At 36.0% G+C, this 72,089-nt stretch overlaps 1 protein-coding gene across 3 annotated transcripts; it reads right to left on the bottom strand.

Moving 5' to 3' along the window:
- Positions 1–20,007: 20,007 nt before the first annotated feature.
- TMEM106B (transmembrane protein 106B) lies at positions 20,008–46,765 on the bottom strand. 3 transcript variants are annotated; one of them, XM_033192334.1, is made up of 9 exons: positions 46,422–46,706; positions 43,529–43,718; positions 42,894–43,112; positions 39,089–39,152; positions 33,013–33,172; positions 27,498–27,638; positions 26,886–26,935; positions 26,200–26,253; positions 20,008–25,465 (listed from the first exon to the last, which is right to left on the bottom strand). In XM_033192334.1, exons 3-9 carry the CDS (start codon positions 43,108–43,110, stop codon positions 25,327–25,329), a joined length of 825 nt encoding a protein of 274 aa, XP_033048225.1. In that variant the 5' UTR covers positions 43,111–43,112; positions 43,529–43,718; positions 46,422–46,706; the 3' UTR covers positions 20,008–25,326. The 3 variants fall into 3 exon arrangements, with proteins under 3 accessions (XP_033048225.1, XP_033048224.1, XP_033048223.1); XM_033192333.1 differs by lacking the exon at positions 43,529–43,718 and having other exon boundaries at positions 46,544–46,765; XM_033192332.1 differs by lacking the exon at positions 43,529–43,718.
- Between the last annotated feature and the right edge of the window lie 25,324 nt (positions 46,766–72,089).

The following is a 72,089-nucleotide window of genomic DNA, read 5'->3' as shown; positions in this document are numbered from 1 at the left end:
GAGCAGAAACTCCAGCTATAAACAGCAGTTCAATCTGTGCCTGTTGAGTTTAAGTCATCTATGGTTGTCCTTTCCTGATTGTCTCTCTTATGAACCTGCTTATACAATCATGTAAGCCAAGTCCTTGAAATACATACATACATATACACATAGACAATCAATCTTACTGGTTCTATAATTAACTTCTCTTGGTCTCATTCCTCCTTCCTGGGTTTCAAACAAGAACTTCTGTTCATGTTAAGTGGTGGGAAGGAAAACTGGAAAAAGAAGAATAGAAAAACTGGATAGAAATGTGATTGAGGCTTTTTCCACACTAATGGACATCTATTCCCCATAATCTTCCCTTATAAACGTCCTCCTAGTAAAGACTTGGAAGAAGTGGTTTTTGTTGTTTGTTTTTAATATTTTCAGATACTCTGGGTCCTTTCAATTTGAGAACTTTCTCCTGCTTAGGAAAAATTTAGGCTATTATTATTTCAGATATTTTATCTATTTCTTCTCTCTGCCACAGATTTACTCCTAATCTTTCTTCATGTCCTAACTAGCACTTGGATCATATTGTGCCCATCTGACTCTTCATTCTGGCATGGACCTGTGGTCTTGTTATTTCTTCAGCTGTACATATTGTTGAGCTTGTCAGTGGCTAGCCAATACAATTCTAGCAGTTGGTCCTAAGATTGGCTGTATATGGAGCAGAGTTCTTGGGTCCATTATGTGATTATCTTCCTAGCTTTTTAGGTAGTTTGCTGGAGATGTTTGAGCTTTTTCCGGTGGAATGTGGGCAGAAATGGTGTGTGCTAGTCTGGAAATGGAACCTAAAAATCCTCCCACAAGATCCTTCTCTCTCTCTTTTCCTCTCCTTTTAGCTAAAAACAAGCAGAGGAGGTAGGCCAGGACTTCATGGTCTTAAGAAATGGTAAAATCTTGCACCCCTAAGAGACTACGATGCAACAGAACAATCAGCTTAGGACCAGGACACAAGTGAGAAGTAAACTTTTACTGTGATAAACCACTGATGCCAGGATTATTTGATATTGTAGTTAGCCTACCATAACTAATAACAACTAGTATATTCAAAAGTCATAAAAAATTCCTTGTTATTTTCTCTACCCCTTTAAAAATGCCGTACGGTAATTCTTTAATGCGTACATCAAGTGTTGGACAAGTTTTTTCTTAAAGGGCCAAAGAGTAAATACTTTAGGAATACATATGGTCTTCATTGTGTTACAATTCAGCTCTGCTGCTGTTGCATGAAAGGTGCAATATACAATACATAAACAAATGGGTGTGATTGTGTTCTAATAAAACTTTATTTACAAAAATGGGCAGCCAGCCCATGAGTCGAAGTGTCTGACCCCTAATTTAGAAAATAAATCTCTTGAGATTTGATTTTATTAAAAATGTGAGGCATAAATTTAACTTTTTCTGCCAAATGAATAGTGAATTCTGATACTATTTATTAAATAGTATGTATTTGTAAAGGTATAGACTGAATATATCCCTCCAAAATTCTTATGAAGGGATTTAAACCAGTTTTAAAGGCCAGTTTTAAAGTAATGAGATGGTTTATAAATCTGTATTCAGTCCCTAAAACCTATTTTTCTATCTCTTGGTCAATAATGGGCTGTTTTGATTTCTATAGCTTTAAAATATGATCTAGTACCTTGTATTGCAAAACTATAATTTTGGCTTATTTTTCAAAAATTTCTGGCTAGTCTTGCACCTTATTCCTCAAAGTTTTAGAATCAGCCTGTCATAAAATTTCCATAAAATTTTTTTGTTAGAATTTTTACTGGGATACCACTGAATGTATAAGTCTGTTTTGGGAAGAGACTTTACTGTATTGAATGTTCTCATTCATAATCAAGGTATATGTCTTAGCTTGGGCTGTGATAATAAAGTACCACAAACTGAATGGTTTATAACACAACAAACATTTATTTCTCACAATTCTGGAGGCTGAGAAGTTCCACATCAAAGAACTGGCAGATCTGATGTCTACTGAGGACGTACTTCCTGGTTCATAGTCTGCCATCTTCTTGTTGAGTCCTCACATGTCAGAAGGGATGAGGGAGCTCTCTGCAGTCTCTTTTATGAGGGCACAAATCCCATTTCAGAGAGCTCTGACCTTATGATCTCATCACCCGCCAAGGGCCCCACTACCTAATGTATCACATTAGGGTTAGGGTTTCAATATAGGAATTTTGGAGGGATATATTCAGTCTATACCAGTCTATTTCTCTATTTATTCACATCTTTTATATTTCACAGTTGACTCTTATTTATTTCTCTATAAGTTATATACATTTATATGCATTTCTTATCTGTTTTATTTTGAAGTACTTTACCACTGCTACTATAGTGAACTTTTTGGTATTTTATTATTGGTTACTAATGTAATATCAGAAAGTTACTTTTGTGTGCTAATATTTAATTGAGATACTTTATAAACAGTTTGAATAGTTTTTCAGTTGTTTCTCTTGAAATGTCATATGTGTAAACAAAGGAGGCACCCTTTCTTCCTTCCCATTCTTTATCCTTATAATCCGTATCTGTGGCCACCCATTCCCTACCCAATCCTCTCAGATGGAACTGTGGAGAACAATAAAGTGAGACTTTCCCAGAGAGTAGAACTAGAACTGTCAACTTGACTAAACAAAGAACACAATTCACTTCTAGGGTAAAGATTCCATGCAGTTCTGGCCCAGTAATACTTGATATGTGCCATGCAGTAGTAATTTTGTTTAATTCCCATCTCTCCCCTGTTACATGGCAGCATTATTGCAGCCATCTTTATTTGCTTATGCTGGGAGAAAACAGTTGTTCATTAGCACATAGGTCACCAGAAAATGAGAAGCTAATTCTGGACCTCATAGAAAGGACTCTGTATCCCCTGAAGAGCCTAGGCTTTAAACTGTATGCTGAAATTGAATGAGGCTTTGGAACTGTCTGGGGTTTATTTAATTTTATTCTCACCTATTCATTCTCCCACCTTCACCATTTTTGTGAAAGTATGAATAATTTATTTTTTTGTGTTTGTGGTCTTTTGGCTGTGATACACGATATACTTTCTTTGATATGTAACCGTCTTGGTCATTCGAATCTAAGTGATTTACGGTCTTCAGAGGTTTCTCTCTCTCGCCAGCCCAGCTGTGTGCTTATTTTGAATTATTTTTCTAGTGTTTTTAGGGTTTCTATGCTGAGAAGGTCTTTCTAGACATCTGTTCCACCACAATGCTAGAAAAAGAAGGCCTGATTTTTAGAATCGAGTTTTAGAAATATTTGTTTTATTATCATAGGCTTTTATCTGTTGTCAGGTTTTGCTGTGGGACAATTTTCTTTTTTGCGGGACAATTTTGTTGCTTTTAAAAAAAATTTTCTAGTTTTGTGAGTTGAAAATATAGATTAAATATTTTCATTCTCTCTCATTTTCTAACTAATGCATTTTAGGCTATAATTTTTCCTGTCTGTCACTTGGCCATATCTGAAGTTTTTGAAATGTAATGATCTGAATTAGTTGTAAATGATCCATTTTAATGTCCTCTTTGTCTTGAGTTACAACCCTTTTAAATTTCTAGCTTTATAAAATGTTATTATTCCTAGTTGGATTGCATTCAAGTGAGTGGAAGTGACTTATGTAATAGTGTATAGTAATATCGTTTATATTAGTATATATATTTATATTAACATATGTTAGCAAGATAGAGTAATATAACTGTATACAACAATGGTCTGACAAAATTGTATGTGTATTTGAAAAGAATGTGCACTCTCTGATTTGGGTTAAACATCTCCATACATAACTAATGGATCAAAGATCATTAAATTTTTTACCTAAATCTTCAATATTCTGACCTTTTTGTTTCAGAGGAAGAAGTAGATCTCCTATTAACATGGTTTACTTATCATTTTCTGTTTGTAATACCGCCTTTTGCTTTCTATATTTTGGAGTTATTTTGTTTGGTACAGCTTCTATTGTTTTGCCCAGAGATGATCCCACTGTGACATTTCCTATGGACTCTCTTCTCCTCCTCCCAGCCCCACCCTTACAGGCATGTAGCTTCTTGTTTCCATCTTTTAGAAAACTGTTGTCTGATGTATTACCTTCTCCCTTTAATATAATCCTGTCTTTTTCTTTTTTCAGTTGCCAATCAATTGGAAATTCCTCTTCTTGTTTTAGGGTAGAGGTATTCCTTTAAAAAAAAAAAAAAAATTGGAGTTAAGAAAAATATATACTGTAGTATATGTTGAATCTAATGTTAAAATTTGAAATGCCTACTTATTTATTCATGCAAATATTTCAGATAAAAAATTCCCAAAAAACAGAGTTGTTTGGTCGAGGCACGTATATTTGAAATGGAGAGATAATGAAAAATTGTTCTCCAGTGAGGGTATAGTCAGCCTTCTACCAAAAGAGTACACAATTGAGACCATTTCCACGCATTTGCCATTAGTGATTGATATAAATCTTTTACATATTTTCTAATCTAAAAAAATTGCATTTTATTTGCATTAATTTTGAGTTCAAGTGTAAATTTCTACTTGGACACTTTGATTAAAAGTGGTATCTGGTTGGGCACAGTAGTTAATGCCTATAATCCAAGCACTTTAGGAGGCTGAGGCAGGAGGATTACTGGAGCCCTGGAGCTTGAGACCTGCTTCGGCAACATAGTGAAACCCCATCTCTACAAAAAGTAAAACAATAAAATAAAATAAAATTAGCTAGGAATGGTGGCATGTACCTGTAGTCCCAGCTACTTGGGAAACTGAAGTGGGAGGACTGCTCGAGTCTGGGAGTTTGAGGCTGCAGTAAGCTGTGATCGTGTCACTGTACTCCAGCCTAGGTGACAGAGCAAGACCCTGTCTCAAAAATAAGTTTAAAAATTGATCTCTAAAATAAACGGATTGAATTACAGAGGGTGAGTTTGTGTTAGTCTTTTCTTTTAAAAAATTAAATCATAAGATCATAAACTTGTGAGTAGGCTAAAAATCAAGTGGGCCAAATAATCAGATGATTATATTACCTATGGCATGAAATAGAAAATGCTGCTTATAAAAAGAATAAACAGAAATGTTTACTGAGCTGCCTTAATGTTTCAAATTTTCAGCCACAAAATAACTTAGACTTTCAAAATAAAGATATATCTATTATATTTACACTAGTCTGAGTGCCAGTTAATTCTGGATACAGCCAACTGGACTGGGTAAATGTCTCTTCAACTCAACTGGAATACTCTTAGAATGAACTGTCTAAAAATTTAAATAGGTAGTTTGTAAAAAAAATTTAAAGTGGCAGTTTGTTGCCAGTATTTTATCTACAGCTCTAGATAAAGTAACTAAAAATGCTTACCCTTGAATACTGTACTGCCACAACTGATAAGTGAAAAGAGGATTTGAACAATGCTTCAAGCACCTAAAATCATGTTGCTTTAAAAATGCACTCTATCTAAAGTCATTTTGGCTTTCTTGTGAATCAGCATGCCTGTATACTCAAGAACTGGTATATAAGATGTCCATTCAGGCAAGTTAGTTTTATCTTACTATTGTTTGAATTAAGATAAATATTTATGTTTTAAAAATTATATACCTTCAATAAGTCATAAAAGGATAAAAGCAGATCTAAGTTAAAACCCGGATTTGGCTTGAAAAATTAGGTAAAAGTATAGTCTATTCCAATCAAAGCTTGGGAAATATGTCACAGAGTACTTTCTGTCAGAGTTAATAGGATTAACAAAGAGAAATTATTTTGTCACCTCCTTAGAGTACAGGGCTTCCCAACATTTGTCCTCATGGCATTCATAGAAAACATTTCCTCAGTCCATTAGAGCAAACCAACGATGAAGCTCCCAGTCTGAGATGACCAGCCACCCCAGGACTCACGTGGCCACCAGAGGGCTGGCACGCCTGCAACCCATTGTAGTACAATGACTGGAAAGCTCTGTTTAGACTCCTCATGATCTTCCTTACCCTTATCCCATTCTCCCAGCCCCTCAGTTGTACTGCAGCTCTGTTCTCCATTGTAGTACTGAAATAAATAATGAAGAATAGAAGAAGGTAATGTGTAGAGGAGATAAAGGTGATGAAACAGTGTATTTTTGGCCACTAAACTGTCTTATTTTGAGTTTGAGGCTGTATACTTTCATCATTGTATCCCCTACAACCAAACACAATGCTGTGTGTACAGTTGTTGCTTATAGTTGACTGGATTGAAACTTTGGGTACCCATCACCACATCATTTTGAGTTCTTGCAATTCTAAGTGTCACAATTAGATCTTTAAATATACTTGGAAAAATATAATTTCATAAAGGGAATATTGTGGTACTATTTACATAATACTTTTGCCTTTAATAAGTCTTATGATGATAAAAGCCAGCCTAAGTTAAAACCTAAGTAGTGTGGAGCAAAAATAAAACAATGTACCATTTTAACAACATTGTTAATGAGTTAGCTTTTAGGTTGAAAGAGTTAAAACCCCAAGTTAAAAATGCCTCAGTTTTTAAACTGTAAAAAGGAAAATAGCAATAATAGTAGATACCTCATAAGGCTGTACATATTATACAAAATAATGCCTAAAGAATGCTTGTTATGGTGCCTGACACCGAGAAACTCTTAACATTTTATCTATTACTTAGTGTATCGCCATCATTCCATTAAACACATTAAATACTCCTGAAATAACTGATCAGTTTGTTATATCGCTTAACAGGTATTAAATAGGTTCAAAGACTATAGAGTGCCACAAAGTTTTAAAAAAAAATGTCAATGTAGGGCTTTGTGTGAGCTGAACAAATTTTCCCTGATATAAATAGCATGACATGCTTTTCAAATTATCTTTTATTTCCAAGAGAATGATACATTTCTTCTTAAAACTTAATTAGTATCAAAATATATACTATTTAAATGAATTGATGTGATTGTTCATACAATCTTCTTCATACATTAAAATGTGAAGTTGACCTACAGTAGTCATATATATTAAGCCTGAACTGACTTCTTAACACAACAGTAATGTATTGGCCTCCTCTTTTTAATCATGTGACAATGCCACTATTAAAATCATTAGTAGTGAAGTAACAATGTTTATATAAATAAAAAAACCTTGAAAATACTAAAGCTTTTTAAAAGATTCTGTAAAAATCTAATGATGTTATTTGAAGTTCTTTTCAAGAACAAATGTTTGAGTGATAAGTAGCTGAGTGCTGCAGGAATTAATAACCAAGATTCCCTGTTCTCATGTTTACTATGTTCTAGTATAGGTGCCGGGGTCCAGCCCTGGCGTGGCCAAGGTACCCAAAGGGGAGAGGCAAGGTGGCGAGAGACAATAAAGACACCAGACACAACATATAAGAGGACACAGACAAGACTGCAGCCCAGCAAAGGGCTGACAGCCCTGAATGATTTTTACTATAGGCTTATATAGTATTTTATAGAACAATTGTCAATCAGTAGAGCATCAGGTGATTACATAATTATATATAGAACAATTGTCAATCAGCAGAGCATCAGGTGATTACATAATTATATATAGATTATCAGGATATTTTCAGAAGTTCATCAAGAACAGTTCTCTTCATGGATGGTCAGTTTGTTCTTCTTTCCTTGGTTACCTTTTTTGGGGAATTTTGATCTTCTTTTATGAAACTAGATAAGCAAGCCTTAATGGTTAACATAACAAAGTCTTATTTCAGACTTGGTGGCTCTTGCGGTTACAGGTGCTAAACGGGACTATTGAAGTAAACCTGTGTGGCTTTGAGGAAAAGGTTGCAGGGACAATTACAGCAGCACAATTGTTTATAAGCTTTGAACTGACGCAGCAGTTTCTTAAAGTGTATAGAGTACAAAGTTATTTTAACATTGATTGTATAACTATGTACAACAATTTTCCTTTCTTTTGTTTAGGGCACCAAGTTTAACATCCTTGTCTTCTTTTGTATTTCACAAACTCAAATCTTTTCATGGAATTAACCTTTTATTTATTTACACCATTCTTTCACTATATATACAATCCCCTGAATATGAAATAAGATGGGAACTTTACCATGACAAATTGTGCATATATTTCTGCCTTTAGGGGGATACCATATTTCCCTTTCTCTTATGTGTTCCCATCACATATCCCCACTGGCCATTAACCCATATTGAAGGGACAGGCCCAGGGCCAAATTTTCCGAGGGTAATGTGGTGAGATTTCTCTTCTATCTTTCCAGCTCATGGGTATTGCCTCGTTTTCCAGGATCTGGAGTGGGGTTGGGCAGTACTAATACCGAATGAGTAACACTCCCCAGACCTCACCGTGAATCCCCTCCAATAGTTGTCTGCATATATATGATCAACTGAATGCAAAGCAAAATAGCACAGATTATTCCAGCGATGCAGAAGAGCCCATCAGCACCACCTGCTGCATAGGCCTTGGAAGTGGCCTTGCCAACATCCAGAGGGCTCTGAGCCTTGCTCAGGAGCAGCTTTATGCGATCAGGGTCCGGGCCGTCCCTCTCCTGCATGGCCTGCGCCATTTCCCCCTTTTTTATTTTGTAGTTTAAAACGAATAATTTCTTGTTGGAGGGTTTTCACAGATGCGAAGAGTCTTCGGGAGAGCACTGGAAAGAAAATTATAAACAAAATAATTATAAATGCAAAAGCAGCTATGTGGTAGAATGATGTTGATAGTATTTTTGAATTTACCATGGTATGGAAAGAATCTACTATGTTTTGAGCGACATCTGCAGGGGAAGCTGCAGATAAGTGTGCATGAGAAATATCAGTAATTTGTTGTTGTAAGGATTGCATATCATAGGTGAGAGAATGGTTCCATAACCCTGTAATGTGATATTGAATTTGCTCCCAGGTTACTTCTGTATGATTGTAAGGAAGGGGAGTTACACAAATCCATTTATAATTATGATGACAAGCTGTAGTTAATTGTACTTTAATATTTTGAATTTCTTGCCCTAAATATAAAACTGCTTCTTCTAAGACATTTATTCTATCTATTAATTTATGGTCTATGCTTTCTTGTAAAAATAAAGCCTTAGAGATATTTAGTGATAGATGATTAACATGTTGAGCAGTATGCACTTGTTGTACCAAGGCGGTCGCTGAGGCAGCAACTGATCCAATAATAGCAATTAAAGCAGTGATTCCTAGGATTAATGCAGCGATAAATCGTTTAGGTCTAGTTAAGGCTTGCTCTATAGTTTGCAAAGCTGCTAATCCGGGGTCTGTATACCATTCTTCAGATATATTTACAGGCAATAGTATGTAAGCAGGACGTTTTAACACATAAAAATGAGACTGAGAAAACGAAGTATTAAGGCAGTTAGTTATTTTGCATCTTGTACAATTTACTGTATATAGATTATTTTGATAAGAAACTTGTAACTGGGTAATATTATCATATATTAAGATAGAGAAAGGAGAGCGTACACAAGCTTGATTATTAATTACCTCTTCATTAGTAGGTCTAGTTAAGGTGGTTTTATTAAGTGCAGCTATTAGTCTATATAGTTGTGACTGAGGTTTGTTATTTTTGTGATTAAATATCCAAATAGGTGTTACCCATCCCGGAGAATACCAAGTGTCTATAATTTCATTAGTTTTAATTAACTTGTTGTTGACCCAGTTAATGAATGTATGGCCTTGATTATGATTTAAATAATTTTTGTAGTCATATTTTACACCGGAAATTGACCAATCATAAATTTTATATGAACTATTATAAAGAGTAAAGGTGGTAGTTTTATTATAAAATGCACAATTGTACCATAAAGGTTGCCCATTTTGGTAAGAAATTGGATCCCAAGAATGATCTACTTGGTGGGCATTTTTACATAGTCTTATAGAGGAGGGCAGAGTGGTAGAAGGTTCGGTGGTTTTCACCGAAGAATTGTATTCACTAATAGAAAGATAAGATAAGAACCATAAGTAACGAGAATGAGCGTCATTGCCCTGACCTGAGGTAAGAGTAGCCTTTTTATCATTGAGGGGTGAATCAGCGACAGCTGTGCGCATGGCCAGTGAGATACACAGTGGCATAGGAGGAGTATTATCTTTAGAGAAGCATAAAGGAACATGATGAGTAGTAGCAGAAATTAAAGGGCGCGGAAACTCGCGGTATAGTATACGAATTAGAATCACCTCCCATAATTTCAAAGTAGCGAGAAGAAACTTGAATTTCTTCGCCATCCCAAGAAGCAAGATGAAACAACGGAGGACTAGTAACATAAGCCCAATAAGTATTGTTTATAAGATTGTTTATAGGCAAAGGTGCAGAACTTACCTGGACTGTGAGGAGAGCAAGAATAGCAATAAAGACAGTTTCAGGAGTAACAGGTTTGCGTTCTCCCTCCACCAAGGCTAAAGCAGAAGTGGTAAGAGTTTTTATATCACCCCAAGTTGGTAAGTTCCTCTTTCTTGTAGAAGCGGCAAGACGGAATTGAGTCAGACTTAGGGAAGCAAAAAGAGAAGAAAGTTGAATTTCAGATATCTGATGACTCGTCGGGTGTGGTGGCGGCCGGGTTCTCCGCGGTCGAAACCGTTTCCTGGGTATGGTGGGTTTTGTTGGCGACGGGGGATTCATGATGTCTGATCAGTCTGTCCGGTATCCAAATTGGAGTGGCCGAATCTTGGGGAAAAACACAAGCATATCCTCGACCCGAGGTTAACAACGCATCAGGTCCCCTCCATAGTCCTGTTAATAAATCTCTCCATTTAACAAGAGTGACTGGTTTACTTTCTTTTAAGTAATGCCTCTCGAAGGCTGTTGTGCCCTCATTGCTAACATTAAGATGGTTTAACACAAAGAGAGCATGAGAAAGAACATGATGGGGAGAGGAATATTTATATTCTCTTTGTTGTAACTTGTGAATCTGGTTTTTCAAGTTCTGATGTGCTCTTTCAACAATGCCTTGCCCTTGAGGGTTATAAGGAACTCCTGTAACATGACTAATAGACATTTGCATACAGAAAGTTTTAAAACTTTTTGCTGTATAAGCTGGAGCATTATCTGTTTTCAAAGTTTGGGGTTTTCCCAAAACTGCAAAGCTCGCAAAAAGATGATGAATAACATCCTTTACAGCTTCTCCAGTTCTGGCTGTAGCCCACACAGCATGAGAAAATGTGTCTATAACTACATGTACATAAGATAATTTTCCAAATGAAGTTATATGTGTTACATCCATTTGCCAAATGGAATTTGCCCTTAGTCCCCTGGGATTTACTCCCATGGGTAATGAAGGGTGATATTGAGGGCATATATGGCATTGTTTTACTATTTGTCTAGCTTGTTCCCTAGTTAATTTAAACTGTAGCGCCAATGCTCTAGAATTTTGATGATGTACGGCATGACTTTGTTTTGCTTCTTCCCATACGGAAAATATTTGCTGTGTTAATTTGTCTGCCATAGTGTTCCCTTCTCGGAGACTTCCTGGTAACTGCCTATGAGCTCTAATATGACCCACAAAGAACCTTTTTGCTCTTTGTGTAATGGCAGTTTGTAATTGTGCCAACATATTATGAATAGTACTTTTAGTAGGAGAAAGAGGAGCTGATTCAATATGAGGAAATAAGTTTACAATATACATAGAATCTGTATACAAGTTGAATTCCTTTTCTGTAAGTTTATTAAATACTTCCATAACTGCTAATAGTTCTACCTTTTGAGCAGATTGCTTAGGATATTGTGTAGAAAACTGTTCCCCATCTATAATATAAGCTGCGGTTCCGTTAGAGGAACTGTCCGTAAAAACTAAACTAGCTGGAGGTGGCAGAGGGGTAATACTGAATTTTTTATGGAAGATAACTGGATGTGCTTTGATGAATTGTAACGGGGGATGATTTGGCAAATGATATAAAGTTTGTCCCTTATAATCACTATAACAAATTTGCCATTGATCATTATTTATAAATAATATATCTAGTTGTTGAGCTGTATAAGGGACAATTATACTATTAGGTTCTTTTCCAAACAACTCTTTAGCTCTTTGTCTTCCCTTATATAATAATAATTCAACTAAATCTGGATATGAAACTAACACTCTTTTTTGGGCTACTGGCAAATGTAGCCATTCTAGAGGCCCCTCCTGCCACAAACATCCAGTAGGGGTACAATCTGTATTTAACAAAATTAAAGAAAATGGTTTAGTATAGTCCAGATGTAACAAGGGTAGGTTATTTAACTTTTGTTCTATAATCCTTAATGCTTGCTTAGCCTCCTGAGTCATCTACTTTTGTTGTGGCCATTAAATTATTCAAAGGAGAAAGTTTTTGTTCTTTGTCCTTCACCGACCCTGCTACGGAGGGCGGTTTTGATATTAATGGCACCTTTTCATCTTTAGTGTTTGGACTAGGGAATGTTGAATAAGAAGGCGGATCTTTAAGATCACTAGGCTCTTTAGACAAAAATAATGTATGTTTAATAATACCCCATAAAGAAAATGCATAAATAGGCATGTCTTTCCCACCATTGGTCTGATACCATTGTGACATATTTTTTCCTACCCTATCCCATATTTCTTCATCTAAGGTGCCCTCTTCTGGGAACCAAGGACTTACCTTTTGTACAAACTGTAAAAATTCTACTAATTGATGTGTATTAGCCTTAATACCTACCCTTTTTAGGGTATACTTCAAAATATCTACATATAAGCTTCTATCTGAACTATGGGAATTTCCCATGGCACCTAGCTTCTCAGTAATATGTTCTTGTACTTTTTACCTCCTCTCTCTACCTGGAACTTCCAGGGGGCCTGCAGAATCCCTTGAGGTAAAGTCCAACCTTGCCCCGAAATCTTACCTTAATATTATACTTACCCCTTCAGGTCCCTGTCCCGGGCGCCAATCTGAGGGTCCAGGGTTCAGCCCTGGCGTGGCCAAGGTACCCAAAGGGGAGAGGCAAGGTGGCGAGAGACAATAAAGACACCAGACACAACATATAAGAGGACACAGACAAGACTGCAGCCCAGCAAAGGGCTGACAGCCCTGAATGATTTTTACTATAGGCTTATATAGTATTTTATAGAACAATTGTCAATCAGTAGAGCATCAGGTGATTACATAATTATATATAGAACAATTGTCAATCAGCAGAGCATCAGGTGATTACATAATTATATATAGATTATCAGGATATTCTCCGAAGTTCATCAAGAACAGTTCTCTTCATGGATGGTCAGTTCTTCTTTCCTTGGTTACCTTTTTTGGGGAATTTTGATCTTCTTTTATGAAACTAGATAAGCAAGCCTTAATGGTTAACATAACAAAGTCTTATTTCAGACTTGGTGGCTCTTGCGGTTACAGGTGCTAAACAGGACTATTGAAGTAAACCTGTGTGGCTTTGAGGAAAAGATTGCAGGGACAATTACAGCAGCACAATTGTTTATAAGCTTTGAACTGACGCAGCAGTTTCTTAAAGTGTATAGAGTACAAAGTTATATTTTAACATTGATTGTATAACTATGTACAACAATTTTCCTTTCTTTTGTTTAGGGCACCAAGTTTAACATCCTTGTCTTTTTTGTATTTCACAAACTCAAATCTTTTCATGGAATTAACATTTTATTTATTTACACCATTCTTTCACTATATATATATAATCCCCTGAATATGAAATAAGATGGGAACTTTACCATGACAAATTGTGCATATAATTTCTGCCTTTAGGGGGATACCATATTTCCTTTCTCTTATGTGTTCCCGTCACATATCCCCACTGGCCATTAACCCATATTGAAGGGACAGGCCCAGGGCCAAATTTTCGAGGGTAATGTGGTGAGATTTCTCTTCTATCTTTCCAGCTCATGGGTATTGCCTCGTTTTCCAGGATCTGGAGTGGGGGTGGGCAGTACTAATACCGAATGAGTAACACTCCCCAGACCTCACCGTGAATCCCCTCCAATAGTTGTCTGCATATATATGATCAACTGAATGCAAAGCAAAATAGCACAGATTATTCCAGCGATGCAGAAGAGCCCATCAGCACCACCTGCTGCATAGGCCTTGGAAGTGGCCTTGCCAACATCCAGAGGGCTCTGAGCCTTGCTCAGGAGCAGCTTTATGCGATCAGGGTCCGGGCCGTCCCTCTCCTGCATGGCCTGCGCCATATAGGTATGTAGACAATAAACAAATAAGTCAGTATAAATATGTATAATATTTTACATGGTGATAGGTCCTATGGAAAAGGTAAAAGTTATGAAAAGAATACAGAATTCTATGGTTCATAAGTATTGAAAATATTCATTTCTTTTTTTAAACCAGACACAGGCTTATAAAATAGCCAGCTATTAACAGTATTTTAGGAAAGAAGATACTGGTTGAAGAAGGTTATGTTTTGAAAGTATGTGTGATAAATGACATAAACATTCAAGTAATGCATTTTTAGGAAATCTTTTAACTTGAAAAATACACAAGTTATCCAGTAAGGACACAATTAGATAATATCAGGTCATAAAAGTTTACATGTCAGTAAAACACTCTGTGAAAAATGTGATTTAACCTTAATCTTAACTTTACATAGGTTGTTACGGATATGAATGGGGTCTCTGTTTAGATTTATTCTAAAATAAAAAAAAATGTTAACAAGTTATTAACAAGGCAGAAAACTTGATTTTGTTAGTTTGGGGAGGGTATTTTTTTAGATTAAAGAATTAAGTACCTTACACTTCTCAAAAGAAGACATTTATGGGGCCAACAAACATGAAAAAAACCTCATCATCACTGGTCATTAGAGAAATGCAAATCAGGCCGGGCGCGGTGGCTCAAGCCTGTAATCCCAGCACTTTGGGAGGCCGAGACGGGCGGATCACGAGGTCAGGAGATCGAGACCATCCTGGCTAACACAGTGAAACCCCGTCTCTACTAAAAAAATACAAAAAACTAGCCGGGCGAGGTGGCGGGCGCCTGTAGTCCCAGCTACTCGGGAGGCTGAGGCGAGAGAATGGCGTAAACCCGGGAGGCGGAGCTTGCAGTGAGCTGAGATCCGGCCACTGCACTCCAGCCTGGGCGACAGAGCGAGACTCCGTCTCAAAAAAAAAAAAAAAAAAAAAGAGAGAAATGCAAATCAAAACCACAATGATATACCATCTCACACCGGTTAGAATGGCAATCATTAACTCAGGAAACAACAGATGCTGGAGAGAATGTAGAGAAATTACACACTGTTGGTGGGAGTGTAAATTAGTTCAAGCATTGTGGAAGACAGTGTGGTGATTCCTCAAAGATCTAGAACCAGAAATACCATCTGACCCAAAAATCCCATCACAGGGTATATGCCCAAAGGATTATAAATCATTCTTCTATAAAGACACATGCACATGTATGTTTACTGCAGCACTGTTCACAATAGTAAAGACTCAGAACCAACCCAAATGCCCATCAATGATAGACTGGATAAAGAAAATGTAGTACATATACACCATGAAATACTATGCAGCCATAAAAAACGATGAATTCATGTCCTTTGCAGGGACATTGATGAAGCTGGAAACCATTATTCTCAGCAAACTAACACAGGAACGGAAAACCAAACATCACATATTTTCACTCATAAGTGGGAGTTGAACAATGAGAACACATGGACACAGGGAGGGGAACATCACACATTGGGGCTTGTCGTGGGTTGGGATCCTAGGGGAGGGATAGCATTAGGATAAATACCTAATGTAGATGATGGGTTGATGGGTGCAGTAAACCAACATGGCACGTGTATACCTATGTAACAAACCATGTTCTGCACATGTATCCCAGAACTTAAAGTATAAAAAATAAGAGTTAAGTATCTGAAATAGATTTGGGATTAAAATTATTTATATTTCATCTTTTTGGGGTAATTTAAAAATGCTATTAATATATTCCATTCATGAATCTGAAATTCATGAAATGAAAATAAGAAATCAATGGTTTCCAATATATGTTTTAAGGATTCCCTTTGAAGACAAAACATTTAAAATATATGTTAAAATGGAAAATCATTTCTTAAAAATCAGAAATTACATTTGTCTATCATTTTCAGTGCTATTTATAAAATATAAATTTAAGCCTACGTTTGCCTAGTTATAAATTATTTTACTCATAAACCAAAGCAGTTTTGTTGAATCACATTCAGTAAGTTATCATTGAAGAAGTGACTGTACACTATCCTCTAGGCCAATGATTCAGGGGTCCCTGGAAAGGTGAGCAGTCTGGGTCCGCAGGTCTTCTGCTCTCAAATCAAAGGAGCTGTTTGGTCATATATCATTCTACACAAGATGTTGTTTACAAATATGTATTTCACAACCTTAAAAAAAATTCTGTAAAAACCATTGATCAAGGAAACAGAAATCTATCAGAAAAAAAAAGCCTCACAAACTTGTTAATGATTCTTCTCCCTTGAGAAACTGGCTAGGAGGAGCACATTCAGGTAATACATCTTTTCATTTTCATTTTTCCATATTATTCTTCAGAGATAATTTTGGGCACATTCCATATAATTTCAAATCATACTACCTGATAATTACTATTTTAAAAATAGTAATTAAAACACAAACTCTAAGCTGATAAAAATTGTTTAAATAAAGAAGTTGATGAAAACAAAAGTTTAAAACAAGTTTTGAGTTCAAAACAAAAAAATTGAGTTCAAACTTTGTGACTGGGCAACTCCTTTAAAAGTAAATGTTCAGAAAAAACATTCAGAAGAAATTCACTAAGTGTTTGAGTAAGTTTGGAGGGAGACAAGTAGAGAGGGGTTGGACATGTGAATTGGGGGATAAAAAGCATGGGCAAATAATTTTCTAAGAAAAAAGGAATGGAATGAGCAAAGGGATAAAGGAATGAACTGTTCCCAATGAGAAAGAACTCTATTTGGTTAGGACATAGTTGAAGGGCAGTAAGAAATGACTGTGAACTCAGATTATAGCCAGCTAATGAAAGGTTAACACCAGAGTAAGAACTTTGGCTTTTTTCAGTAAAAAAGAAGGAAGTGCAGACATACCTCTTTTTATTGTGCATCACCTTATTGTGCTTTGCAGATATTGTGGTTTTGATAAATTAGTTTCTTTCAATCCTGTGTCCAGCAAGTCTATGAGTGCCATTTTTTCAACAGCATGTTCTCACTTCATGTCTCTCTGCATTTTGGTAATTTTTGCAATATTTCAAAAGTTTCCATTATTATTAAACCTATTTTAATGATCTGTAATCCGTGATCTGTGATGTTTTTTAAGTATTTGGAGGCAGCATGAACCATACCCATGTAAGGCAGTGAACGTAATAAAAAAAAGTGTGTGTCCGGACTGCTCTACTAACCAGCTATTTCCATCCCTCTCTCCTTGAGACAAAATAACATTGAAATTAGCCCAATTAATAATCCTACAATGGCCTCTAAATGTTCAGGTAAAAGGAAGAGTCACATATCTCTCACTTTCGATTAAAAGTTAGAAATAATTATACCTAGTGATCAAGCATTTCTCACCAAGGACTATCTTGGAAAGCCATGATAGGCTGAAAGCTAGGTCTCTTGCACAAGTTGTGAATGCAAAGGAAAAGTTCTTGAATGAAATTAAAAGTGCTATTTCCTTACTAGAAGTAATTGAAAAGTGTTCCAGAAAACATGAATGGTAAGAAAATGAAACGGCCTTATTGCTGATATGGGAATGTTTTAGTGGTCTGGATAGATCAAACCAGCCACAACATTGCCTTAAGTGAAAGCCTTATCCTGACCAAAGCCCTAACACGCTTCAATTCTGTGAAGGCTGAGAGAGACGAGGAAGCTATTGAAGAAAAGTTGGAAGTAGCTTAATGATGTTTAAGGAAATAAGTTGTTTCCATAATATAAAACTGCAAGGTGAAGCAGTAGGTGCTGATGGAGAACCTGCAGTAAGTTATCCAGAATATCTAGCCAAGATCACTGATGAAAGTGGTTACACTAAACAACATATTTTCAATTTAGATAAAACAACCTTCTTTTACACAAAGGTGCCATCTAAAAGTTTCATAGCTAAAGGAAAGTTAGTGCTTGCCTTTAAAGCTTTAAAGGACAGACTGAGTCTCTTTAGTGGTGAATGTAGCTGGTGACTTTAAGTTGAAGCCAATGCTCATTTGCCATCCTGAAAATCCTAGGACCCTTAAAACTTTTACCTACTCTGCCTGTGTTCAATACATGGAACAGTCTGGATAATAGCACATCTGTTTACAACATGGTTCGCTGAACATTTTAAGCCCATTGTTGAGACCTACTGCTTGGAAAAAAGAATTCCTTTCAAAATATTACTACTCATTGACAATGAACCTGGTCACCCAACAGCTCTGATGATGTACAAGTAGATTAATGTTGTTTTCATGCCTCTTAACACAACATGTATTCTGCAGCCATGGATCAGGGAGTAAATTTGACTTTTGAATCTTACTATATAAGAAATACATTTTGTAAGACCATAGCTTCATAGGTAGTGATTCCTCTGACGGATCTGGATAAAGTAAATTGAAACCTTCCAGAAAAGATTTGCCATTCTAGATGCCATTAAGAACATTTGTGATTCAGGGGAGGAGGTCTAAATATGAACATTAACAGGAGTTTGAAAGAAGTTGACTTCAACTCCCACGGATAATTTTGCCCTCAAAATTCATGACTTCAGTGAAGGAAGTCACAGCAGATGTGGAAATAGCAAGGGAACTAAAATTTAGCAATGGAGTCTGTAGATGTGACTGAATTGCTACAACTTGATGACAAAACTTGAACAGATGAGGAATTTTCTTATGAGCAAAGAAAGTGGTTTCCTGAGTTGGAATCTACTCCTGGTGAAGGTGCTGAGACCATTGCTGAAATGACAATAAAGAACTTAGAAAATTATTTAAACATGGTTGACATGGTTGATAAAGCAGTGGCAGGGTTTGAGAGGACTGGCTCCAATTTTGAAAAAAGACCTATCATTGGTAAAATGCTATCAAAACAGCATCATATGCTAGAGAAATCTTTCATGAAAGGACAAGGCAATAGATGTGATAAACTTCATTGTTGTCTTAGGAAATTGCCATAGCGACTCCAACTTTAGTAACCACTACATGGATGTCAGCAAACGACATCCAGATAAGATCCTCTACCAGCAAAAGGAGTACAAACTTCTGTACGTTCAGATGATCGTTCACATTTTTTAGCAATAATGTGTGTGTGTATGTGTGTGTGTGTGTGTGTATTTTATATAGGGTCTCGCCATGTTGACCAGTTTGGTCTTGAACTTCTGGGCTCAGGTGATCCTGCCACCTTGGCCTCTGAAAGTGCTGGGATGACAGGTGGGAGCCACTGCACAGAGCCTTTTTTTTTTTGGGACGGAGTCTCGCTCTGTCGCCCAGGCTGGAGTGCAGTGGCCGGATCTCAGCTCACTGCAAGCTCCGCCTCCCGGGTTCACGCCATTCTCCTGCCTCAGCCTCCCGAGTAGCTGGGACTACAGGTGCCTGCCACCGCGCCCGGCTAGTTTTTTGTATTTTTTTAGTAGAGACGGGGTTTCACCGTATTAGCCAGGATGGTCTCGATCTCCTGACCTCGTGATCCGCCCGTCTCAGCCTCCCAAAGTGCTGGGATTACAGGCTTGAGCCACCGCGCCCGGCCACAGAGCCTATTTTTTTTATTAAGGCATGTATATTGTGTTTTTTGACATAATGCTATTGCACACTTAATAGACTATAGTATGATGTAAACATAACTTTCATATGCACTGGAAAACCAAAAATAGGTGTGTAACTTGCTTTATTATATCACTTTATCGATATGGGGTGGAACCAAACTTGCAGTATCTCCAAGGTACGTCCATAATTATCAAGGGAAATTTCGTGTATGAGATAAATTCCAGAGACATTACAGAGGTAGAATGGATAAAGCTTGAGCACTGATTGCAAGTTAAATGAATGAAAGAAAGAAATCAAAGAGAATGCTAAAGTGGAGTTCAGGTAAGGACCATAAGGATGAAAAAGATTAAAGGTGAAAGATTTTCAATATCTACACTGATTTGTTTATGTCAAGGAAATTGCAAAAGCATAGCCAAAATACATGAGTGATACAAATTTTATTTTTCATGCTAAATTTTTTTACAAATTTTATTGTGTCATACACAACTACAAGAGTAATAGTTACAACTGAATTAAAAAAATAGCATTTTGGGGGCATTTCTATTTGTTTGCTACTATCATAAGCATGTTTTGTTACATGAACAGCAATAATAATTACAATTACAGAACTGCTCAATTCATAAATGTAGTGTGTCATGATGGAGGCTACTACATAATATAAACAGTAAGTGCCAAAACATATTTTCACATTCTATATTATTATTTATTATATAACTAGAATCAAGGACTAGAATCTAGGTAATACCATCATTCAAATATCTGACCAAGTGAATCAAGTGAGCAAGCACATCAAATCGTTTTCCAAAATCTGTTATAGTTTAGTTCTAAAGAAAAATATAAGATGAAACATACAAGGCATGGCTTGTTAATAATTTATGCCTAAAACCATTATATAATAAAAATCTGCATCTTTTGCAACTTGGCATTTGTTTCATCTGACACAATAATAAAAAAGATGAATAGTACTATCAGCACTTGGAATTACCCAACTACAGCTGATACAGTATCTCCAAGACTTCTAGTTTCTAAAATTCTTGGGGAAGTGGGACAATTTGAACTATAACAATCTACATGGTAGTAATATTACCTTTTGGCCATTGGCCCAATACTAATCCTTTTTTGTTTTTTTAATATTCAAAATATGCTGAAATCATCTCTTAAACACATTTCAATTAATGTAATTAAAAACAGAAGGGTAACAGCTTCCTTTTAGAAGACTTAGATTTAGTTATGAAAAATCTGCCATATCTTTGTTAATTTATGGAACAATTTTAGGGTCAAATATAGATCATACTCTATTTTTCAATTTAGAGTCTGTGATAAATACTTGTGCAAATAACTATAAACACAACCAAATTAGTTTTAAAAATGGAAATTACCATTTTTATCTCTTTAGTAACTTTAATCACTTGATTTTATCCAATTTAAGGACAAACTTCAAAAATTCACTGTGAAATTTATATTCTGACTAAGCACAAAAATACACAAATCTTAGTTCTAGTCAGAAATTTCAGCTGACAAATGAAAATTTCACTTTGAAAGTAGATCTGGGACACAGAAGTTAAATTTTTCATCTGAACACATCATAAATATATTGTTATAATGTAAAAATAATTTTTTAAAATAAATGTTTAACAGTCTTTTTACTCCACCATCTCAAACATGTAAAATTTTTCCCTAAAATAGTGTAAGATAAACATCTTATCTGAAACCCAATTTTATAAAAAAGAGAGAATAAAACTAATTACTTTTATATGTACTTGAGCCCAGTAGTTGCTGCTTCCAGATGTGAGCTAAAAATCATGACCTAATGACATTATGGTAAGCAACTTTTTGCTTATAACCCTAGTAACCTGAAATTCAATTCATATTGCTTATCAAAGACACATATGTATTTGTAAATTTAAAAATTTACATCTTTTAAAAAGTAACAAACTATTTTCTTAAATAAAATATAATTATTATATAAATAACTGTTCATTCTAAGAACTTTAAAAGACAAACAAAATGGGGTAGGGGAGAGTTGGGCACATGCCCGCCAAGAAAATATCTAGAATTATATCACAATAATAAGGCTAAGAATCATGAAGGATTTATTGGACTAAAGTTTCAAGTCTCCTAACACGTTATTTTAATTGTGTTTTTGATGGTCTCCTACCTATTTGAACATTGCAGTGTCCTTTCCAAACTGCAAATCAGACAATCTGAAGTGTGCTATATTTTATTGTCATTTTCTTAGAGAAAATAATTGCTTCATTGGCCTAACAACGCACAGGAAAACTGTACACAAAATATAGCCATTTAAATGTTCCATACTGAAGATGGTTATTTAGTAATTTCAAACTATTTATGTGGTATCTAATATTTTCATACTATTCTTATTTCAAATCTCAAATACATTAATCTCATTTATAAATAATTTCCTTAGACAATGGATCAATCTTTATTGGAATGATGAAGGGGTACTAAATTTTAACAGAAAATTAAGCTAGAGATTATGTTCCAAAGCATTTTATAAGTGTTCATTCTCCACTTAAAACATTTTAGATGCTACCAAAATCTTAGTCCAGCAGTTATTAGTTTGATTGTCACTACTATTTGAACTTTCCTCTCATTTTTAATCATACCAATCTGAGTCAGCAGGGATTTCCAATATATATTTTAAACGACAGAACACAGTTATGGGAGACAGACACTTGGTCTGGCTCCAATTATACTACTTAGTTGTATATGTGATCTTCAGCCAGTCCCTCAACTTCTCCATGCCTTTCCTTCCCCTTCTAAAAGATAAGGAGCCTATCACTCTCCTTTGTTGGACTCATGGAACTGTGGGAAATCATGTAAGAAAAACATAGGAAAGAACTCTAAAAAGGGCCAATGTGCTATCAACATACAGACATTTGTTATAGTACTGGATTTTATTAGAATGACCAGTCTACTAGGGTGTAACTTAAAAGAAAGTTATACCAAGAAGTATCAGAAAAATTTCTGTAACATATCTTTACCATGTCCTCTGGATAAGGTCTGAGAGCAGTCTAGAAAAGTGTATTAATACCTATCCTATTCCCATGGGAAAAAGCACATTGGATACTGACCTAAGAAAAGCTAAAAGCCTCATTCACTCTTTCTAGATGTTTTATGGCTATACTTCTGCTTCACCTGAATGTGTGTTTGTAGTTTTATTAATTTACAGCCTGTTTTGTTCCAGGCTGATTCTGACAGTTACTTAACTCTCTCTGAAAGTAGTCACATGCCATCTTAATTTCTCTTCTATCTTTTTTACTTGTTGCAAATTCTTTTTTTTTTTTCTGACTCAAACTCCGGTGAAACTAGATGTAGTGAAAAAAAAAAAAAAATTAATTCAAAAAATGAAAAAAGATTCAAAATTAAGTGACTTAAAAGCAAATGTTTCTTCTACTTTCCATCCTTTTCAGCAGATACTATGCATGCACTCTAATAGGATATAAGAAGCACAGATCATCAGAAAAATCTGTTTAATTTACACAATGTAATTTTCCAAGGTTAAAAGACATAAGCAAGAAATTTTCTAAGGTTAAAAGACACAAGCAAGAAAACAAGGATTGATTTTTGTATGAGCATATCTAAAAGATAATTTTAAATGAATGGTGATAATGAAGTAAATGGGACATGAGGACAGAGTGGGAAAATAGAAAGGATATGCTAAAATGTCTTTAACATTTTTTTGATTTTACACAGTCACTAAATGTGTAAAATTTACACAATTTAGTAAATGTGTAGCTCACTAGCTAAATGTGAAAGCAGACAGGTGACTGGTCACATATAGAGAAGCAGATTTGGAAGCCCTACTAGAGATACAGGTGATTTTTGAAGTCACATAATTAAAAATGTTGAGACAAAAGGGGATCTATATCATATATAGACATAGATCATGTCAAATGAGAAAATGAGAATGATATAAAAAATACAAACAGAATCAATGTATCAAAGAAGTATGCAGTAGTAGTCAGAAAATATAGCAGAAAAAAATGAAAATGAAGATTTTTTTTTTTTTTTTTTTTTTTTTACTAGAAAGGCCATAATGAACTTAAAGGACTGATTTTGGGTTTAATAGTAAGGATGGCTTGAGTTAGCAATGAATTAAGGGAAGACTAGTGTAAAAAAAAAAAAAAGCACATTCAACAAATTTAAGATATTCACTCAGGAAAACCTGGAGAAAATAATATGAAAATTAAGGGGAAATCTGAGTGTGTTTAAAGGCAGAATTAAACAAATAAAGCTTACGTTTTATGTTTGAGAGAGTCAGACTAATAAACAGGCTGTTTCAGACCTAAGTTAGGCACTTAGGGGATGGGGAAAGGGAAACCTGATTTCTGTCATGAGAAAACAGAATGAAATTAATCTCAACCCACCTACATTTTTTGGTATCATCACTCCTACACTTAGTGATACTATTTTAAATGTCCCTAGAACTTGGTAAGTGAAAAAACAAAAACAAAATTAAATGAAAAATGATATTGAAAATATAAAACAGCAAAGTGAGTAAGGCAATAATCTACATTTGAAAACAATTTTAAATAAAATTAAAATGAAAAGTAGAAAACTATAAAAAAGTAACTACTAGAGGCATCATATTCCAAGTGATGTGCAAAGTGATTAAATTTCTAAATAGGTTTTGTTTTGATATAGCCACCATCATTTAATGACAGGATTTCTTGAACAATTTCTATCAAAAAAAAGTTTCCTTCTGTAAAATATTGATAAAATTGATAACTGGCTACCTAACAATTGCAAAATATGTCTACACCATTCTCTAGCATGAAAAGCAACATAAAAAAAAAAATGGAGCATCAAAATATTTCAAATTTATTTTATGCCAGATCCAACACGTAATTGGAACCTATTCCCAATCTATGGGTTTCTGAATTTCATTTTCCTATTTATTGTATTTTTACGAGAAACTTGTTGTAATGAATCTGTACCACTTTATTTGACATTTACTAAAGCTATACAAAAGCCATGCACAGTTTATTTACAGTATTGTACATTAAATGATAATGTTTGAAGATCACACAAAGATTTCACAAAACTATAATACAGAAAGACGTGTGAAAACATTAGGGGCTTTCAAAATTTCAGGTATGGAATTTTGCAAAGATTATTTTGGCTTACAAGTGTTAGGCAATCATTAACTTGAAGTAACAAAAACATGCAGATGATTACAGTGTCAACAAATGAAAAGCTATAAATGTTTAGCTGAAAGCTAAAATATTGTGTAGCTGAAATACTACCATATAACAATGGGAATTTATAAAACAGGAAAAAAGGTTATTTAAAAGTCTTCCATCAATAATAGACTTTCAGTAATTTTCTATAAAAACATTCAGAAATTAAGTTTCTCAAATTATGTTTATCACCAAAATTATGTTTTCAGTAGTGACTGGAGCGATGACTTTTAAATAATTATTTATTGTACTATAGGGGAAGTATCAGCTTTTCCCTGTAGGGGATAGGCTGGAGAAGGAAGTCAAACAGTAAATTTAGATTCAAGTAAAAGATCCTAGTACAAATATATCATTAACACAGAGTGGAGAGTTACAAGAACTGCAGGTCCACATACTTTTAACTGTATTCTTAAAATAGAAGTGTAAACTTTAGGTTTGTTCAATTTAAGATCTCCTATTAGGATATACCTCTTCACTGAGAGTGTAGGAAACATCAATAGATATTTCTTCTTTAAATCCATCTCTTCCAGTTTTTACTGTTGTGGCTGAAGTACATTTAAATATTCAGACTGCCCCAACTGATAAGTTGTGTTTCTTCCACAGTCGACATACTGATACCTCTCCTGGGATATCTGTTCAGAGTGGCCAAAGTATGTTGTTGTCACAGTAACTCTAAAAATAATGTAAGTGGGGAGAGACATTTACTAGTTATATTAGAAGTTTTTCCATAATGAGACTACTTTTACACATAAAAATTATCTCCTAGAAGAGAATATTTGATTAATGATAACTTAATAATGTGCACATAGTCCTCTTAAGGAACATTTCCCCAACAGACAACAAAAATGGATAGCTGAGTGAGCCCTGTCGATATAATTACACATAATAAATGTAATATTTTAAGACAATTATCTTCTGTTAAAAATATAAAAATTCATTATATGCTTAAAAGTGACCATGGTTCTCTTATCATAGAAAAAAAGGTTAATCAAATGTCAGCTAACGGTCAAAACAGCAAACCTGTAACCAACAATGTTTTATTGGCTTAGATAACACCCAATTTACAAACCAATAATATTACTACTTCTTATTACTGTTAATGACTACTTATCAAGGGAGTAAGGAATTGGATGTGGGGCTCAGTTCACCATATCCTTTCCATTTTCCTGAACTCTTGTGACATCCAGATTCACTATTTAGCAGTCATGTAGTCTTTCACTACTTCTCTGACCAACCATTTCCTGATTTTTAAAGTGGGTGATATTTACTCAACCTCACAGCACTCTTGTAAGGCTTAAAACCCAACCGAGGTGGCATTTATAAAGATGTTGTGTATATTATAAGCCAATGTTATAAATCTAGAATTTTGACAAGCAATATCTCTTTCAAAAAAGATTCGTACTTACTGCATCATGAGTACTATGTTATGAACTTTGATGGATATCAGAGTACAGAAATCACTGTTAAAAGAAATTAAAACGTGAACAAATACAAGTTATTACATTATAACTTATAAATATAAATTCTCCTTCCTATATTAAAGCTAACAGATGCTACCTAAGAATATATAATAAGCATTTATTGGTTGAGCATTTTCTATACTTCAAACAATGACTGATATATTCATGCCTTCTTACTAGAAAAACATGTGTGTATTCACACCACTGCAGTTGCAGGGTTGTTTAAATGCAGGCTATAAATTACTTACATATTTTGCTCATCTTCTGAAATTTTGATAACTAGGTTGTTATTTACCCTAAAATTCTATATCTAAGCTTTCAAAAGATGATGAAAATTTATAATTATTTTAATATAGTAACTAAGTTTAACATAGTAACATAGTTAACATAGTAACTAAAAATAAAGTGATATGGTATATATGACCCTAATTCTGAAAAAAAAACAACAAATTTTATGTATATATATACATGAATATTATATATGTTGAAAAAGAAGAACAGAGAGGATCAGAAACCAGAATACTGCATAATGTACTCTTTTTGACTGATTATGGAAATTAAAAAACATGTATATTCTTAATACTTTATACATTTCATTACTTGATAATAAAAAGTTATAAATCAGAACTTACTACATATAACTCATTTCCTCTGCTATAATGGTAGGTACTGTGTAATCAATCTGAAAGGCAAAAGGGAAAAAATCAATAGAGAATAGGATCAAAACATCAAGTATTTCAGATATACTTCATAACTTCAACGAATTAGAAAATTTTCTCCCTTTACAAGCTTGATTCTCAAAGATTTCATCTTGTAAGTCTACAAGACACATTTCTTTTTCTTTTTTTTTTCTTTGAGACAGGATCTCACTGTGTCACCCAGTTTGGAGTACAGCGGTGTGATCACGGCTTGCAAGCCTCGACCTACTGGGTTCAAGTGATCCTCCCACATCAGCCTCACCATTAGGTGGGACGAGAGGTGCACACTACCACACTCAGCACATTTCTGTATTTTTTGTAGAGATGAGGTTTCACCATGTTGCCCAGGCTGGTCTTGAATTCCTGGGCTAAAGCAGTCCACCAAGCTCAGCTTCTGCTGGTATCACAGGCATGAGCCATTGTACCCAGCGGAGACACATTTCTAAATCAAGTTTTTGAGGAAATCCCCCACCTCCTTCAAGTTATATGATATACAAAGTTGATATTCATTTCACTCTTACAAAGTATTTCATGATTGAGTCTTACTTGTTTCATATCAAGTGGACCAATATTGGTTATGTTGTTTAAGCGTGCCTTTCCAATAACTGTTTTCGCAAATTGAACTTGGGCAGTGATGTTTTCAACTTCGACAGAATAATAGTTATTGTTCGTTATATTTAGTGTGTTCTACAAAAAAGGAGACAGAAAATGTACAAGTTAGCTAAAAATAAACATACAAATATGTACTTAAAATTAAAGTAACTTCAGCTGTGGCTATGCTTCATTTATTAAGAAAAAGAAAGTAATACCAAAATGTCAAAGAAAATTAAACCAATTATTTGGTTTTATGCATGAGTACTATGTATGTAATATGCCAAGAATAAACACATGATTCAACATTTAAAAAAACAGAAAATGTATAGTTTCAGAATATGGACAAATTAATGTCAGAAAATTTATTTGTGGCCTTAGCAAATGTTTAATAAAAATAATTTTAAGATTTAATCTACATTTTTACTAACTCAATATATACACATCTCCACAAACTTTATTAGTAAGCTGTTTGCTATGCTATTAAATACAAAGATGACCATTTAAAATGTTCAATAGTACCTAAAATCATCTTTTTTGTTTAAAAGAAACTGCTATTTCAACTTATACACTAGTAGAGATTTACACCAGCTCACTATGAAGAAGAAATGGGCTAGATTCAAGTCTGGTTGGTTGGGGAGAAATGTGGTTACATCATTCACATGCTTAAGTAACAACTAATAGCTGGGATCACCTTATACATTTCTAATTTACAATTGTCTTAAATTACTGTAGAAAACAGTCATTAAAAAATTTAAAAATGTTAAATAAAAAATAATAGATATATAAAAGATCTAAAGCAGTCATACCAAAAGGTATCATAAACAAAATCAGTAGACACTAAATGATAAATAGAAGAAATATTTGTAAGCATCAGTTATAATCTAGAATATGCAAAGAGCCCTTACAAATTGAAAAGACAAAACTCTAACAGGAAATGAAAAAAGAACAAAGAATATACATAAACAAATCAAAAAGGTACAAAGCTAAATGGCCAAAAATATTTTACAATGCTCAACTTCATTTACAGTTAGGAAAAAGTTAATTTAAGTAAAAATGGAATATTGTTTTAAATTCCTTGAACTAGTATACTTTATAGAAAGCAACCAATTCTATTCCTGGCACAGATATGGGAAAAAGGTATATTTTTATACTGCTAGCAAATATGTAAAGTGTTACAGCCATTTCATCAGTAATTCAGTCATATACATTAAAATTAGAACTATGTACAGACTTTGATCTAGCAATCCTACTTCTGAGCACCTATTTCACAGAAATAAAAACATTAGGATGCTAATGACAGTGTTATTTGAAATGGGAAAAAAAAATCCTCAAAATAAAATGAATTCTATTCATAAAACAATGAATACATTATATTAAGTCCTTATATGGAAAATTATGACACCATCAAAAAGAACCAAGCCAGATAATCAGGAAAGATTTTTACAAGGTATTAACAAATGTGAAAACCAAGATGTACATAAGTAAGTACTTAATAATATTTTTTAAAAATACTGATTTTTATAAAGCTGAATATGTGAGTGTATATATACATGTTAACAGGAATATGGAGAAAGATATGAAAAGATGCAATATGGGATGAGTTGAAGGAGAGAAAATAGTTTTAGTAAAAAAGGATGAAAGAATATGCTAGAGTCAGCAATTATATGATTACATTTATGGAGTCATTTACGTTGGTATAGTCACAAATGTAAAGAAATTTCAAAAAAGTTCTCAAACATAGTAAAAATAACCTTTATCTAAATATATAAACGTTTTATCTGGTTCTTAATGTTCATGTCAATTTCATTTCTAGACATGATAGGAAAGATATAGTTAATTTGAGGTCAATGGATCTTCTGATAAGACCAAGGATTGAAATTTAGAAGAATCTTGGAAGTCTTTGTATATGCAAAATTATTCTGGTACCTGTCTTTTTGTGTACTGTCCATAAGTTTCATTAGAATATTTAAAGGATCAATGACATAAAACAGGTTGAGAATACAAATGTTTATGAGAATTAAGACAAACAAAAAATGAGACAGAATAAATAAAAATTTAGTAATAAAGGTTAGACATTTGTTGCTCAGAGTAGTGAGAATTCATTTAACTTAAAAGATGAAAAGAGATCATTGTAATTACTAACAAAGACCCTAAACTACCTATCATCTTTAATTGGCAAATATACTTTCAGGAATTTATCTTAAAGAAATAACCTGAAATGGAAACAAAGTTTAAGCACATAGATGTTTTCTGAATATTTGTAATAGCAAAATTAAACATCCATTAAGAAAATGGTTGAATTAATTACAATATGATCACAGAAAAGACTACACAAGACCATTTGACATGGGAAAATGTACTGTGACCTAGTTGAAATGTGCATTTGTATATATGTGAATGAGTGTGTGTATCCTTTACACGTGAGAATGATTACATTTGTAAATGTATATGCATTGCTTGTAAATATATGTATGTGGTAATAGTTCGACCTAAGTAGTAGAAGTAAAAATCTTTATACATTATAGTTTTCAAATGTCTTATAATGACAAATATTTTTGTTAAGTAGAAAGGCAAATGTTATTAAAAAGTAGTACTACTAATATGTACTAATTTTAAGAAAGCAAAGCAGTTCTATTTTGAAAATACTGATAATGTACAGAAAATTCAGCCTCTTATTGTTGTCTAGTTAAATTTAATGTTCATCCAAATAATAATCTTATTTTTCATTTAATGTTCAGTCTGTCTCAGTTTAAGTGGCAGTATTCCAAAATGTGAGGATTTCTGCATAATTATTTAAAATAGAGTATGATATTCACATTTAAATATACTTTCTGGTACTTAAAAGAAAACATCACATGGCTTTTTATTAGTAGTACATATTTATGTTCTTTGACACTAAAAAAGGCTTTGGAGGTAGGCCAAAAAAAGTCTGGTCAATGTTTTAAACAGTGTACAAAAAAGAAAATGTGTTCCTTGTTCCAAAGGGCTGAGAAAATACCCAACAATTCCCTAGTTGTGTAAAACAATTTACAATTAGCATTGTGTTATAAATGTCTTATTCACATATATATATATATATTTTCCTATATTTTTTTTTAAAGAAGAAGCCCTTAAACCAGCAACTTTTGACAGAAAGCAATAAGGATAAATGGATCCATGGGAGTTACTTTTTCTCTGCAATTAAGTAGTGATTCCACTTTAACATAACATTTCGTTTCACTCACTGTCCCGACAAACCTCCCTCTTTCCAACCACCACTACAGACATCTCTACCTCAACCTTAACCATACCATTCACCTCTGCAAGAAAAAACAACTATCACTTTTCCTGGCAGATCACTGTCACTCACATATATTTCATGGCTGGCCAATATACATCATCCCTTTTCCTAATTCAACAGTTAGCAAACCATGCTCTTTTCAAACAAATGTTAACATGTAAAAAAGGTAGAAAACCTCTCTGAGCTTTTTGTTTGTTTTGTTTTCATGAGTGGCAAGGCTACACAGTCCTTCCAAAAACAATGTTTTAAGAAACACACATTGTTTGCAAAAAGAACAAAGCTGGAGGCATCACTTCAAACTATACTACAAGGCTACAGTAACCAAAACAGCATGGTACTGGTACCAAAACCGAGATATACACCCATGGAACAGAACAGAGTCCTCAGAAATAATACCACACATCTACAACCATCTGATCTTTGACAAACCTGACAAAAACAATAAATGGGGAAAGGATTCCCTATTTAATAAATGGTGCTGGGAAAACTGGCTGGCCACATGTAGAAAGCTGAAACTGGATCCCTTCCTTATACCTTATACAAAAATTAATTCAAGATGGATTAAAGACTTAACTGTTAGACCTAAAACCATAAAAATCCTAGAAGAAAACCTAGACAATACCATTCAGGACATAGGCATGGGCAAGGACTTCATGTCTAAAACACCAAAAGCAATGGCAACAAAAGCCAAAATTGAAAAATGGGATCTAATTAAAGAGCTTCTCTACAGCAAAAGAAACTACCATCAGAGTGAACAGGCAACCTACAGAATGGGAGAAAATGTTTGTAATCTACATATCTGACAAAGGACTAATATCCAGAATCTACAAAGAACTTAAATAAATCTACAAGAAAAAAATCAAAAAACCCCATCAAAAAGTGGGCGAAGGATATGAACAGACACTTCTCAAAAGAAGACATTTATGCAGCCAACAGACACATGAAAAAATGCTCATCATCACCGGCCATCAGAGAAATGCAAATCAAAACCACAATGAGATACCATCTCACACCAGTTAGAATGGCAGTCATTAAAAAGTTCGGGAAACAACAGATGCTGGAGAGGATGTGGAGAAATAGGAACACTTTTACACTGTTGGTGGGAGTGTAAACTAGTTCAACCACTATGGAAGACAGTGTGGCAATTCCTCAAGGATATAGAACTAGAAATATCATTTGATCCAGCCATCCCATTACTGGGTATATACCCAAAGGATTATAAATCATGCTGTTATAAAGACACATGAACATGTATGTTTATTGTGGCACTATTCACAATAGCAAAGACTTGGAACCAACCGAAATGTCCATCAATGATAGACTGGATTAAGAAAATGTGGCACACATATACCATGGAATACCATGCAGCCATAAAAAAGGATGAGTTCATGTCCTTTGCAGGGACACGGATGAAGCTGGAAACCATCATTCTGAACAAACTATTGCAATGACAGAAAACCAAACACAGTATGTTCTCACTCATAGGTGGAAATTGAATAGTGAGAACATCCGGACACTGGGTGGGGAACATCACACACTGGGGTCTGTGGTGGGGTAGGGGGATAGCATTAGGAGAAATATCTAATGTAAATGACAAGTTAATGGTGCAGAACACCATCATGGCACCTGTATACATATATAACAAACCTGCATGTTGTGCACATGTACCCTAGAACTTAAAGTATAATTAAAAAAAAAAACACAGGGCATTTTCACATATGCTAATTTACAAAAGAGAAACCAGTCACTTGTATGTCATCTTTAAAGCTGATAAAGGAATGGTCTGTTAAAGGTGGCAAAAACTGCATTTCCCAAATACAATGAAATGAAAATGTTACATTTATAAAATCTATCAAATCAACTATGTCAACACTTTGCTAGAAGTTATTCAGAGTCAAATATTGAAAAGTAAATTGTAATACCTTTTTTCTTTTTTTAGTTTATTTTACCCTCCTAAAGACATTTTCAAATGCTAAATGATTCTGCGTATATTGAATTGCCAGTATTTATTATTGCTATTTTTAGCAGAACCAGAAATGGTACTGAAGGTCAATACAGCAAAGGCATACAGAAAGCACACTGACTAGTGTCACATTTAACAAACATCTCTTCTCAATGGGGACAAAGGCGCTGCTTAATAGGATAAAAGAATGAAGTTAAACATTTTTCATATAAATTTATACTCACTGTGATATTTAAATAAATTGTACGCTTCTGAACATCATAACTGACATATGCTGATTTTACACCAATGTATTTCACGTCGATAGAGCGAGGGAAAAGGAAAAACACAGCCAATCCGGAAAGGAGCAGACAGACAAACACAGAAGCCATGACATACAGCTTTCTGAAAAGGAAAAGAGGGTATTTAAGTACACGTGCATCAATAATTATATAATGTAACATTAGAGAAGATATGTTCAATTTCCCCTGTATATTAGCAGCAACATACATTAAATGTTACCAAATTTTCACATCTGAAAGTACTGGGCATTGTTGAGTCTGAGTCTACTAAGTGTTAAGATGTTCCCTTCAAAAGATGAAATCGGGGGCACGCAGTGGCTCGTGCCTGTAATCCCAGCACTTTGAGAGGCTGAGGTGGGTGGATCATGAGGTCAGGAGTTCGAGACCAGTCTGACCAACACGGTGAAGCCTCGTCTCTACTAAAAACACAAAAATTAGCCAGGCGTGGTGATGCATGCCTGATATCCCAGGTACTCGGGAGGCTGAGGCGGGAGAATAGCTTGAACCCGGGAGCCAGAGGTTGGAGTGAGCCGAGATCATGCCACCGCACTCCTGCCTGGACGAGAGAGCGAGACTCCATCTCAAAAAAAAAAAAAAAAATGGAATCACATTTTTGGACACTGAAATTTTGGGCTTAAAAACAATAGAACATTTACTTTAGTGACTGCCAGAGCAGTTTGCACATTAGAATCAAGTTGAGGAGCTTCATACAAATACACATTTCAAAACTCCCTCTGAATTCACTGAAGCGGAATTTTCACATGAGTTTTGCCATTGCATGATCCCCTAACGTGACTGCTCATCAAAACCATCTTAAAAATAATGATGGGGAAGGGAGAGCATGAGGACAAATAGCTAATCATGCTGGGCTTAAAAACCTAAGGGATGGGTTGACAGGTATAACAAACCACGATGGCACACATTTACCTATCTAACAAACCTGCACATCCTCCATATTTTTAAAATAAAAAAAAAATGACATAACCACATGCCTCATAAATGATTCTTACTATAGTCTCTTTTTTGAGTATTCTCATCTCAAAGTACTTATGTACTCAGTTTTTAAAATATTTTTTACATTGATCAACTCTGCTTTGAAGGTGGTGTTACATTTCTTTTTTTAATCAAAAGATATATTACACAGGGATAAGACAAGGAAGAAATTAAGCCTTATATGTCTTTGACATCCTTTTAACTCTCCTGAAATGTATTTCTTCCTCTTTCCAGTATTTGTAGGCAAAAATTTCCTCTTTTCAAGGTTAACCTCAAACCCAGAGTTTCAAAGGACTATTTCCTGTTCTAATATACAAGCCCTCTACTGGATGCCCACAACATCCTTTTTTATTTGAGTCTTGCATGACAATTATTTCTTATTTTCCTTACATTCTACTTATACAAAAATTTTCCATTTTATTGTTTCTTCCACTCTCTCTTCGCCACCAATTCCGTTCTAAATGCTCTGATGGATTTAATCTTTGTATGTATTACAACAACTATTAAAGTGCCTCCTGCAGATATTTTTAAAATATTTCTTAAGTGTTTTAAGTTGCCCAAGTTAAGAACAGAGCAAACTGGTTTATTAAAAAACAAAATAATATAAGCAACACAAATTTGCTAAATCACTGCTACTAAGTCCATACTGTTGTCTTGAGCAAACAAAGTAGTTCCCACTTACTCATTCTGGACTCTCTCAACCTGAGTAGGGTAGTGATCCCCACTGAATTACCTAATAGGAAATTTAAACACGTTTATAGTATCTACAATACACCAAAATACATAAAAAAGCATAAGAAGAATTTAACATCATAAAAAAATCTGAACTTTGTTGGATTTTCTACACGTTAGGGTTTTATTTTTAATTACTTATAGGTGGGTGAATCCATCATAATCTATTTAGTCCTTAGGGCTTATGAGTCAGTCCTAGTTGTAAATAAATGAATCATGTTCTAAATTACTCTGTATATCAAGTTTGTAGCCATAACAAACATTATTGAACCTGGTAGGACAATAAAACAACATTCCATGTAGTATTTCATTCCAAATTGAAAAATTGGCTAGTTTACTGACAAAATATATGTCTCCATTACAAAATTAATTAGCAATGATTTTTCTTATGGCTCTAGCGATAGCAACCAAATCCTGGGAGTTATAAAGGTGCTGATGAAGTTATGAAAGTTGTGTGGTATATCTGCAGTCAAGTTAGAATTCCATTTTTGCCATTTCCTACCCACAGTATTTAACGCAGTTTACTTCTCTTCCACTTTAAAATCCATGTTTGAGGATTAAATGACATAGCTAAAGTATACAGACAAAAGCAACTAATAATTTTCTAATCTCACCACAACTCACTTAATTTGTAAAGGAATAAAGACCCAGAGTTGTTCCCAAAATATGATAATTTTACTACAAATTGAGAAACAACTGTTCTTGGCCTTGTGTGAGCTCTGAGGACTATTCCCTCTGCTCCTATTGGGTGGTCTTTCCTCAGCCTTAGGTATGTTCCCCACACATATATGTTGACCAGGACGCAGCTGCAGTCTTAAGAGCACCCTCTGCAGCTCTCTACCATCTGGTACTCGGCCCTGCTAACTCCAGTCATCTTGGTTTTCTGGACACCCAGTTCCATCTCCTCAATTGAGGAAGACCACTGAGCTCTGCCTGCGTTGGTTCCTTCCTTGTGCTGCAGCTTGGAACCTTCCTCAGACAGTAAGCTGGTACAATCACAGGGCTTGCTGGTGCAATTATAGGGCACATCTCCTTTGTTTTTGCTTTCTCAGGAATCACTGCCCTGTGCTGGCTGATGTCCAATGTTGGAAAATACTGTTTACTATATTTGTCATATTTTTAGTGATTTCAGGTGGAAGTATTTCAGGCATTATTCTATTTGGGTCAAAAGTGGACAATTCAATTTCTTTGATTTTGTATCTCTTTGTTCTTAATGCTAAAAATCTTGCTTCCTAAGGGATTTACATAATTACTTATTTACATATAAAATTTCCAAACTACACCAAAGGTACTCCTAACAATGCAACTATTAAGTACAGTTTAAAATTTGTTGTGATTCTCTTTGCCATTTGGAATACAACTTACTAGACATCTATAATCATAGTACAATGTTTTCAAGTCACTTAAAATCTTTCAGTTTTGTTAGTGTCACCAACTTCATATACAGTTACAATAATGTTTCCTTTTATCTCAATTTTTGGCAGTTATTTTTACTTTTGATTTCATCTTTTATGTAAAAAATATGTACACAGACACACGCTCGTGCGCGCGCGCGCGCGCGCGCGCACACACACACACACACACACACACACACACACACACACTCTTTACTTGCTTATCCACTCCCTCTTCCAAATTCCTTCCCAAACTCTGAGGGGAACCAATTCTATTAATTTGGTTTATCATCCCATTGTTTTATTTGATTTGGTTTTATTCGATTTTCTACACTTTAGCGTTTTATTTTTAATTTCTTATGGGCAGGTGAATCCATCATAATCTATTTAGTCCTTAGGGCTTATAAGTCAGTCTGTTTGTGTGTATATGTGTGTGGATGTGAATGTGTGGTGTTTTCAAAGAAAAGCATTCTCAATATCACACTGTAGTAAAATAGTTCTTCCATTTTATCATTGTGTACATGTAATATCTCATTCCATCAGTCCTCTATTATGGGTATTTACATTGTTTCCAGTTGTTTGCTTCTGCAAACATTGGCACAATGAATAATTTGTGCAAATACAATTTACTATATTTGACAACTATCCTTAGAAAAAATTTTTCAAAGTAGGATTCCTGAGCCAAAAAGTAAATGCAGATGTAATTTGGCAAATAACGCCACATTTTCATTCACTAGCAAGGAATGAATATACTTGTTTTCAGTCACTACTGCCAACAAAGTATGTTGTCAACATTTTGGATTTTTGCCAATGTGACAGAAATGGCATCTAAGTGTAGTTTTAATTTGCATTTCTATTATGAGCAAGATTGGACATCTTTTCAAATGTTTAAAGGTCATTTGCATTTCTTTTTTGTGAACTAGCTGTTCATAGCTTCTACTTTGCTTTGGAGGTTGGCCTTTTTCTTCTCAAATTCTGAAGCTCTTTTTAGAGTAAGGATATTGGCCCTCTGTCTGTGATGTGATTTGTAAACATTACTACTCAGTTTGCTATTTGTATTTTGACTACAGTTAAGGTTCTGTCTTCATTCTGTAAAAGTTTATCTTATCAAATTTACCTCTTCTGCATTCAAAATAATAGTTTAAAAAGTTCTCCCACTTTTAGGTTATAAAGGGATTCATCCTAATTTCCTTCATATTCATATCTACTTATACATTTTGTAATAAAAGGTCAGACTATTTATAAAATTCTTGGTTCGTTTTATTTTCCTGATGACTAAATACGTCACTCCACTGCTTATCTGTTTGAGGCACTGTAGTCAAGCAGCAGCATGTCAATCTGATTTTCTAACCTTTATAAATTAACTGATCCTTTTGCCTGGGTATTTAGGAGTTTTGCTGTTGTTTTCTTAACATTAAAGTTCAAGAATTTCACTAACATGGGTTCATTTTTTTCAGGATTGTGATGTCTTTTCAATATGTAGGTCTCTGTGTTCTTGATTTAATGTTTTGCATTTGTTCAGTTCTATTCCTTTGGTTTTCTTCAGATGCTCCAATTACATACATGTTCAGTTTATCTGACTTTCAGACTTCTCTCAAATCATTTACATTAATTTGTTGTGTATGTCTTCATTCCTCCTGTTTATGTTCTATTTTCCTGACTGTACTTCCAATGTATTTGTACTTGTGTTCTTCCAGTTTTGTGGATGTGCTTTTCTTCTAATTCTTTCCAGAGGTCTGTAAATTCTCTTTTCACATACTCTGATTGTTTAGTTATCTCATTTCTGAGCTTCTCAATTTCTGCCTTATGCTGTCCTGTTGTAGCTTCTATATATAGTATTAAGTTAAAGCGTTCATCTGCTCTTCTCATATGCCTATTGAAGTGTCACTATTTTGCTCAGCTTACTTTCTTCAATTTCTTAAAAAGTATATTTGTATAATGCTTTTTTTGTGATCCTTTCCAGTTGCTCATGTTTAAATGAAAAGAGCTTTTGTACTTTTAAGAAAAGGTTCCATTTTTGGTGATGGAATATGCCAGCGTCACTTTGCTAGCTTCACTGTTCAAGGGATCCATCCTCTGTTGATATACAAAGTATTTGAAAACATGGCCTCTGTGTGTATTTATCTCCACAGTTTTGAGATGATCTCCCTAATACCTGAATCTGTTCTCTCCTTCATTCCTAACTCCTGTCCTGTAGACATTGTTTTCTACTCAACAACTTTTTTCTTGAGGATATGTATCTGTACCCTTTTGCAATAATTTTTGTTTTGACATTTCCTAAGGTCGCTGAGGATTTAGGATGGTCCAGTTCCTTCTGATCTTCTCGAAGATGCTTAGTACATCTCTGTGGTCTTTTTGTACTTTCTCCAAGCTACAGTATGCAAATCTTGTCATTTTTGCAGATTATTCTTGGAAATATTTGCTGGGTGTCCTCTTCTTTTGGGACAAAGTACTTGCTTTGTGTATCAGGGCTCATAGGATCCTTAGTAACTCTCTTTTTGCTTTCCTTCACAACCTCCACACAGCTGCTAAGCCAGCTGAGGTCTCTGTTGTCATCATGTTTAAATACCAATTTTTATTCTGGGGTTGTGGAGCATACCTTATCCAATTTTTAATGAAAATTTTATGTGAGTGTATGTGTTTCCTACTGCTATTCTAGATCTATTTCCATAGATTTGAGAAGATAAAGATAACATACTGCTTTCAAGACCTTACCCCAAACAGAAATTCCTTTTTTGTTTGTCTGTTTAAGGATACAAAGCATATGATGACATAATTTAACAACGTGACAGCATTTTTCCTTTTAATAGTTTTAACTAGAGTTGTTTATACATAATTCAAAAAAATACAAAAAACAAAAATAAAACATAAAACACTGCCATATTCTTAGAATCACTTACGTTCTTCTTGGCCTTAATCTCTGATCACTATATGGAATCAATGCCACCAGTTGGTTTTCTTGCCCTAAATGTGAAAGAAGTAGGTTTATAAATTACTATGATTAGTTAAAAATACAATGGCTCCCCATCACAATCTGGTTTGGAAAGACCAGAATATCATCTGGCACTCATCTCTTTCCTTTAGTAAATTGTTAAGTCTTCAGAAAGTACCCAGCAGAAGTTCTAGAGAAGACAGTGTGTTTTTTCCACACCTAGATGTCGAGCTTAAAAAAAAAAAAAAAAAACAGTGTAACAAATGAGGGCTCCATTACTTTTTCTTCCACTGCAAAATTTTAAACAGTCCCAGCTTTCAGAAGAGCTACATTTACCAGGCCTTCCTTCTGCTTCACTGTTGTCCATTAAGACTCTGATTTGTTTGCCTGGATGATAAAAGAAGAAACATATTGCTATCTCCCTTTCCTGAAACCTCTATCACTGCAGAGCTTCTGACATTGTCCCCCTCGAAAACCAAAACTGGCTTTTGAAGTAGAAGTCTCAAGCTTTAAGAGCCCCCTACATAATGAGTCTTCCAGGGCCCTTTCAGGTCTCACCCCAATTCACATTAAAGTCACTTCAGAATCCTTTATTTCTTTCTTGGGTTGAGCTAAATCTGTAAGTTTAAAGGATAAATGGACCTTTAAATGCCAATTTTATAAGCTTATTAGAAGTTGGCTTATCATATTAACTATTAAGGTACCAGATAGTCAAGTTCTCTTTAAAAGCTTTCTAAAATGCTTCTGTTATTCCCTCCAACACTTCTATACTCTTCCTCTCATCTGTGCTCCCTCATCACACCCATATATAATTATACAAAATTATACAAATACATACAATATGGATATCTGTGTTTTTGTGTGTTTACATATCTCACCTTGTTTAGAGGTATTCATTTGGCTAAAACTACAACCCTGGTTAAAACCTACCCTCTGGCTCCTATGTGTATATTAACACAGCTAAACATGGACACAGAAAAATACACAACTGGTTTCATTTTTGATCACTCATGTCAAGTAGCACTCAATGAAGTCAACAATCATACTACATTTCCCAAGTTCATACTCTCAAGCTGACTCTCCAAGACCACAATTTTATAACTTCAATTCTCTTCAAATCTTTAATATCTTCTTCGCTATCCTCATTCTTAGTTCATTATGTGATAAACAGCAGATAATTTCTTTTTTTTTTTTTTTTTTTTTTTTGAGACGGAGTCTGGCGCCCAGGCTGGAGTGCAGTGGCCGGATCTCAGCTCACTGCAAGCTCCGCCTCCCGGGTTTACGCCATTCTCCTGCCTCAGCCTCCCGAGTAGCTGGGACTACAGGTGCCCGCCACCTCACCCGGCTAGTTTTTTGTATTTTTTAGTAGAGACGGGGTTTCACCATATTAGCCAGTATGGTCTCGATCTCCTGACCTCGTGATCCGCCCGTCTCGGCCTCCCAAAGTGCTGGGATTACAGGCTTGAGCCACCGCACCCGGCCAACAGCAGATAATTTCTACAAGCTTCTACTATCAGATCTATCCACCTACCTGCTTCTGTGTCCATACTTTACCTTCTCTTTTATTACCAAGAATAAACTACCCATGTTTATAACTTACCTTTTATAGAAAAAAGAGCAGCTCTTTGCTCCAGTGCAGCAGATCTGCCCTTTCGTCTGTTCAAGAACATTACTCTAATAATTCCTCGTATCTCCTGAATTACCAATGTCTACTCTACAGATAATTCTCATCAGGGTCTATTATTCACTCCGTCTTATATATACACATATATAAAAAAAAATCCCTCTCCTGACCTCACAGCCCCTTCTAAGGACCACCTCTCTTCTCTCTGCTATGGAGCCAAACTCCTCAGAAAATCTATTTTCTCTCTATGTAACATCTCCTATGCACTCTTGAGCCCACTCTATACATGCTACACATGCCTTTACCAAAACTGCTCTTTTAAACTCTCCTGGGGCCTCCATATCACCAAATCCAATAGTCAGTTCTCAGTCTTCACAGTACCTAATCTATCAGTAGCATCCAACATTTGGTAACTCTTTTCTCGTTGGTACACTTTCTTCACTTATCTTCCATGATACCAGACACAGTGATTCCTCCTCTCTCGCTGTTCTTTCTCAGGGTCCTTTGTTAATTCTTTCACTGACCTTGATATGCCAGTGTCTCAGGATTCAGTGCTAGGGTCTCATTTTGCTATCTGCACTGACTAGCTTGGTGCTGTCATCCAGCTAAGCTTTAAGTGTCATCTATACATTGATAACTTGAGGCTGGGCCCTGCAATTGAATTTCTGGCCCTTATGATAACTAACTACCTAATGAACATATCCATTTCCATGTCAAATAGGTATCTCCAAATATACATGTGTAAACTTGAGCTCCTGAACTCTCCTGTGACATATACACTCAAACAATCTTTTTTTCAATTTTAATAAATTGTTACTACCTTCTTTCAGTTGCTCAAACAAACGAACCTAAAAAAACAAAAAAGTCTGCAGTCGTCCTTGATTTCCTACTTTCCATAATCTGTATCCAGGTGGCCAAAAAAGTTTACTGGTCACACCTCAAAAATGTAACCAGACTGGTAAAACAGTACTCCCCTACCCCCTGAGTCTGGTGCATTAATCACTTCAACTACAATAATTATTTTATTCTTAAACCGCTACTATCCCTGTGAAGATAAAACCATCATACTCAAAGGCCAATGCAAATGTAAACTTCAATTCCAACCCACAGCATTTTTAAGACTCTGGTATACTTTATACTTTCACTTTGTCCTTTTTCCCTCTGGGTGTCTCCAGGGTCACATATCAACTTTCACCAAGAAGATAATGAGAACAGGATAAGGTATCTTTATTATTTCTACTTATTGCCACTGTTCCTAAAGTAACTTATAAGCAGCACATAGAGGATTATTTCCTTCTGACGTCCCCTGTGATATATCACAAACAATTTTTTTTTTTCAATTTGGCTCATTTCCACATACCATCCCTCTTCATAGAGTTTCTTTTAGAAATAACTGATTACGGCACAGCCAGCTTATTCTTCTTCTTTAGATAATGAATTAAAAATATTAGGTTGGCCAGGCGTGGTGGCTCACAGCTGTAATTCTAACATTTTGGGAGGCCAAGGCTGGATGATGGCTTGAGCCCAAGAATTCAACATCATCCTGGGAAACATGGGGAAATTCTATCCTTATTATTAAAAATAATAAAATTTTTAAAATAACATGAAAGAATAAGCTTCCTTACACATTAATTCTGGCTGGGCATGGTGACTCACTGCTATAATCCTAGCACTCTGGGAGGCCGAGATGGGAGGATTGCTTGAGGACAGGAGTTCAAGACCAGCCTGGCCAACAATTGCGAGATCTCATCTCTTAAAAAAAAAAAAATTAGGTCAACAAATTACTTAAATCGCTTCTAACATCTGATATAGCATAGTAGCAAATAACTATAATGTCATCTCTATAGATGCCAAATAGGACTAAAAGTTTTTGTTCACAAGACAGTGAATATCTGTTACAATAGTAGGAGCGAATGAAAAAATACTAGAGGTAGTGAGGTGGTTGTCTTTACTGCTTTAGGAACCTTAATTAATATTTTTTTATTTGTTTCTTTTGCATCTTTTTGCCTGAAGATAACTGATATGATGTTTCAACTTTAATTCTAACAGTCTTCTAAAACAGGTGGTTCCTGAGACCCATAGTTTTTATAGTATTTGAGCAAATACCTGAAATCATTATTTAAAGGGAAAGCAATGCAATAACACATACCCCTAGGAATTCTTCCTGTTCCCTGACAAGTAGGGCAGGTGACACTATCTCTTCCTGTAAATTCCACATATGGAAACTGAGAGACATCTCCATTTCTTCCATCTTCATTATGGACTTCACTATTAACCAATCCATTCCTCATATTTTCAGATGTGACTCCATCATAAGCATCTTCTTTGCTTGAATGCAAAGGCAAATGAGAAAGAGACTTTCCCATGTCTAAAGAAAGATAAAAATCTTACAGTAAACTTCAGGGAAAAAAGTACATTCAAGAACTCTATGAGATATTTACACTAATTAATTTAGAACAGTAAAGGAAGAGTCAAACTCTGTAAAATATTTGAAGGGATTTATTCTGAGCCAAATATGAGTGACCAAGGCCTGAGGCACAGTCTCAATAGGTCCTGAGAAAATGTCCTCAAGGTAGTTGGGTTACAGCTTGATTTATACATTTTGGAGACAGAAATTACAGGCAGAGGCATAAATCAATACATGTAAGGTATATATTAATTCAGCCCAGAAAAGCAGGACATTTTGAAGCAGGGGTGGAAGGTTGGGGGGTGTCCAGGTCATAGGTGCAAAGGTGGATTTAAAGATTTCCTAATGGCAATTGGTTGAAACGGGTTAAACTCTACCTGAGGAGTTGAAGTCAGCAGAAAGAAATGCTTGTAGTTAAGGGAGGAGGTTGTGGAAGCCAAGGTTCTTATTATGTAGATGATGCCTCCAGGTAGCAGGCTTGAGAGAGAATAGTTTGTAAATGTCTCTTATTATACCTTAAAATATTCCAGGCTCTTGGTTAAATCTCTGCTGGATTAAGGAAAAGATCTGGAAAGGAAAGGGAATTCTGTACAGAATGTGGATCTTCCCCACAAGAGAGAGCTTTGCAAGGCCATTTCAAAGAAATATATTTTCGGGTAAGATATTTTGATTTCTTTCAGGGCCTGCTATCTGTCAAGTGATTCTGTATTAGAGTCAGGTTGGGATTTGATATCTTACTGCTACAAAGAGACTCTTTTGTTAGTTTTAAACATCTCTATTTTCATTAATGCTGGTCAGTTGTGCCTGAATTCCAAAGGGAGGAAGGTATAACAAGGTATGTTCAATCCCCTCTGCCCACCTTTTCATCATGGCCAGAATCACATTTTTAGGTTTACTTTGCAATGCCCTTGACAGAGAAGCAGGGTCCACTCAGTCAGTTGGGGGGCTCAGAATTTTATTTTTGGTTTACAGAACAAATTTTAAGAGAATGTTCAAACTACCTTTTGGATTAGGATAATATCCAATCAAAATAATGTCTGAAACAAAGGAGCCATTTACTAGAGTCCAGAAGTGTTTTTTAAAGAAAATAATGTGAAATGATATCCTATCATGCTTATGATGAGAATGGGCCTTCAAACATTAACATCTGACAAAGGTCTACATCTGCAGATTCTCTGAAAAGAAACATGCAGGTTTCATTTTCCTTAGAATAAAATAAAAATACATTCCAGCTTTTAACCAGTTGGCACTAAAGGCAAAAATTGCTTTGGGCAGATGATAGCTAGGTATTTGATGTATCTCTCCAAGTAACTTCAAAATAGTACGTTTCAGCCTCTGAAAATTCGTGCACCTTTGTGATAAATACAATCACCACTCTTCCATCCTTAAATTTCTTGCTTTAAACATTTAAACACTTGCAACAACAATAAAAAGCCCCAAAATTCCAAAATCATGCAAGTTTTTTTCATTCAGCAGTTGACAGAGTTAAAATTATGAAGCCAATGTTCCAAAATATTAAATATAATTTACAAAGCAGCAAAATTTAGAATACTACAAACTTTTAGGATAAGAGTATCAAAATAACATGGGAAAATTAAATACACATGTAAAAATCTAAGTAGAAATAATTAGTACTAGTGCCTACACAAAAATAACTTCTGCGGGTAGATAATGAAGTAACTTTATACTTAAGGTCATACCCTTTTAAAGCTCAAAAGAACTTAATAGTCATACAATACACCCTGCTGGCATTTTCCTGCTTATATCCTGAGAAAAAATAAAGTGAAAAAGTAAAACTTAAAAGTAACATAATTCTACTCCTTCTAAATTTGATATGTCTTTTAGCGGTTCCTAAAAATAGATTACAGACATTAAGACAGATAGTATTTCTTTCAAAAATTCTCACTTATTTGATTAAACAAAACAGATACTCCAAATAAGTCAATTCATCCTAGAGTATGAAGAAACTTTTACTTTCTAGAATTTGCATGCCTGATGGGAGGTTGCTTGGTGGGTACAATGTGTATTGCTCCAGTGTTGGATGCACTGAGGGCCTTGACTTCACTAGGATGTCATGTATCAATGTAGCAAATTGCACTTGTAGCAAATTGCCCATGAATATATACAAAATAAATACAAAGATAAAAAAATAAAACCCGCATGCCATCCACTTGTTGCTGTCACTCAAACAGAATAAAAAATATATACAAACGGTGTACAAACGAAACTGTAAAATGAGATTTTCACTCTTTCAAAAAAAACCTATGTAGTTATAAAAGTAATTGCCCACATCAAAAATACAAATGATTTATGACTTCTAAAAAATCATTGTCTTAATTTGGCTCAATGACACAATACCCCGGTCAAATCAACACCTGCCAGCCACAGGTAGGTTAGGGAAGACTTAACAGCACTGTCCCCACACAGTGACCCTGGGGTCTATGCGGAACACTAGCTGAACTGGGATCATTGGGCCTTACCAGCAAGGTCTTAAGGGCACTCTTTCAGCCTTAAAGGCACCCTTTCTGGGATCTCAGTCAACACAGCCAGGGTGTAAGCTGCATCTTACTGGAGGGCATTGAGAGAAAAGACACAGAAAGGAAAACTCAAGTGGCTCTCCGTTTGGGCCTGTTTTCTGTCCTAATCTAACAGCTGCCGTGATCGATTGTTTTAGGCAGGTGTTTGGACAAGTGCCAGACTTCGTCAAAAACTGGGAATCCCTTGCCTTCTCTACTAGATTTTCCTTAGAGAACTGACAAGTTTAACCACTTTTATTCTTGGAGACTCAATGGTTTAAAAAAGGGGTGCTAGACCCTCTTCTCCAACCTCTCGGTGCTCAATGTTATTATAGCAGTTCCTTCCTTTACTGAAAGCCAACATGGATATCAGACTCAATTTGGAGAGAAAAAATATATCACAGCACTCCAATTTAAATGGCTCCTGATCGTCTGTGCAAACACTGGTTTTAGTTCTAAAAGGGCTTGAGAACGAAGGAAACCAGCGCCTTTAAAAAGCTCCATAAACAACACCTAGCACAAAGTCTACTCTGTAAAGCTGAGTACCATGCCCTGCTGTTGATGAATTTTCTTGCCCCGCACCATGGCAAGAAAATTCATCAACAGCAAAAGCAAGAGGGCCACCTGGCGCTCAAGGGGTGAGGGCCTAGAGGCAACCCAGAGGCCGGGCTTGGGCCAAAGCCGGGTGTTCCCTGGCTGGGCCTCATAAGAGGCGAAACAGCACCTCGATCTCGAGCCCTGAGCGCCGCCGTACCTGCGGCGGGCCCAGCACCCAGGCGGCCTCCCCTCCTTGTCAGGCCCGGCTTAAGCCGCGGCGCAGCCGCTCAGCCCCGCTCCGGAAGGGGACCTGGGGACTGCACGTCCGGGGTCGCTCACCGGCACGCGGGGCGCTGCGCAGTCCCAGGCTGCTTCGGCGCGGACAGGGCCGAGGACAGGGTCACGGAGTCCACAGTCCCGGGAGCCGGGGGGTGGAGCGACCGGCCTGTAGCGCGCGGCCGCCGCAGAGCTGGGACGGGGGAGGGGTAGGACAAGACAGCATCAGCAGAGGCCACGCGCTGCTGTAACCTGCGCCCGCGCCTGCGCAGAGCGCTCCCGGAGGGGCGGGGGGGCCTCAGGCGTGCGCCTGACGCATGCGCCCTTCTTCCTCCTGCTTGAGCCCTTAGGCACAGATCGTGTGAGAGTGTGCGCTCTCCGGGTTTCATTACCTTGGTGTGCCCCAGACTTCAAACTAAAGTGTGTCCACTCTAGCCACGAATTACCTAGGAATAGTCACTCTTCCTTTTTCCCATGTCAGACCATTTTCTTTTGCAAAGGGGAAACGTGCACCATCTGCCTCAGCTTTCAGCTGAGCAGCCTCTTTGCTCACGCAATGCGAGTTGTCGCTGACACTCTGGTCTCTAGGAATGGGATAAACTGGTCCGTACACACGCCGCTGACAGAAGCAAAGCTACTTCTATTTTAATTTAGAAACTTGTCAACTAGAAGGAAACACCAAGCGGCAAGGCCATATTTTTTGTTTTTGTTCGGTTTCGTTTTGCTTTGCCCACGCTGCCCCTCCCCACCCCTTAACTCTGGTGCTAGTTACAGGTGTGTGAAATCCCGCTTCGGATCCCAGTACTTCAGCTCTTCGCTGTGGGTGGGGGCTGCCCTCCCCCAACGTCTAGGTCATTTCACTGAGAAGATAAGAACAACGACAAAGAGTCGGTTTGAGGGATCAGTGAGATGCAGGTAATGATATTAAGGACACTCTAGTCTCATTGCCTGGGGAGAGTTGAACGTTTAATGAATGGTAGGCATTGTTGCAGTCACAGGAGCAAGGAAGTGAGAGTCATATATTTCTCTCTTCTAACAGGATCAGTGTGTTCCAGCAATTGGGAAATGAAGCTATGTAAAAGTAGAAAATACAAGTCAGAACAATATCCAATGTAATGTTTAAAAGGATTACTGTAGATCCATATGTTAGACAGTGAGCTTTCTCATACAATGTTGTCGGAGATTTAAAATTCCTAAGTTTTCTGGCAGGCAGTCAATATGTATCAAGACTATTAAAATATTCACATCGTTTGGCCCAGCAATTCCACTCTTTCGGAAGTATCCTAAACCAAATGAGAACTCTCAAAAGATTTGGGTATGAGGTGTGTCCATTTACAACTCAATGCCCAACAAGGGACATTGATAAAATCATTATTTTTCAATCCCTTTTATTTAGCCCATATTTTCCAAAGGGGAGGGTCAGGGTGTCTTCCATTAACATTGTTTGAAATTTCAAAATTAATAGGTTGGTTAAAACAAATCAGAATCATGGGGGAAATTTTTTCTCAAAATTATTTACAGTCCACCTGTGGAGATATGATGTTCCCTTTAGAATTACTAAGTTTTTAAAATTATGGAATAGCCATCTATTGAGTATTTACAAAGCCAGTAAAAATCATGTTATAAGGATGTTATCCCATGGAGTGATATAAAATTAAAATCAGGATGCAAAGTATAGGATATGAGGTATTATAATAGGATGTAAAGTATATTCACATATAGATAACACATAGATATAAATGTATATTACATATCTGCCTTGAAATAGAAATAAATATACAAAGTATAAACAGTTGCCTGTAGTTTGAGAGCATGTGTGTTTTTTCTTTATTATTGTTAAATTGGCAAATGGTTCTATAATGTAACATGTATTATTCTTAAGTGAAAAAATTACTTTTTTTCTTTAATTCTTAAGGGAGTACTTAGTATTTTCTCAATTAACCTTATCATTTAACTTAAAACATGCTAGCCATATAGCACAGTTCCTTATCCAAGTTCCTGAAATTCACATAGGAATAAGTCTTCCTAGGAGAATGTCTCTGTAAGAAGTAGTTTAGTGGCAGGGTTGGGACCACAGCCTTAGGAGCCATATGGCCTGAAAATGAGCCCAGCCTGACAGAGATATACAAAATCTCTGTAAGAGTGGGCAAAATACTTAGCCTTCTTTATACCTAATTTGTATTATCTGCAAAATGAAGTTAGTAATAATGTCTATCTCAAAGGGATATAGATGGGAGCTGATACCTGCAGGGCAATCAGTAAATATTAGATATTATTAGGACAAATTTATCATCCATGTAACGAGGAAGTACTTTAAAGACAGATATTGAATGTTTGGTACATTTGTTCCTATGCCCTTATTTTTCATCAAAGCACATTTTGAAAGGAAAATTTTCTGAAAAGCTTCCAATTATATGATTGACAATGATTTCCTGAGTTCTGAGTTCAGTACTGGTCTAGGTGCTATCAGATGTAAAGGCCAATGATTTTAACAGTCTGGGATAAATTTAAATAGAAGAACATTCTTTCTTAATGATTTCTGGTTATATTTAGTATGGTGCTGAAGCTAAGGGATTTCTCTAGGTTGTACTAGATCTTGAAAATAGCCTTATCTCTCATTTCAATTCTCTTTTATCTCCTTTAATGGTAAATCCCCCAAATCCCCCAAATCCTAATAGCAGTCAGCCATAACTAAAAATTTTGCAAAAATCACTTTTCTAGAAATTAGCTGTTAAAAATTATGATCAGATAAGGAACATAATTATTTTGAAGCATATAATTTGTCAAATGTTAATATATAAGTCTCTCTCAGCTCACCCCCTTCCACTGTTATGCTGGTCAGATTATGTTGGAAACCTGGTTAGGTTACATTGGAAACCTGGGTTTGAAAAGATTGAAGTTTTTCTGACTGATTTTCAGAGATAGTGCCTCAGATACATAGCACAGCTACCATAAGCAAAACTACCATTTCCCCCTGTGCCACCTGACTTAATTCACAGGCAGTAAACTCCTGACTCTATTGACACAACTTTGTCATTCCCTTTATTTTAAAAGCAGAGGTCTGTATTAAATTCTGCAGATACCTTACCTATCTGAAACTCTTACTTATGTCTCTGTACTCCTTTTTAGGCAGGATCTTCTATATTTCCTCAGTCTCATTCATCTTGCTTCACACCTGCACGGAGCTAATCTCTCCCCATGTGTTAAAACTTTCTTTCCCAGGCCGGGCGCGGTGGCTCAAGCCTGTAATCCCAGCACTTTGGGAGGCCGAGACGGGCGGATCACGAGGTCAGGAGATCAAGACCATCCTGGCTAGCCTGGTGAAATCCCGTCTCTACTAAAAACACAAAAAACTAGCCGGGCGAGGTGGCGGGCGCCTGTAGTCCCAGCTACTCGGGAGGCTGAGGCAGGAGAATGGCGTGAACCCGGGAGGCGGAGCTTGCAGTGAGCCGAGATTGCGCCACTGCACTCCAGTCTGGGCGACAGAGCGAGACTCCGCCTCAAAAAAAAAAAAAAAAAAAAAAAAACTTTCTTTCCCAAATATTCAAATCATCTTTTATAGGGTTTTTGTCATAATCATAATTTCTAGTGAGAATGATTTTAGGAGTTTGATGACACTTGGGGAATGAATGAATTTATTGTGCTAGGCATTGTGTGGTTTATATCATCTAATTTTTATAAAAATGCTATGGATTAGGTTTTGTTATTATCCCATATCCTATTTCAAACAATGGAAATAGAGGATCCAAGGCATTATGATTTGCACATGGCCACACAGCTAGCAACTAGAACTCAGATATTTTGACTGCAAAGCCACAGCTATTAACCACTGTGGCATAAATATCTGTATTAAATTTGGAAGAGTGAATTCTGTCTGCAACTTTTACTACACAAAGATAAGTGATGACAGTGAGTAAAGTTAACTGGTTAGGGGGATAAAAAGAGGATATTTTCGCTCTTTTTCTAAGTGATCATCACTGCTGCCGAAAAGAGGAGAATTGGGTCCAGAAATACTTAAGGAGGTGTTCCAAATATAAAATAAGAAAAACACAGAGTCCAATCAGGATTTATACGTTATAAAGGACTGTTTCTTCACAACAAACACAAGGTAGAGAAGGTTTTTTTTAAAAAACAGTTTTAAAAAACTTATCAAAAAAATGAGGACACAAATTTAAATAAATTTAAATCCAAAAGATAAGGAGAGCTTCCTAAGAGAGAATAGAATTATAGTTGCTTTAATCACCTACAAAACAGTGGCAGGAGGAATGCACCATGAACAGGGCCAAAGGGAGACCTGCCAAATGACACTCCTGTGTGTGGACCAGGATGCTAGATTACAATCTCATGCCATTCCAGTGAGAGAATGAGTGTGCACTCACTCTCCAGTTCTCTCTCAAAGGTCTTCATTAAGTGCTCAAATGTCGTATATCAAAGGCATGGGGTAGGGCATGATTGCTGAGATAAATTTCTTTGCAGGTTCACATTGTACTGCAGCAGCTCTGTGAAGGCTGGAGGGAGGGTGGCAGGCTGCCCAGAACTCTCCTGAGGCACAGGAAAGACAGGCAAGACTGGAGAGTAAATACAACAACCTGTTGAGATATTGGAAGCTAGGTGTTTGAGCTAAGAAAGTATTGAATACTGTGGTGGTATGAGCTAGTAGGTGCACATTAATCTTGAGAGTTTTGCCAGTGCCAAGAACTCAACACATTTGAAAGCAATAGTAAACTGAATCGACACTTTTACAAAACCCAGAATGTGGGTTTTTGACTCACTGTCGAAAGATTTGATTCAGCCTTCCAAACAATAATCCTGATAGAAAAAATGGCAAGATGTTTTTTGAGGTACATATTAGTTTCTGTTTTCTTTTATACAATATCTAGCCTACATGAAGGAGCATGAAAATGTGAGCCATGGTCAAGAGAGAAAATGGTTAACAGGGGAAAATATAGAAATAGCCCAGATTTGGTATATCTGGCAGAGACTTTAAAATCACTTTGATAAATATGTTACAGCATCTATGTAAAAAGTGGAAAACATGCATGAACAGACAGGGAATTTTAGCAAAAAGATGGGAACTATTTATAAAAAGCAAGTTGAAATATTAGAAATAAATATTAGAAGTAAAAAGTTCACTTTTTAGGATTGTCACCAAATTAGACATAACAGAGGGAAAAAAAACCCGTAAACTTGAGACAGGTCAGTAGAAATTATATAAACTGAATATAAAGAGCAAAAGCAAGGACAAATGGAAGGGAGCATCTGATATCTTTAGGATAATATCAAATCATTTAGCATATATGTACCTGGAATCCAAGGAGCAGAAAGGGGATAGAAGAAATATTGGAAAGATAAAAACTTAGAAATCTCCAAAGCTGACTGAATATGTAAATCCATATATTCAAGAAACTCAGTGAATCCTAAAAACAAAACAAACAAAAAACAAGTTTAAAGAACACTAAACCTAGGGAAACAGCAAATAGAAAAAATTCTAAAATTAGTCATAAGAAAGATACACATTACATACTGGGGAACAATAATAATATCAGTACTAATTTCTATATCAAAAGTGATGGAGGCCATAGAGAATGGAATAGCATATTTGAAATGTCTAAGAACATAAAATATATCAATTTAAATTCAATATCTAGCAAAAACAAATTGAAATCAAAAGAAAGCTATTTTCACACAGACAGAAGCTGAGCAAATTTATTCCAGAACACCTCCAGCAGAATGTCTAGAAACTCTTTATGCTAATGTGAAATGACACCAGATGGAAGTCCTGATGTATAAATAAACATATAGAAATATTTTGTATTATCTTCATTTTATGTGTATCCCATATATCATATCTCTACATATTTATCTATAGAGACATATATATTTAAAAGATTATTGACTAAAGTAAATGTAATAACCATATATTTTGGGTTTATAACATATGTTGAAGTAAAATATATGCCAATGAAGCCATATTGTGTAGGAGAGAATGTAAATAGAATTATAGCGTTGCAGTGTTCTTACATTTTTAAGCAGTAATTTGTTACTGAAGGCAAATTTTTTTTTTTTTCTTCTTGAGATGGGATTTTACTCTGTCGTCCAGGCTGGAGCACAGTCGCACAATCATGGCTTACTGCACCTTAGACCTCCCTGGGCTCATGTGATCCTCCCACCTCAGCCTCTGAAGAACCTGGGGCTACAGGCACATGTCACTATGCCAAGTTAATTATTTTACCTTTTGTAGAAACAGGATTTCTTTATTTTGCCCAGGCTGACTGAAGGCAAACTTTTAAAAAAATGCATAAAATCAAAGGATGGGGGAAATATACCATGAAAACAATAAGCATAGGAAAGATATGACCATATTAATATCAGAAAAGTAAGACCTCAACTCACATAATATTACCAGAGATATGAAGCACATTCATAAGGATAAAAGTCTTCATTATTTAGTAGTATATAGCAATTATAAAACACAAAGAAATACTTAACAGAATGAAATGAGGGAAATAGTCAAGTATATAATAAGTAATTGATAGAATAATAAAAATCAGGGAAATATAGAAGATTTCATTAACACTATCTACTAACTTGACATAATTGAGTTAATAGAATATGATATCCATCAACTAAAAACAATTTTTTTCAACTGCACAAACACCCAACAAGATAAACTAATCAGGTGACAGCATACAAAAAAGAAGTCTCAATAAATTTCAAAAGACCAGAATCATAGAGTATATGATTCATGACCTAAAATAAAAATCAGTGGCAGAAAATTATCTAAAAAATACCAAAATATACAGACATTAAGTATTTTGCTTCTGAGTAATTCATGAGTCGCACAAATCACAAGTGAAATGAAAAATATTTTGAACTCTATGATAATAAAAATTTATCAAAATTTGTTGGATGCACCCAAATTACCAGTAAAATGGAAATTTATAACATTAATGCCTAAAATAAAAAATAAAGGCTTACAGTGAACTAGTTAAGTGTCTACATTAACAAACAAAAGAGAAGACAAAATAAAATACAACTTTGAAGAAATGAAATAATAAATATAAAAGCAGAAATTAATGAAATAAAAGAGAAATAAAGTCAAAAGTCAGTTCTTTGAAAAGATTAGTAAACCCCTAACAAAGAAATAATGGAGAAAATACAAATTACTAATATCATTTTAAAAATGATATTATTTACATATTAATTAAATCATTACAAATCTTACAAACATTAAGGACATAACAAGGGGATATTATGAATAACTTTACGACAGTAGCTCTCAAATGGGGGTGATTTTTCCCAGTGGGGAAATTTGGCAATATCTGGAAATGGTTTGGTTGTCACAACTTGGGAGGAAAGTTACTACACAACTTGTGGACACAGGCCGAGGAAGCTGCTAAATATCCTGTAATGCACACTATCCTATCATAACAAAGACCTACCTGGCCCCAATTGCCAATAATGTTGAGGTGGAGAAGCTCTGTTTTGTGTTAATAAATTCATTAGCTTAGATATAAATGAATAAATACTTTTTAAAATATAGCTTACCCAATTGGCAAAGGAATAGAAAAATCTCCACAACCCTGTTTCTATTAGAGAGATTGAACTTGTGATTGTAACTTTCTCACAAAGAAAACTCAAATCTCAGATGGCTTTACCAGTGAATTATATCAAACATTAAGTGAAGAAGTATAATAAAACCAATCTTAAATAAATGAATAACTTTTAAAAATAGAGGAGGGAACATTTCCCAACTTATTCTATGAAGCAGCATAACCCTGAAATCATAACCTGATAAATATATTATCAGAAAAGAAAATAGAGGTACAAATATGTTAATAAAATATTAGCAAATTCAGTGCATACACACAACTCACAGGAACTGAGAGTAATGAGGGCCTGTCAAAGGGACACAGGAGGCAATGGAAAGAACTCCCAATGGCCAAAGTTGGTATACTTTGAGCAACAATATTAATATAAATAAAGTAGTATTGGATGATAACCAAAATTATAAAATATACATCCATGAGTTCTTACCAGTATGAATAATGACTGTGGAAATGAGTGGGGGGAAATAGACAAATCTCCTATGTAGAAGAATTCTAAATATATTTTATATATATATATACACACACACACATATATGTGTGTATATATGTATATACATGTGTGTGTATATATGTATATATACACATATTTTTTTTGAGACAAGATCTCATTCTGTGCACCCAGCCTGCACCCAGGCTGTAGTGCAGTGGCAAGATCATGGCTCACTGCAACCTTGACCTCCTGGGCTCATGTAATCCTCTCACCTCAGCCTCTGGAATACCTAAGGCCACAGGTGTGTGTCACCACACCTGGTTAATTTAAAAAAAAATTAATATATATTTTTTGTCTCACTGTGTTGCACAGGCCAGTCTCAAACTTGTGGCCTCAAGTGATCCTCCCACCTTAGCCTCCTAAATTGCTGGAATTACAGGCAGAAGCCACTGCACCTGGCCCCAAATAATTTATGTAAATAGAACACCCTCAAGGAGGCAGAACGTGACTCCCTACTTCCTAAGTGTGGGCTGCATATGGTGATTTCCTTCCAAAGAGCATAGTATAGAAAGTGGGGAAATAGTAAACACAGTTGAGAAATTGACCAATACGACCTCAGCCAGATAAGGTGGACAACAGGGATAAGTCATGTTTATATTATGTACGCTAGATATAGTGTGATGAGAATGGCACTATTTTTTTCCTGAATCTTCCTCCCCAAGCCTATAACCCCAGTGTATTGGTTAGGATTCTCCAGAGAAATAGACCAGTAGAATGTGTGTGTCTGTGTCTGTGTGTGTGTCTGTGTCTGTGGATGAGAGAGAGAGAGAGAGGTTTATATTAAGAAATTGGCTTACATGATTATGGAGGCTTGGTGAGTCCAAAATCTGAAGGGGGAGGCTGGTAGGCTGGAGAGTCAGGAAAGAGTAGCAGTTCCAGTACAAAGGCAGTCAGGATGGAAACTCAGAGCCAATGTTACAGTTGAAGTCCAAACGCCATCTGTTAGCAGAATTCCCTCTTGCTGTGGGGTGGTCAGACTTCTGTTCTATTCAGGCCTTCTACTGATTGCATGAAGCCCACCCACATTATTGGACGGCAATCTGCTTTACTCAGAGTCCACTGATTTAAATATAAGCTTCATCCAAGAAAAACCACACAGAAACATCCAGAATAATGTTTGATTACATGTTTGGGCACCGTGACTCACCCACATTGACATATAAAATTAACCATCACACTCAATCTAGTCATGAGGAAAACATTAGACAAATCCCAAGTGAGGGACATTTTACAAAATACCTAACCAGTACTCCTCAAAACTGTGAGGGTCGTCAAAAAGAGTGGAAGAGTGGAAGTCTGAGAAACTGTCACAGTTTCATGCCTAAGGAGACATGACAATTAAATGTAATAATACTTCTTGGATGGAATCCTGAAACAGGAAGAGTGTATTAAGTACAGACTAAGGGAATCAGAATAAAGTATGACCAATGTATCGGTATTGGTTCATTAACTGTAACAAATGTACCATATTAACGTAAGGTGTTATAGGGAAACTGGGCATAGGGTACGTGGACATTTTATTGATAAACTTGTGAAATAATTAAAAATGCTCATGTATTACTAGCAGGATGTAAAAATCAATTCTTTAAGAACTGGCAGTTTCTTCCTTTCCTTTTTTTTTTTTCTTTTTTTGAGATGGAGTTTTGCTCTTATCACCCAGGCTGGAATGCAGTGGCATGATCTTGGTTCACTGCAACCTCCACCTCCCACGTTCAAGCGATTCTCCTGCCTCAGGCTCCCAAGTAATACCACGCCTGGCTAATTTTTTTGTATTTTTTAGTAGAGACTCGGTTTCACCATGTTGGCCAGGTTGGTCTTGAACTCCTGACCTCAGGTGATCCACCTGTCTTGGCCTCCCAAAATGCTGGGATTATAGGCATAAGCCACCGTACCCAACCGAGAACTGGCAGTTTCTTAAAAACACATGCATTCTAGACCCAGATATCTACAAGGACATCAAACATGTCCCCAAAAAGATTTGTACATGAGTATTCTTGGCAGCCTTATACTTAGTCATAACTTGGAGAAAAAAAGACACCAAATACCCATCAACGGGATAAGCAAGGTGACATACATTTGTACATTCGTAATTTATATAATGGAATGCTCTTTCCATCAGTAAAAAGGAGCTACTGGTATAAGCAACATGGACAAATCTCAAGAACATTTTGTTGTGCAAACAAATCTAGATGCCAAATAATTCATATAATGTGATTCTATTTATACGAATTCCCAGAAAAGGCAAAATAAATACTTGGTTATAGAAAGCAGAAAGTGGTTGCCTCAGGTAGAGGTAGAAATTGACAGGAAAATGAACGTAAGGGAAACTTCTGGGATTGTATAAGTATTCTTCATTTCGTTTTGTGTGACAGTTACAGGGTTGTGGGCAATTGCTCAAACTCTTTGAACTGATCACTTAAAATACATAGTTTATTATGTGTAAATTACACTTCAATAAGCTTTAAAAATTTATTCTTAGAGAAACTTTTAGAATCTTTTTTTCTCTTTATCTTACATTGTCTTTCAGCATGGAGGTTCTGATTTGTCTTGGCTTTTCATTTATGAGGCTCAAAAGTCTTCACTTTCTTTTCCTCAATAAAGTTACAAATCCAATTCATTAGTTCAGGGCCCTATTTGATGTTGGTATCCTATAAATCCCATTAATATTCAGACTTGGGTTATAAATTTCAATTGTGTACAAGATTTGCCTTTGGTTGGCCTATGTTGCCTAGGTTTTTTGCTTTCTTTTATGATCTCTGTTGCCCAAACTGTTTTCCTGGAATTTGTGCCTATTGCCTCTACTGACCTTGAGTAACTGGGTAAATTTTAAAGTCCCTTTTTGTGTCTCTGTCTTTATCATTCATTGCAGTATCTTCACAATATCATTTCATAAATTAGAGAAATGATATGTTGGCTTTGAAATACATGTTAATATTACTATAATTTGAAATAAATCAGTTTTATGAAAAATAAAATAAAGGGGTGAATAATTAATGGGACTTGACTCTTTGACTCTATATTTGCGTAGCTGTATTTTCTCCTGTATACCTGGCTCGATCTAATCATAAATAATTTTGGTATCACTTTTAAATATAATGCATGTAGTAAATATCATGAAAATGTTATCTGTCTTAAATTATCTTTCATGTTTACTATTAATCATTTTCTGATTTATTTTAAGAACTAATTGTAATCCAGCGTATAAACAGAACCAAAGACAAAAACCACATGATTATCTCAATAGATGCAGAAAAGACCTTTGAAAAAATTCAACAGCCCTTCATGCTAAAATCTCTCAATAAATTCGGTATTGATGGAACGTATCTCAAAATAATAAGAGCTATTTATGACAAACCCACAGCCAATATCATACTGAATGGGCAAAAACTGGAAGCATTCCCTTTGAAAACTGGCACAAGACAGGGATGCCCTCTCTCACCACTCCCTATGTTGGAAGTTCTGGCTAGGGCAATCAGGCAAGAGAAAGAAATCAAGGGTATTCAGTTAGGAAAAGAAGTCAAATTGTCCCTGTTTGCAGATGACATGATTGTATATTTAGAAAACTCCATCATCTCAGCCCAAAATCTCCTTAAGCTGATAAGCAACTTCAGCAAAGTCTCAGGATACAAAATCAATGTGCAAAAATCACAAGCATTCTTATACACCGGTAACAGACAAACAGAGAGCCAAATCATGAATGAACTTCCATTCACAATTGCTTCAAAGACAATAAAATACCTAGGAATCCAACTTACAAGGGATGTAAAGGACCTCTTCAAGGAGAACTACAAACCACTGCTCAGTGAAATAAAAGAGGACACAAACAAATTGAAGAGCATACCATGCTCATGGATAGGAAGAATCAGTATCGTGAAAATGACCACACTGCCCAAGGTAATTTATAGATTGAATGCCATCCCCATTAAGCTACCAATGAGTTTCTTCACCAAATTGGAAAAAACTGCTTTAAAGTTCATATGGAACCAAAAAAGACTCCATATTGCCAAGACAATCCTAAGTCAAAAGAACAAAGCTGGAGGCATCATGCTACCTGACTTCAAACTGTACTACAAGGCTACAGTAACTAAAACAGCATGGTACTGGTACCAAAACAGAGACATAGACCAATGGAACAGAACAGAGACATAGACCAATGGAACAGAACAGAGCACTCAGAAATAATACCATACATCTACAGCCATCTGATCTTTGACAAACCTGAGAAAAGCAAGAAATGGGGAAAGGATTCCCTATTTAATAAATGGTGCTGGGAAAATTGGCTAGCCATAAGTAGAAAGCTGAAACTAGATCCTTTCCTTACTCCTTATACGAAAATTAATTCAAGATGGATTAGAGACTTAAATGTTAGACCTAATACCATAAAAACCCTAGAAGAAAACCTAGGCAATACCATTCAGGACATAGGCATGGGCAAGGACTTCATGTCTAAAACACCAAAAGCAATGGCAACAAAAGCCATAACTGACAAATGGGATCTAATTAAACTAAAGAGCTTCTGCACAGCAAAAGAAACTACCATCAGAGTGAACAGGCAACCTACAGAATGGAGAAAATTTTTGCAATCTACTCATCTGACAAAGGGCTAATATCCAGAATCTACAAAGAACTCAAACAAACTTATGAGATAAAAGCAAACAGCACCATCAAAAAGTGGGCAAAGGATATGAATAGTCATTTCTCAAAAGAAGACATGCATACAGCCAACAGACACATGAAAAAATGCTCATCATCACTAGCCATCAGAGAAATGCAAATCAAAACCACAATGAGATACCATCTCACACTAGTTAGAATGGCAATCATTAAAAAATCAGGAAACAACAGGTGCTGGAGAGGATGTGGAGAAATAGGAACACTTTTACACTGTTGGTGGGATTGTAAACTGGTTCAATCATTGTAGAAAACAGTATGGCGATTCCTCAAGGATCTAGAACTAGAAGTACTATATGACCCAGCCATCCCATTACTGGGTATATACCCAAAGGATTATAAATCGTGCTGCTATAAAGACACATGCACACGTATGTTCATTGCAGCACTATTCACAATAGCAAAGACTTGAAATCAACCCAAATGTCCATCAGTGACAGACTGGATTAAGAGAATGTGGCACATATACACCATGGAATACTATGCCGCCATAAAAAGGGATCAGTTTGTGTCCTTTGTAGGGACATGGATGCAGCTAGAAACCATCATTCTCAGCAAACTATGGCAAGAACAGAAAACCAAACACCGCATGTTCTCACTCATAGGTGGGAATTGAACAATGAGATCACTTGGACTCGGGAAGGGGAACATCACACACTGGGGCCTATTATGGAGAGGGGGGAGGGGGAAGGGATTACATTGGGAGTTATACCTGATGTAAATGACAAGTTGATGGGTGCTGACAAGTTGATGGATACAGTACACCAACATGGCACAAGTATACATATGCAACAAACCTGCATGTTGTGCGCATGTACCCTAGAACTTAAAGTATATTTTAAAAAAAATAAAAATAAAATAAAAAAGGAACTAATTGGACAAAGAGACTCAGAAGACAGAAAATGGGCATGTACGACATCCAAAATTTTGAAACAGACAGTAGACACAGACCGACTCCTAGGAACCAAGAGAGAAAGTTGAGTAGCTTTAAAGAGCTGATATCGGATGATAATGGCAGTTATGACGTACTTGAAAGAAGGAATTTGAGAATGCTGTTAGACACTAGAAGAAAGAAATGAGAATTGTGTCCTGCAGACTTGGTGGATTAATTCCACACAAGTGTGCCCTTTTGTTTAGCTGGTCACATTTGTTGCAGGTTTTACCCCTTCACTGCCTGACCCCTAGGCATATGGGCCAGAGTTTTGCCAGGATGGCTATTTAGGTGGGTACTGATGTCTTCTGCAAGAGATTCCAACTGTAAACACTTTGCCAGGATTCTGCAATCCTTGTTCTTCCTCAGACTTTCCTGGCTTGTTCTTCCTGCCATTGTGGTTCATTCCTGCTCTACTTTTTGCTTGCAATGTGCTCATCACACAGATTGCTGTTTTGTGTTTTTTTACTGGCTAATCATTTTTCCATAGCTAATGTTAAGTATATAGTATATCATCAGTGTCTTACTTTTATTATCCTCATTATTAAGAATTAATGATTTATATGGAAGTACATTTTTCCCCACTCGTTTATAGATTTATTTGAACTTTTTTCTTAATATAATCATTCCTATTACATTTGCAAACCTATTTTTATTGAAATATTTTGAAAAGCTCATAGAATACTTGGCAGTAGTACTTTGAGTCACAAATACAAAAGTAAGCAACATTAAGAGACATTTGAACAGACTTTGGCACCAGCTAGGTAAACCAATCAAAAGACACACTTTGCTGCTTAAATCTACTAACTGATGACTAATGGAAAATTACAGAGCCTCACTTCTAACCTTGACATTCCTATAAGGCTTTAGTTTCACAAGAGATCAGGCATGCATATGTAATAAGTAGAGCACCCAAACAAAAATAAGCCTTGTTAAAAACCATAATCTGTGAGAAGTTTCTGCTTAGTTTGTCTTCCTACTCCTGGCACCAGAATTTGGCTAGAATAATAACATAGGGGTCATCGTTGCAAATATGCCTGGGTCGATTCTTTTATTAGGAATCTATAAAGAATTATGTTTATGTTTAGAACCACTGAAGTCATTATGGAATGAAAACTATAAAATTTACTTTGCAATCAGCTGAACATAATTACGTGTAACAGTGGGTTTCCAGATTCCCTTTTTATTAAGAAATTGCAATACAATTTGTTCTGGTATATGTAGGGATGTTGCCTTCTTTTAGACCAATTCTGAGTTTACTTCTTGTGATTTCCAAATGCATTAGCTATTCGGTTGTGTCTCTCAATGTTTGTGTCCTATATTGGTTTTAAAATTTTCATAATTCTTAGTCTACATAGTTTTTTGTAATTCTTCAAATTTTGTTTTAAGCATTGTCTTTATTGGATATATTTCTAAAAAGGTTGATGTCTTTCTTAAATTCCTTATGAAATATTTAGTGCCAGTTTTATAGTTCCAGGTACAACTTATTATTTTTTGGGGGTGAGTGTATTGTACCTATCTCTTATTCTATTATGGATTTTCTGGTATTCTCTGAGTAGCTGCCATGTGGTCTACTCAAATTAAGGCAATAAGAAGACTACAGAGTTCTACTAATTTTGGAAAAAAGAATCCAAGTTGAAAAGAGCGGAAATACATTCATCATCTTACTTTTTGCATACCACCACAAAATTGCCCCTGGAGTATTAATTATAAACTAACTTATGCTGACATTAAACTAATAATTCTGAATATAGTATTAAGATTATTGAACCAAAACACTGTTAATCACAGTATCTGAAAGCAAGTTGTTTAAAATAGTAAAAAAAAGCCAAAAAGTATTGAAGTGTTTCTTCTTAAGCATTAAGGCCTAGGTGCCAACAGATGAAATGATGTGTAATAATTGTTATAATCATTATTTTCATAGTATATTATTTTTACAGTAAAGACAATTTTTTTCCTCTTGGTACAAATCATTCCAATTTCCACTGATGTGTTTTTCATATTGGAACCTCACATAGAAACTAGATGAGAAATATGATACTTTCAACTACTTCCCCAATGAATATTTTTTACATAATAATTAGTAAATATAAATCTTGTCTTGAAAAAGTGCCTCAGGAAAGAATTTTGATCCCTATGGTGGTTGTAGATCTTTGAAATTGTTAATGTGATATGTAAATGGCCTAGGCATCTCTCAGGTGTGGCAAATAGGCGGACCAGGTGTTCTTTCAAAGAGAAAATGTAGCCCTGTAGGAATGCTTCTCCCTCTGATTTCCAAAGTAAAACATTCGAATTCAAAGTTTCTTTGTGTATTTTTAAGTTACATGGGTGTTTTTTTATTGCAATGTTTCATCTACCTTTTAAACATTTCTCACAAATTGAACTCACAAGATACTAAGTAAAAAGAGCATAGGAGGCTGGTGGGAGAAGGGCATGAGTCCAGGAGTTCCAGGATGCAGTAAGCTGTGATCACACCACTGCACTCACTGGGCAACAGCATAAGACCCTGTTTCCAAAAAAAAAAAAAAAAAAAAAAAAAAAAAGCTAAAATTCATGTTTATCAGGAATTTTGAAAGTCCTAAAATTCATGTTTATCAGAAAGTTTGAAAAGTAAGTTTATCCGAGATCACAGTGCCTGAAATACCATAGGTGAACAATAAATAATTGTTGAATAAATGCATCTTAAAGAGACTAAAAATATTTTACTGTCATTTGAACCATGTATATTTTCTCCAGCCAAATGGTGCTAAAGCCTGAAGTAGGGAAAATTAATTAACTCTACTCATCCTGTAGTCATTTTTTCATCTTTCATTATTACTAATTATCTCTATTTGTGTTTGCTCACTTGTCTACTTCCTCACCAGCATCAATTCTTTGTTTCTTTCCACACACATACACACACACACACACACACACACACACACACTTATTGCATGGAATTCTCATAAGCATTTGAACTTCTCTGTAAAGCTCATGAATCATACTCTAGAAAGGAAGGAAGACTTACTTAAAAAATCTCTTGCTAATCAAAGCCACTCAGGAGAGCACTCATCAAAATGGACCACAGGGTTTGACAATAGTGATGGGTAACACCTCTACTCTAGAGGCAGAAAAAAGGAGCACTGTTTTCTTTTCCTCATTTGGAATGCCCTAGAGGCAGAAAAAAGGAGCACTGTTTTCTTCTCCTCATTTGGAATGCCCAGCAACTCGTAAACATTTTTCCTCCTCCATTTCTTCCACTTCCTAGTGGAAAAGAGAACATTTTCTAGAGTTTACTGTTTCAAGAACATTGATTTTAAGATTAAAAATTCACGTGACTGTGATTTAACTTTCTTGGTTTTCTACTGCTTTTCTCATCCATGTACTTCCACCTCACCAGTCTCTTCTCTTTAAAGCCTCTTACTTTTTGTTTTGCTATAGCTCACTGACTATAAATCAGCATGCTTATATAGATTGAACTGAAGTGTTCTCTTAAAACATTTTAGTTTACATTAACAAATTACAAATTTATGTTAGCAAAAACCCACCACCATTGTGGTACAGTAGAAATGCCTGAAAATGGCCTGCTTGTAATGACTTACCTTAGACATTTGTAAATGCTATAATCAGTAGTAATGATGGCATAACAAAATGCTATTTGATTAATCACATTAACATCAATATAAAATTTTGTGTAAATAAATTTTGAGTTAATAAAAATTAGACATAGTCAACGCTAAATAATTTTTTTTAGGAAAATGTAGTGGTATAATCATGAAATGTTAATAGTAACATCATAACATATATGTTTTAACTTTGAGGAGAGAAATGAGATGCCTGAATAATGGCCAAGCATCAGTCTTTTAATATGATATTGCATGCTTGAAACAGATCTACTCTCCATTTGCTACACAATGTAGCTATTGTAATGTGAACAGTGTAGCAGTCATTGATGATAGTTATATAACATTCTGCAGAGAAATTTTCCTTAACAGGATCATAATTCTACAGAGCAGCACTATCTATATTGTTTTACTGTTTTATCTGAGCTTTCCCCATGGATTCACTCTACCTATCAAATTTGGTTTCTTAATAGTCTCGAAAAGGGAAGAGAGTGTTTTGTTTCACTATAGCTGCTCTATGATACACATATGATGATTTTATTATATCAAGTTAGTAAGATGCATTGCAGTTTAGTGACTGTTTTTTTTTTTTTTTTTTTTTTTTTTTGAGGCCACAGGACAGCAATTGAATAAATAGGTTTAATTCCTGGAATTAGCACTGGTAAATATGCTGAAAAGACCCACCAAAATTATTTTATCAATTATAGAACTGTACATGATATAATGGAGACCATAATAGACTTCAGATTTAGAGGATGGTGTAACTTAATTAACAAGCAATATGCTTAAATGTCGTTTTCAAATAAACAGTGCTATCAATCCAGTGTAAGAAACACATGTACCCATAGCTCTTGACATAAGGATCATTTACCTTAATTCAGTGTGCTCACTCCTCTGTCTCACACACCTATATACACACGCACATTACATACAAATCCAAGACACACAGTGTTAAAATTTAAGGGTATATTTGAGATATGCAAAAGATATGCAAAACTAAATGAAGTGTAAAGGAACCAAAATCTTGTTAGTATGCTGCTCTTATCAACTAGTTAATTCATCATCTATACTCTAAATACTTTCTTGCATTATTCAAAGGCCTAAAATATTAAATTTCAAAGTCAGAATGATTTTTTTCTTTTCTTTTGAGATGGAATCTCATTCTGTTGCCCAGGCTGGAGTGCAGTGGCACGATCTTGGCTCACTGCTGCCTCCACCTCCCAGGTTCAAGAGATTCTCCTACCTCAGCCTCCCGAGTAGCTGGGACTAGAGGCACCCACCACCACACCCAAATAATTTTTGCATTTTTAGTAGAGACGGAGTTTCACCATATTGACCAGGCTGATCTCCAATTCGAAAGTCAGAATTTTTTTTTATTCTAGATATTATTCATATTGTAATATGGTTGTTAAGTGGTCTATTTAAAAAAAATCTGTTGAATGATCAATAAATTACAATGGTAAATACATCATAAAACTTGGATTAAATTACTATGTTTCTATGAAATGTCACACAGAAAAGGAATTGCTTTCTAAGTTGTCATAGAACACATTAGCTTGTGGGTATTGTTACTGTAAGTTTACCTCAGAATATTTTGAAGTGCCTTACAATGACATGTTTACATATTGGTACAGAATATTCTGAAGTTTCTTGCAATAATTTGCTTACACATGGGTACATGTCTTGGTTATTGCTATAATTAATTAGGGAATTTTTAAAAGCATCTATTTTTACCTCTTAGATGCAGCAGAGTTTAAAAACAAAAACAAACAAACACAAAAAGAATGGTTATTTTTATGCTTATGCCTTCTCATATAGAGAAGAAACAGTATGACTGGAAAGCACAAGGCTGAAAATTCAGACAGGTCTGAATCCAAATTTTTGGATGTATGAATATTTGTATGCATATGTGTATGCAGGTAATCCACCTTCCCCTTTATAAGGTTGATGCCAGACTTTAAGGATTGCATGCCTATTAGGGGGATGTTATGATAAATTTTTAGTCTCTAATGTAAATATACTATTTTACTTACACTAAGTGGCTAACATAGAAGTATATTATGATGTATGACTTTAGATTTAAATAAGATAAAATACAAATATGATATCTTATACTATCAATCAAAGATATCATTGACCAAAGGATGGTGAATGATCTATAAGCTTCTCCTCATCAGTCTGGAAGGACTCTAGGAAGCCAGTTTTTTGTTTTTTTTTTTTTTTTTTTTTTTTTTTTGAGACGGAGTCTCGCTCTGCCGCCCAGGCTAGAGTGCTGTGGCCGGATCTCAGCTCACTGCAAGCTCCGCCTCCCGGGTTCACGCCATTCTCCTGCCTCAGCCTCCGGAGTAGCTGGGACTACAGGCGCCCACCACCTCGCCCGGCTAATTTTTTTGTATTTTTTTTTAGTAGAGACGGGGTTTCACCGTGTTAGCCAGGATGGTCTCGATCTCCTGACCTCGTGATCCGCCCGTCTCGGCCTCCCAAAGTGCTGGGATTACAGGCTTGAGCCACCGCGCCCGGCCGACCAGTTTGTTTTAATATCTTTGAAATGACCTTATTTTAGCATATTTTTAATATAAATATTTTAGCATATTTTATTCAACATGAATATTTTAGCATAATTTACTGGATATGAATATTCATGTTGAACTAAGTAGTATTTGTTTTATCTAATTCTTTATTTTTTCTCTTTTATTAATATCTAATTCTCAGTTGAGACTTAATTTTTATCATGCTAATGAAAATTTGTCTTATAAATAGCAATTCAGTATGACTTACTAATGACCACACAAACTGGATCAGTATACTGAAGCAATGAGTCATAGAAATCTGGTAAAGAATATCAATGTCAAAGCATTCCTAGAGGAAAGGATAGTTTATAGATTGCTTCTTTCTGAAAAGATAAATAAGAATCTAGAGACATAGTTTATAAATTTTATCTCTGTATAATGGTGAGTAAAGGAGTTTTTTCTGTTTTGTTTGTTTTACCATGTTTGTGTAATCTTCTTTTCAACTTTTGTATGAGAAAAAGTCTTATAACTGGAAATATGTAATAACCAACAGTTTGAAATATTCCTAAGAGTATTTTTCATCTTTGTTTTTAAAGTTACAAAATAAAATAAAACTTAAATTCAAAAATGTGGAAGTAGCTAATTAAATTAGTATTAATAGATCTACTATTGAAATGTTACCAAAAGGACTCTAAAGAAATATGGGAAATAATAATAATGCAAAGAGAAAATGGAGGATACAGAACTACAAATGCATTGAATAGGCTAAGACTGCAAGAATATGTTCCAAAATATGAGGGCAGTATGTTGATTTGTCTCTTCTACTTTTTCTTTGTATAAGTTGGAACATTATCTTTGTAATGAATTCATCACCGCGAGCACTCTAGGAATATAAATGTTAAGCCTTTAAAACTACTATAATGCAATAATACTGACAATACCTTATAAATTGATGATTACAGAATTTGGAAATTTCACAATAAATGTTATGTGGTTCTAAATAATGAATTACATTGTAGGCTATAACTCTAGTAATATCCTATTTATCTTGTACATTATTATAACTTTGAAATCGAATGTACTTCCTTATCTTCTAAGCCATACTGCCTGAAATACAATGATTATTATTTTAGATAGCTAGAAGTCCTGGTATATATATATATATATATTTTTTTTTTTTTGAGACAGAGTCTCGCTCTGTCCCCCAGGCTGGAGTGTAGTGGCCGGATCTCAGCTCACTGCAAGCTCCACCTCCCAGGTTTATGCCGTTCTCCTGCCTCAGCCTCCCGAGTAGCTGGGACTACAGGCGCCGGCCACCTCACTCAGCTAGTTTTTTTGTATTTTTTAGTAGAGATGGGGTTTCACCGTGTTAGCCAGGATGGTCTCGATCTCCTGACCTCGTGATCCGCCCGTCTCGGCCTCCCAAAGTGCTGGGATTACAGGCTTGAGCCACCGCTCCCGGCAGTCCTGGGATATTTAATGTTCTAGATGCTGGATGGAAATACTCAAATATAAGAGTCATTGATGACCTCAGTATGTATTTCAGAGAAAGAAATTTAAGATGGAGTTTTAATAAAGTATTTTTCCACATTCTGTTTTTGATTGTCTCAAGGTGTCAACAGTGTCAACTAAAATGTGATAGTATTGGACTAAGCAAGAAGGCACTGAATCATTCTCTCAACCATAATTACCAGCTAATTCTGCCCTCTAGAGAAATACTTCCAATTTAGTTTCAAATTGAAAAAAAAAAAGTTGTCAATGGTGTTTAAATTTTAAAAAATGTCTTTAACCTTTGCTGTAGTCAGTGTGTGTTGATGTAAACAATCCCTGAGGCTGGGTAATTTATAAAGAAAAAAATGTTTATTTGGCTTATAATTTCACTGGCTGAAAGAATAGGCATCTGATGAAAGCTTTAGTCTGCTTCCACTCATGGCAGAAGACTAAGGGGAACCAGATGTGCAGAAATTCTCTCTTCACATGGTGAGAGAGAAAGCAAGAGAGAAGGGAGCAAGGTGCCAGTTTATTTTTAACAACCAGTTCTCACTGCAGGTCACTCCCATCCCTGTGTCTTGCCTCAGGGAGGGCATTAATCTATTCATGAGGGATCCACCTCTGTGACTTCAAAGCCTCCCAATAAGCCCCATCTCCAACAATGGACAACAAATTTCAACATGAGGTTTGAGAGAACAAACATCTAAACTATAGCACTCTGTTCTTGGGCCCCTAAAACTAATGTCCTCCTCACATTGCAAAATATAATAATTCCTTTTCAATTCCCCAAAGTCTTAATTGTTCTAGCAAAAGTCAAAAGTGCAAAGTCCAAAGTTTCATCTGAGACAAGTCTCTTCCAGCTATGTTCCTGTAAAGTCAAAAAGAAGCTATTTACTTCCAAGATACCAAGGTTGTATAGGCATTGGGTAAAAGATTCCTATTCCAAAAAGCATAAATCAGTCAAAAGAAAAGAGTAACAGGCCTCACAGAAGTCTAAAACTCAGGAAGGATGACATTAAATTTTAAAGCTCCAAAACAATCCTTAACTTCAAGTCCTGCATTCTGTGAACTAGTTCAAGGGCTGTGATTCAAGACCTCAGGGAGCAGTGCCCCAGTGGCTTTGCCAGGTGTACTCCATGTGGCTGCTCTCATGGGTGGGAAGGAAACATCAATGGCTTTTTCAGGCTGAAGGAGTGATATGGTTTGGCAATGTCCCCATGCAAATCTCACCTTGAATTCCCATGTGTTGTGGGAGGGATCCAGTGGGAGGCAATTGAATCATGGGGGCAGGTCTTTCCCATACTGTTCTCGTGATAGTGAATAAGTCTCACAAGATCTGATGGTTTTATAAAGGGGAGTTTCCCTGTAAGAGCTCTCTTCTCTTGTCTGCCACCATGTGAGACATGCCTTTCAAATTCCACCATGATTATGAGGCCTCCCCAGTCACGTGGATCTGTAAGTCCATTAAACCTCTTTCTTTTGCAAATTGCCCAGTCTCGGGTATGTCTTTATCAGCAGCGTGAAAATGGACTAATACAGTAAATTGGTACCAATAGAGTGGACACTGCTGAAAAGATACCTGAAAATGTGGAAGCGACTTTGGAAATGGGTAGCAGGAAGAGGTTGGAACAGTTTGGAGGGCTCAGAAGAAGACAGGAAAATGTGGGAAAATTTGGAACTCCCTAGAGACTTGTTGAATGGCTTTGACCAAAATGCTGATAATGATATGGATAATGAAATCTGGCTGAGGTGATCTCAGATGGAGAAGAGGAACTTGTTGGGAACTGGAGCAAAGGTGACTCTTGTTATGTTTTAGCAAAGAGACTGGTGGCATTTTTCCCCCTGTCCTAGAGATTTGTGGAACTTTGAACTTGAGAGAGATGATTTAGGGTATCTGGTAGAAGAAATTTCTAAGCTGCAAAGCATTTAAGAGGTGACTTGGGTGCTGTTAAAGACATTCAGTTTTAAAAGGGAAACAGAACATAAAGGTTTGGAAAATTGGCAGCCTGACAACGTGATAGAAAATAAAATCACATTTTCTAAGGAAAACTTCAAGCCTGCTGAAGAAATTTGCATAAGTAACGAGGAACTGAATGTTAATCACCAAGACAATGGGGAAAATGTCTCCAGGGCATGTCAGAGACCTTTGCAGCAGTCCCTCTCATCACAGGCCCAGAGGTTTAGGAGGAAAAAAAATGGTTTTGTGGGCCAGATCCAGGATCCTTGTGCTGTGTGCAGCCCAGGAGCTTGGTACTGTGTCCCAGCCACTCCAGCCATGACCAAAAGGAGTCCAGGTACAGCTTGGGCCATTGCTTCAGAGGGTGCAAGCCTTGGCAGCTTCCACATGGTGTTGAGCATGAGGGTGCACAGAAATCAAGAATTTAGGTTTGGGAACCTTTGCGTAGGTTTCAGAGGATGTATGGAAACACCTGGATGCCCAGGCAGAAGTTTGCTGCAGGGGCAGGGCCCCCATGGAGAACCTCGGCTGTGGCAGTGCAGAAGGGAAATGTGGGATCGGAGCCCCCACAGAGTCCTTACTGGGGCATTGCCTAGTGGAGCTGTGAGAAGAGGGCCACCATCCTCCAGACCCCAGAACAGTAGATCCACAAACAGCTTGCACTGTGCACCTGGAAGAGCCAGAAATTCAATGCCAGCTCATGAAAGCAGTCAAGTGGGGTGGCTATACCCTGCAAAGCCACAGGGGCAGAGCTTTCCAAGGCCATGGGAGCCCACTTTTTGCATCAGCATGACCTGAATGCAAGACATGGAGTCAAAGGAGATCATTTTTGGAGATTTAAAATTTGACTGCCCTGCTGGATTTTGGACTTGCATGGGGCCTAAAACCCCTTTCTTTTGGCCAATTTCTCCCATTTGAAATGGCAGTATTTACCCAATGCCTGTACCCCCAGTGTATCTAGGAAGTAACTAACTTGCTTTTGATTTTACAGGCTCATCGGTAGAAGGGACTTGCCTTGTCTTGGATGAGACTTTGGACTGTGGACTTTTGAGTTAACACTGAAATGAGCTAAGACTTTGGGGGACTGTTGGGAAGGCATGATTGGTTTTGAAATGTGAGGACATGAGATTTGGAAGGGGCTGGGGCAGAATGATATGGTTTGGTTGTGTGCCCACCCAAATCTCATGTTAAATTTCTACATGTTGTGGGAGGGACCTGGTGGGAGGTAATTGAATCATGGGGGCAGCTCTTTCCTGTGCTATTCTGGTGATAGCAACTAAGTCTCATGAGATTTGATGGTTTTATAAAGGGTAGTTTTCCTGCACAAGCTTGATTCGCTTGTTTATTGCCATGTGAGATATGCCTTTCACCTTCTGCCATGATTGTGAGGCCTCCCCAGCCACATGGAACTAAATAACCTCTTTCTTTTGTAAATCACACAGTCTCTGGTCTGTCTTTATCAGCAGTGTGAAAATGGACTAATACAAGGGGCATAGTGGCTTGCAAGGTGCACCAGTGACTCTATAATTCTGTGGTCTGAGAGCAGTGCCCCTGTTTTCACAGCCGTACTAGACACTGGCCAAGTAGAGGCTCTCTCAGTGGCTCTACCCCGTGAGAGACGTCTGCCTGGGCACCCAGGCTTTCCAATATATCCTCTGAAATCTAGGTGGAATTTGCCAAGCCTTCTAGCACTTGTATTCTGGGCACCTACAGACTTAGCACCACATGAATGCCACCAAGGTTTATGGCTTGCAACTTCCAGAGGAGCAGCCCAGGTAGTATCTAGGGCTCTGTGAACCATGGCTAGAGTTGGAGTGGTCAAAACAAGGAGCAGCATTCCAAGGTGGTGCAGTGTAGCCAAGACCCAGTCCTGACCCCTGAAACTATTCTGTTATCTTAGGTCTCTGAGTCAGTGATGGGAGGGATAGACTCAAAGATTTTGAAATGCCTTTGGGGTCTTTTTCCCATTGTTCTATTAACATTAGGTTCCTTTTATCTGTACTAATCTCTCTAGTAAGTTGTTGTTCTTCAACAACCTGGGGTTCCTGTCCTAAGAACGCTCTTTTCTTCTTCATCAAATGACGAAGCTGCAAAATTTCCAAATTTTTATGCTCTGCTTCCCTTTTAGTTATAAATTCCAACTTTGTTTGCTTCCATATCTGATTGTAAGCTCCTAGAAGTAGGCATGCCACTTCTTGAGTGCTTTGAAGCCTAGAGATTTCTTCTGCTAGACATCCTATGTCATTGCTCTTAAGTTTGGCCTTCCCAAAAGACCTAGAGCATGGAAACAATGCAGCCAAGTTCTTTGCTATGGCCTCGTCAGCGTGGGCTACACTGTCCATATTTC

This window comes from Trachypithecus francoisi, unplaced genomic scaffold (assembly GCF_009764315.1).
Source record: "Trachypithecus francoisi isolate TF-2019V2 unplaced genomic scaffold, Tfra_2.0 Lachesis_group4, whole genome shotgun sequence".
Classification (NCBI taxonomy): domain Eukaryota; kingdom Metazoa; phylum Chordata; class Mammalia; order Primates; family Cercopithecidae; genus Trachypithecus; species Trachypithecus francoisi.
The sequence above is the reverse complement of the archived record's forward strand: the minus strand, read 5'-3'. Positions and strand labels throughout refer to the sequence as shown.

Coding starts and splice junctions, on each gene's coding strand:
- TMEM106B (XM_033192333.1), bottom strand. CDS start 43,110: ATGGGAAAGTCTCTTTCTCATTTGCCTTTGCATTCAAGCAAAGAAGAT. Junction 33,173..39,088: donor AGATTAAGGCCAAGAAGAAC/GTAAGTGATTCT, acceptor TTTCCTTTTCAG/AAAGCTGTATGTCATGGCTT. Junction 27,639..33,012: donor CAATTTATTTAAATATCACA/GTGAGTATAAAT, acceptor CCTTTTTTGTAG/AACACACTAAATATAACGAA.